The following is a 72,089-nucleotide window of genomic DNA, read 5'->3' on the forward strand; positions in this document are numbered from 1 at the left end:
GATGTATGTTGTCTATCCTCTAGTGGTGTTATGTGAACGTCGACGACATGACACTTCACCATTATTTGGGCCTAGAGGAAGGCATTGGGAAGTAATAAGTAGATGATGGGTTGCTAGAGTGACAGAAGCTTAAACCCTAGTTTATGCGTTGCTTCATAAGGGGCTGATTTGGATCCATATGTTTCATGCTATGGTTAGGTTTACCTTAATACTTTTGTTGTAGTTGCGGATGCTTGCAATAGAGGTTAATCATAAGTGGGATGCTTGTCCAAGTAAGGACAGCACCCAAGCACCGGTCCACCCACATATCAAATTATCAAAGTACCGAACGCGAACCATATGAACGTGATGAAAACTAGCTTGACGATAATTCCCATGTGTCCTCGGGAGCGCTTTTCCTTATATAAGAGTTTGTCCAGGCTTTTCCTTTGCTACAAAAAGGATTGGGCCACCTTCCTGCACTTTATTTACTTTTGTTACTTGTTGCTCGTTACAAATCATCTTATCACAAAACTATCTGTTACCTATTATTTCAGTACTTGCAGAGAATACCTTGCTGAAAACTGCTTATCATTTCCTTCTGCTCCTCGTTGGGTTCGACACTCTTACTTATCAAAAGGACTACGATAGATCTCCTATACTTGTGGGTCATCAGCCATCGAGCCCGTAGCGCCGAAGTTCAACCTGTGGTCGGCTTTCCCAATCACCTTCGACCGCAAGGACCATCCGACCAGTATCCGTCAGGGAGGTTCAGTGGCCCTGGTACTGGACCCCATTATCGATGGGTACCACCTCACAAGAGTCGTAATGGACAGGGACAGTAGCCTCAGTCTAATCTACGCAAACACAATGAGTAAAATGGGGATCGATCCGTCAAGGATCAAGCCTAGCAACACCACCTTCAAGGGGGTTATTCTGGGCGTACAAGCCCGATGCTTAGGCATGGTAACTATGGAAGTGGTATTCGGCTCACCGGAAAACTTTCGAAGTGAATACTTGATCTTCGGCATAGCCCCATTCTGCAGTGGCTATCACGCCCTCCTTGGCTGAACGGCATTCGCCAAATTCAGCGCCGTCCCGCATTATGCATACCTCAAGCTGAAGATGCCTGGTCCTGCGGGTGTCATAACGATCAACGGAAACACGGAGCGCTCGCTCCGGATTGAGGAACACACTGCGGCCCTGGCAGCCGAAAGCCAGTCCGTCGCTAATAGGCCAAGGCATCAGCCCGCCGTAAAGGGAAAAGATACACTTAAATGGTCTCGAGCCCGATCCCCGTCATGGGAACCTGCCTTCGTTCGCCGCAAATACGGATACGCTCCCCACGGCACGCCCGCCTTCACCGCGCTTCAAGTGCCTCCTACGCACAACTTCGCGCTCAAGATACCATGGGCGCCCATGGGGGCTTATAACACCATCTGTTCGGCTCAACCAAACTATGGAATCACCACGTCCTTGGACCACAACAGGCAGGACTCCAGACTCGCTTAGCATCAAGCTATAATCGTAGGACTACATCTCAAGGTCCCTATTGAAGGCACCCCTCGCCAGCACGCGACGTTCTAAATGGATGTCCAATTCACTCCCCTCCACCTCGCAGAAGGAAAGGCGCAGACGTGCAGCAGGGCACAGTTGAGGCTTCGATCCACACATCAAGGCCCTTCCTCTGTAAAATTTTCTTTTCTTCATTATTATAAACAGCTTAGCAGTTCGAATTGTACGGATACACGTCCAGAGTTTGTCGAAAATAAAAACATCTTTTACGGTGTTCGAGCATCCGCATTATTAGGCCATCTTTCTTTCCTTTCTCGTTTTTCCTGTTCTTCGCACAGCTGGGCATGCACACATTGTGTAATAACTACAAATCGGTTAATTGACCAAAGGCCTGATTTTCGCATCAGATCTACATATTAAGTCCGGCACCACTTCTCGTTGAGTGTTCGGCGTCTCGCATATTGCACTATATGCATTAGTTCCGAACTATGTATTGGGTCAATAGTTGGGTTGCCCGGCTCCTGTTCTTGCCCTCTTACGGTCCGCACATTCAGCTAAGAAGGTAAAGAGAGAACCCCTGTGATTGTGCTTCTGGCTAGTCCAGTCAAGCACCTCAGGGAAGAAAGCCGAAAACTGGCCATCATAGTAAGCGAGAACTGGTCAGCGATCGGACGACAATTGTTAAACTAAGAAATCATTGGCGATTTATCCGTATCATACGTAGGGTTCGTCCTAGCACAAACCATATGATTATAAAGGCACAACTTGGCTCTCACGTACATCACAAAAACCTGGGGGCTAGTCACTAGCCCTCGCCATCAAGCTCCTATGGCTAAGTGAAAGCGATAAAGCCGTATAGTCTAATTGCCTAGGCTCTCTCTCGCACTACCGCCTTGGGGCACCGAGACGTCTGCTAAGAGTAACAGTGCATAGACGAAACACCCCTCGTAACATTCACTTGGGGGCTGAAGCCGATGAATGGTAACTTTTAAAATAATAAACGACTGCACAGGAGTCAAAACAAACACAGCATAATATCCAAATGAACCGCATTATAAATCAAAAGGGTTTGATCGACAATTTACACATTCACTCAATGATTACATCCTTGGAACACTGGCCCTCTATCGCCCGAGCACCATCCATAACCTGTGCAAAGTACAGTTAGGGGCGGCAGTGCTCCTTTCCAACTGGCGGAGGACCAGTGGCCATATCCATCGGCTTGATCTTCAGTAAGTACTTCTTACCATTTGCGATTTGCCCCATTTGGCGGAGCTCCTCCCGGACACCCCGCACCTCCGTTCTGGCCTCCTGGAGCTCTTTCTCCACCTTGGACAACTTGGAGGACTGCTCCTTTTGCTTTTTCTCAAGGGCCTCACACTTCGTGATGGCATCCTTGAGCTCCACCTGCACTTCGGCCACTCTAGCCTCATGCTTCTCTCTGGTAGTCTTCGGCTTCTCAAGTTCGGCAGTCGCCTTTTCGGCAGCCGCTTTCTTCTTGGCCGCTTCGGCCTCGGCCTTCTTCAGCGTCGCCTTCAGACTCTCAACCTCTGCGGCGGCAGCTGCACGAACCAAACACCATATGCTCAGCATACAGTCTGGACCGTAAGTATCCGACAGTGTTCACTATGTACTTCGACAAGAGCTTACCTTGTGCCTCATCAAGCCGCTTGTTCACAAGGTCAAGCTCTTCATCGGAGCGTTCAAGCTTCCGATCCATCTCCTCCAGGACAGAGGCATTAGCAGCCGCGTCCAAGGATGCTGCCTGAGATATCAAATCAATCACGACACTTTAAAAGCTGGCCTACGGATATTTGACCCTCTGCAACTTTTTTTGCAAACCTCACATAGTTTCGGGGGCTGATATACGGTCTGCTCATAGTTTGACTAAAAAATGTAAGGAACATTTTCTTGGGAAAGGTACATTACCTGACTCACCTCAACACCTATTAGAAGGCCTTGGACGGCGTCGTTCAGTCGGAATTGGACTGGCCGAACACCCTGTAGAACCACACCCATGTGGGTGCGGTGCTCGTTGACGATGACGGAGTTGTTTACCAGCTCCTCCAGTACGCCCGGCCAGCCCGTCACAGCCTGGTGGTTGGCGTCCAGCGTGGGTGGCGGGATCAGCACCATTCAAGGCCTTGGGGGCTCAGGTGTAGTCTACTGGGTGGGTCCGGATGGACCGGACCCTCCTCCCGCATTAGCCAGGAGGGACGCAACCTCCTGGTCTTCGGTGACCGAGGCGTCAGCCTCGGCCATGGTGGCATCACCCTCCTCCCCCGTGCTCGGGGTCCTTCGGGACAACACTTCCCCAGCCTCTTCAGGGATCAAGGGACGTGCGGAGCGCGCCGTGGATCCGGTGTCCGCCAATTCGGCGGGTGGAGACGTCCCCTCCGAGGTCTGCTCGGTGGCGTGGCCGCGTGGTGGGCTGTGACATCACGCAATCGGCTTCCATGAGTAAGGGACTGTTAAAAATAAAGCAACTAAAAATGCCAAAGTACGTACCTGGCAGTAGGGGGCTTGACCAGGCTCCCTATCCGGAACATTCTTTGACGCCACGGACTCCTCTTTGGAGTCTGAACTATCGGACAGGACCAGCTTGGGCCGGCACCCCCTCTTCTAGGCCCGAGGAGGCTCCGCCTCCTCGACGCCTCCAGACGCCGCCCTCTTCTTGGAGTGGGAGGAGATGCTCTCCTGCTTGTCCCCCTCCTCATCCCCATCTTGGGCAGACAGGGCAGCAGTGTCTCCGCACTGGGTGTCCGGACGACTTCTTCGGCGGAGGCCCTCTCTGGCCTTCAGTAAATCCTTCATCTTCTTCCCTTTCTTTTCTGGTGCCTTGTAAGGCACCACGACCAGCAGCCCCTCTAGTTGGGCCGATCGAGGCCCTTCGGGTAGAGGAGCCAGGCTACTGATCTTCTCAGACTTTTCAAGCCAGCCCTGTAAAAACCATGAACAGACATTTAGACCGGACTCTATGCAGTACGCCCTCCCAAATATGGACAGGGGAAGAGGTCAATTACCTTCTTCGGCTGGGTTGCGGCGTCGAGGCCGATGTCTTCATTCTCGGCTAGCCAGTCCTCCTGGGACTTGAACAGTTGACCCCATACTTTGTCATGGGTTGTTCGTAGAGGTACTGCATGGTGGCCGGGTCATCCGACTTGTAAGACCACATGGGGCTGGCCCTTTGCTGGCAAGGAAGGAGCTGGTGCCTAAGCATTATCTAGACCAGGCTGGTCAGCTTGGCACCGGTCTCCATCACGCTGGCGCCGCGCTTCTGCATCATCTTCACTTCATTGGCGGACCCCCAGTTAGGGCCCCTTTGGGACCACGAGGTCAATCTCGCTGGGGGGCCGGATCTGAATTCGGGAGCAGCCATCTAGGCCGCATCCCTTGGTTCCGTGATGTAGAACCACTCCTTTTGCCACACCTTGACGGGGTCAATAAACCGACCGTTCGGCCATTGTACTTGGGTCAGCTTACTGATCATGGCTCCGCCGCAGTCCGCCTGGGCGCCGCTGACCACCTTAGGCTTGACGTTGAACACCTTCCGCCACAGGCCGAAGTGCGGCTGAACCCGCAGCAGGGCCTCACAGACGATGATGAAGGCCGGAATATGGAGGAGGGAGTTGGGGGCTAGATCATGGAAATCGAGCCCGTTGAAGAACATCAACCCCCCCCCCCCCCGAGAAGGGGTGTAGAGGAAATCCCAGCACCCGGATAAAATGGTGAAGGAGTACTACCCTCTCGCCGGGCATGGGCGTGGGGATGATTTGGCCCTCCTCGGGGGCCCGATGGGCGATGTCGGCCGATATGTGGCCGGGGAGCTTCAGCTCCACGATGTCGTCGTTCGTACGGTGGAGGCGTCCGACTTGCCATTTGCGCTAGATCCGGCCATGGCTGGGGCTAGGGAGGAGCTAAAAGGGAATCACCGCGGAATAGCAAAGCAGGGCGCTAGAGCTCTAGAGATTGCAAGGACAACGGCGGGTGGTGGAAGAAGGTGTGAGGCGTTAACTATAGCTGATTCCCTCTTTATAAGCCACGGAGGAGCCAAGCGTCCCCCTTTTCACGTCGTGGGCTTCTCCACTTCCTGATATACACGCAACGTTGTGCACGGGTGGGGGAATCGAAATCATTGATCATATCCCCTAAAAATGGGGCACGATCTCTGCTTTGATGAGACGTGTCAATGAAGGGGCGGCCTCGAGCCGCGCATCAAGAACTGCCAGTCGTTCGACATTATGACCGGCCACCACCCTTCGCTAAAGGTTGTTAGGCGTGGGCACTGTTCACACTTGAGCACTTTGGCCTTCAAGGCTAAGTAAAGTAGACACTTCAGATTCCGAGCACCATCAAAACTCCGAATACGCACACGACAAAATGAAGAACTCGGCACACAAGACGAAGACCATGATATGTGCGGACGTCGGATACAAGCCCTGGAGTTGGAGGCTAGTTCGGGGGCTATTGAGGGAGTCCTAGACTAAGGGGTCCTCGGGCCGTCGACCTATTACATATGGGCCGGACTGATGGGCCACCACGGGGCCATGCTAGAGTGCGGACTCGTGACCAGACATGAGATCTTCGGAGTCGTGCTGTGCCCTCCAAGTCAAGATCAGCGTGACCTTTCCTTCATTGTAAACAATCGAATGTAACCCTAACCCTAATGGTGTCTATATAAACTAGAGGGTTTGGGGCTTTAGGGCTAGAGCTACATCCTTCACCTCATCACCCTAGGGTTTAGCTCGTCTGATCTCGAGGTAGATCTACTCTGTAACTATACCATACATCAAATACAATCAAGAAGGACGAAAAGTTTTACCTCTTCGAGAGGTCCTGAACCTGGGTAAACACCGTGTTCATCGTCCCTTGTTTCCCATTGATCCTAAATCCACAGCTCGGGACCCCCTACCCGAGATCCGCCGGTTTTGACACCGACAGTAAGATCTTGAACCGATATACATATCTCTCCTAGTTCTTTCCTTGCTGTATAGTATTAATTGTATATCCAATCAAGTAGATGCATGAAGAGCAAGGACTCTCATTTTGCTAAGGAACACAGTTCATGTTGTCTTATTTTGGGCTAGGAAACATGGTTCATATTGCCTGGTCGATAAGATCATGTTCATATACTAATTACTTATGCCAGGCTGCCCCCTCCTAATTAATTGCCATAATTTTTTGCTACTTATTGCCTCAACCTTGGGCTATATATGTTCGTATACAGCAAAGCCGAATCATATAATCACATCAAAAACTATAAAAATAGAGGACAAATAATGGGCAACTCGTCAAAGCAACCAATCTGAGAGAACCAACGGGTCGAAGATCCCCTCGATGAAAACCCTCCAGTGGTGATTCATCTCGAAATGGGAGAGGCGTATGACTCACCGACCAACTCGTCCATGAACACAAAGGACGAGGTGATTCATGAGGGCATGAGAGAGGTGATAACCCACAAGTATAGGGGATCGCAACAGTTTTCGAGGGTAGAGTATTCAACCCAAATTTATTGATTCGACACAAGGGGAGCCAAAGAATATTCTCAAGTATTAGCAGCTGAGTTGTCAATTCAACCACACCTGGAAACTTAATATCTGCAGCAAAGTATTTAGTAGCAAAGTAATATGGAAGTAACGGTAACGGTAGCAAAAGTAATATTTTTGGGTTTTGTAGTGATTGTAACAGTAGCAACGGAAAAGTAAATAAGCAAAGAACAATATGTGAAAAGATCGTAGGCATTGGATCGGTGATGGAGAATTATGCCGGATACGGTTCATCATGTAACAGTCATAACATAGGGTGACACAGAACTAGCTCCAATTCATCAATGTAATGTAGGCATGTATTCCGAATATAGTCATACGGGCTTATGGCAAACAACTTGCATGACATCTTTTGTCCTACCCTCCCGTGGCAGCGGGGTCCTAATGGAAACTAAGGGATATTAAGGCCTCCTTTTAATAGACTACCGGACCAAATCATTAGCACATAGTGAATACATGAACTCCTCAAACTATGGTCATCACCGGGAGTGGTCCCGACTATTATCACTTCGGGGTTGCCGGATCATAACACATTGTAGGTGACTATAGACTTGCAAGATAGGATCAAGAACTCACATATATTCATGAAAACATAATAGGTTCAGATCTGAAATCATGGCACTCGGGCCCTAGTGACAAGCATTAAGCATAGCAAAGTCATAGCAACATCAATCTCAGAACATAGTGGATACTAGGGATCAAACCCTAACAAAACTAACTCGATTACATGATAGATCTCATCCAACCCATCACCGTCTAGCAAGCCTACGATGGAATTACTCACGCACGGCGGTGAGCATCATGAAATTGGTGATGGAGGATGGTTGATGATGACGACGGCGACGAATCCCCCTCTCCGGAGCCCCGAACGGACTCCAGATCAGCCCTCCCGAGAGGTTTTAGGTCTTGGCGGCGGCTCCGTATCGTAAAACGCGATGAATCCTTCTCTCTAATTTTTTTTCTCCCCGAAAGTGAATATATGGAGTTGGAGTTGAGGTCAGTGGAGCGTCAAGGGGCGCATGAGGTAGGGGGGCGCGCCCAGGGGGCAGGCGCGGCCCCCACCCTCGTGGACAGGGTGTGGGCCCCCTGACGTGGATTTTTCTTCTAGTATTTTTCTTATTTTCCAAATAGATGTTCCGTGGAGTTTCAGGTCATTCCGAGAACTTATGTTTCTGCACATAAATAACACCATGCATAGTCTGCTGAAAACAGCGTTAGTCCGGGTTAGTTCCATTCAAATCATGCAAGTTAGAGTCCAAAACAATTGCAAAAGTGTTTGGAAAAGTAGATACGACGGAGACGTATCAACTCCCCCAAGCTTAAACCTTTGCTTGTCCTCAAGAAATTCAGTAGATAAAATGAAAGTGATACAGAAAAACTTTTACAAACTCTGTTTGCTCTTGTTGTTGTAAATATGTAAAGCCAGCATTCAAGTTTTCAACGAAGATTAAGACTAACCACATTCACAATAACTCTTAAGTCTCATGTTTACTTATATCAATGGCATAATCAACTAGCGAGCGATAATAATAAATCTCGGATGACAACACTTTCTCAAAACAATCATAATATGATATAACAGGATGGTATCTCGCTAGCCCTTTCTGAGACCGCAAAACATAAATGCAGAGCACCTTTAAAGATCAAGGACTGACTAGACATTGTAATTCATGGTAAAAGAGATCCAGTCATAGTCATACCCAAATATAAATTAATAGTAATGGATGCAAATGACAGCTGCGCTCTCCAGCTAGTGCTCTTTAATAAGAGGGTGATGACTCAACATAAAAGTAAATAGATAGGCCCTTCGCAGAGGGAAGCAGGGATTTGTAGAGGTGCCAGAGCTCGGTTTTGAAGCAGAGATAAATAATATTTTGAGCAGCATACTTTCACTGTCAACATAACAACCAACAGATGGTGATATCTTCCATGCTACACACATTGTAGGCGGTTCCCAAACAGAATGGTAAAGTTTATACTCCCCCTCCACCAACAAGCATCAATCCATGGCTTGCTCGAAACAACGAGTGCCTCCAACTAGCAACAGTCCCGGGGGGAGTTTTGTTTGCAATTATTTTGATTTGATTTGCATAAAGCATGGGACTGGGCATCCCGGTGGCCAGCCATTTTCTTGTGAGTGATGAGCGGAGTCCACTCCTCTTGAGAATAACCCGCCTAGCATGGAAGATACGGACAGCCCTAGTTGATACATGAGCTATTCGAGCATACAAAACAGAATTTCATTTGAAGGTTTAGAGTTTGGCACATACAAATTTACTTGGAACGGCAGGTATAGTTAGGAAGGTATAGTGGACTCATATGGAATAACTTTGGGGTTTAAGGGATTGGATGCACAAGCAGTATTCCCGCTTAGTACAAGTGAAGGCTAGCAAAAGACTGGGAAGCGACCAACTAGAGAGCGACAATAGTCATGAACATGCATTAAAATTAATAGACATTGAGTACGAGCATGAGTAGGATATAATCCACCATGAACATAAATATCGTGAAGTCTATGTTGATTTGTTTCAACTACATGTGTGAACATGTGCCAAGTCGAGTCACTTAATCATTCAAAGGAGCATACCACCCCACTATACCACATCACAACCATTTTAATAGCATGTTGGCACGCAAGGTAAACCATTATAACTCATAGCTAATCAAGCATGGCATAAGCAACTATGATCTCTAATTGTCATTGCAAACATGTTTATTCATAATAGGCTGAATCAGGAACGATGAACTAATCATATTTACAAAAACAAGAGAGGTCGAGTTCATACCAGCTTTTCTCATCTCAGTCAGTCCATCATATATCGTCATAATTGCCTTTCACTTGCACGACCGAACGAAGTGAATAATAATAAGAGTGCACGTGCATTGGACTAAGCTGGAATCTGGGAGCATTCAATAAACAGGAGAAGACAAGGCAATATGGGCTCCTGGTTAAATCAACAATAGTGCATATAAGAGCCACTTCAACAATTTTAATTATGGTCTTCTCCTATCGACCCCCAAAGAAAAGAAAAGAAATAAAACTATTTACACGGGAAAGCTCCCAACAAGCAAAAGAAGAACGGGAAATATTTTTGGGTTTTCTTTTTAATTATTACTACTACAGCAAGAAAAATAAACTAACTAAAGGCTACACTAATTATTTTGTTTATCTTAAGGCTTAACAAACACACAAGAAGAAAGCAAGAAAAAGAAAATAAACTAGCATGGATATTACAGTGAAAAAGTATGAGCACCGACATCTAGCAATGAGTGTGTGAACATGAATGTAATGTCGATGGGAAATACGTACTCCCCCAAGCTTAGGCTTTTGGCCTAAGTTGGTTCATTGCCACGGATGGGCTGGCGGATATCCATAGTTGTAGTTGGGGTCGTACTGAGATGGAGAAGACTCTGACTGCCACTGGTTGGCAATCATATCCGGATCCCACTGGTAGTTAGACTGTCGTGGAGGTTCAAATTGTGGTTCCGGCTCTGTGGCGGGTGTAGGGTTCCGGTAGGCGTGAATGGCCGCCAACGGAACGATATACGGACCTTCAGATAAATTAAACAAGGAGGGAGCAGGCAAGGTAATAGTCTCAGGGTGATTTTTATCAAAGAACAATTTGTATTTAAGCGCTACTTTCCTATTCTTAACAATAAAGTCATGCGCTACCATACTCTTATAATCTAAATAAGCAGTGGGCAGCAATTTTTCTTCTTTTTCATAGTGCCTAATAGGTATGTTATAATGTGCAGCAAGGCGTGAAGCATAAATACCTCCAAAGATGGGGCCCTTTGTATGGTTCAAACTTAACCGTTTAGCAATAATACCGCCCATACTAACAGTGTTATCGCAGAATAAACCATGGAACAAAATAATAATATCAGAAACACTAAGGTTTCCACAGTTTCCGCAACCAATTAAGCAACGACTAGCAAATATGGCAAAGTAGCGTAAAACAGGAAAATGTATGCTAGTGATTCTTGCATCGGAAACCTTCCTGGTTTCCCCCACAGTGACAGTGTCAATAAACCCATCCACATCTTTACGATGTGGTTCATCTAAACTACCCTCAAAAGGTATTTTGCAAACCTTGCAAAATTCATCTAGTGGCATCTTCTTAACAACATCATATAAATTAAACTCTACTGAACGAGGTGTTTCCTTAGGGTAATAGTAGAAGTTTTGCACAAAAGTATTGGTGAGTAAGAGATACTGATTGCGTTGGTCGCCGAGGAAGTCGGTGAGGCCTGCATTCTCAGCCAATTCATAAAAATCATCATAAATCCGGCTTCTCTCAAGAATTCATTGGAAGGCCATTCACACGGCCAGACCTCCGCGGTGCGAGGCAAATTATATTTGGGCCTCTGTGCTTCTTCACTTTGCTTTTCCTTCGAGCTTCGGCTCGATGAGCTCCTCAAAAATCTCTTCATTATTTTCTGAAAATTTCTGAAATTTTTAGCAACTTCAAATAAAAGTGAACCAAGCTCAGCAAAATTGATAGCAACTACTCCTACAAGTGCCTAGAGCCTATATCATGCATTAGAACTACTTGGAACCATATAAATTTGGCATGCAAGCTGAAGAACATGGTCACCTAGGCAGCACAAATTTGCAATGAATAAAGCACTAGAACAAAAACTAATTGGACCAATGGAGGAGTCACATACCAAGGAACAATCTCCCCAAGCAGTTTTGTGAGAGGTGCTTTGAGCAAGGAGATCGAAAATCGCAGCAAAATGAGCTAGAACTCGTGCTTGAGCTGGATGGTGATTTTTTTGGGAGGAAGGAGTGTGTGGGTGCAGGAATAAGTGGAGGGGAGCCACCATGGGCCCACGAGGCAGGGGGACGCACCCTGGGGGGTAGGGCCTGCCCTCCACCCTCATGGCCAGGTGCTTGCCCCTCCTGCTGTGTTCTCAGTGCCAGATATTCTCAAATATTCCATAAAAAATCATATTTCATTTTCAGGGCATTTGGAGAACTTTTATTTTCGGGGTATTTTTATATTGCACGGATAAATCAGAAAATAGACAGAAAAATACTATTTTTACTTTATTTCAACTAAATAAAAGAAAGTAGAAAGAAGGTACAGAAGGTTGTGTCTCCTAGTTTCATCCATCTCATGCTCATCAAAAGGAATCCACTAACAAGGTTGATCAAGTCTTGTTAACAAACTCATTCCGAATAACATGGAACCGGAGAGATTTCGAATAACACTATGTTACCTCAACGGGGATATGCACATCCCCTATAATAAGAATATCATATTTCTTCTTGACAGTAGGAAGAGGAAATTCAAAACCTCCAAATATAATCGATGGAATTTTTCAAATAGAATTGATACTATGAACTTGAGGTTGTTTCCTTGGAAAGTGTACCATATGCTGATTACCATTCACATGAAAAGTGACATTGCCTTTGTTGCAATCAATAACAGCCCCTGCAGTATTCAAAAAAGGTCTTCCAAGAATAATAGACATACTATCGTCCTCGGGAATATCAAGAATAACAAAGTCCGTTAAAATAGTAACGTTTGCAACCACAACAAGCACATCCTCACAAATACCAACAGGTATAGTAGTTAATTTATCAGCCATTTGCAAAGATATTTCAGTATGTGTCAACTTATTCAAATCAAGTCTACGATATAAAGAGAGAGGCATAACACTAGCACTAGCTCCAAGATCACATAAAGCAGTTTTAACATAGTTTATTTTAATGGAGCATGGTATAGTAGGTACCCCTGGATCTCCAAGTTTCTTAGGTATTCCACCCTTAAAAGTATAATTAGCAAGCATGGTGGAAATTTCAGCTTCCGGTATCTTTCTCTTATTTGTAACAATATCTTTCATGTACTTAGCATAAGGATTCTTTGAGCATATCAGTTAATCGCATAAGCAAAAAGATAGGTCTATTCATTTCAGCATAGCGCTCAAAATCCTCATCATCCTTTTTCTTGGATGGTTTGGGAGGAAAAGGCATGGGTTTCTGAACCCATGTCTCCCTTTCTTTACCATGTTTCCTAGCAACAAAGTCTCTCTTATCATAACGTTGATTCTTTGATTGTGGGTTATCAAGATCAACAGCAGGTCCAATTTCTACATCATTATCATTACTAAGTTGAGCATCATCATGAACATCATCATTAATATTTTCACTAGGTTCATGTTCATTACCAGATTGTGTTTCAGCATCAGAAATAGATATATCATTTGGCAGGTGGTTCAGCAATAGGTTCACTAGAAGCATGCAAAGTCCTATCATTTTTCTTTTTCTTCCTTTTAGAAGGACTAGGTGCCTCAATATTATTTCTCTGAGAATCTTGTTCAATTCTCCTAGGGTGGCCTTCAGGATACAAAGGTTCCTGAGTCATCTTACCAGTTCTAGTAGCCACTCTAACAAAATAATCATTATTCTTACTATTTAATTCATTGAGCAAATCATCTTGAGCTTTAAGTATTTGTTCTACTTGAGTGGTAACCATAGAAGCATGCTTGCTAATGAGTTTAAGTTCACCTTTAACATTAGCCATATAATCACCCAAGTGTTCAATCATATAAGCATTTTGTTTTAATTGTCTACCAAAATAAGCATTAAAATCTTCTTGCCTAACCATAAAGTCATCAAACTCATCCAAACATTGGCTAGCAAACTTAGTACGAGGGATTTCAGCTTTATCATATCTATAGAGATAATTTACCTTTACTACCTGTGTCGGGTTATCAAGACAATGAGCTTCTTCAATAGGTGATGAATTAAGATCATATGTTTCTTCAACAGGCGGTAAATTAAGACCATGTATTTCTTCAATAGGAGATAAATTCTTAACATCTTCAGCTTTAATACCCTTTTCTTTCGTAGATTTCTTTGCCTCTTGCATATCTTCAGGACTGAGAAATAGAACACCTCTTTTCTTCGGAGTTGGTTTAGGAATAGGCTCAGGAGCTGGCCAAGGAAGTGTCCAATTATTTTCATTTGTCAACATATTATTCAATAGAATTTCAGCTTCATCCGGTGTTCTTTCCCTGAAAACAGAACCAACACAATTATACAGGTAATCTCTGGAAGCATCGGTTAGTCCATTATAAAAGATATCAAGTATTTCATTTTTCTTAAGAGGATGACCAGGCAAAGCATTAAGTAATCGGAGAAGCCTCCCCCAAGCTTGTGGGAGACTCTCTTCTTCAATTTGCACAAAATTATATATTTCCCTTAAAGCAGCTTGTTTCTTATGAGCAGGGAAATATTTAGCAGAGAAGTAATAAATCATATCCTGGGGACTACGCACACAACCAGGATCAAGAGAATTAAACCATATCTTAGCATCACCCTTTAATGAGAACGGAAATATTTTAAGGACATATAGGTAGCGAGATTTCTCATCATTAGTGAACAAGGTGGCTATATCATTTAATTTAGTAAGATGTGCCACAACAGTTTTAGATTCAAAGCCATGAAAAGGATCAGATTCAACCAAAGTAATTACATCCGGATCAATAGAGAATTCATTATCCTTATCAGTAACACAGATAGGTGAAGTAGCAAAAGCAGGGTCAGGTTTCATTCTAGCATTAAGAGATTGCTGCTTCCATTTAGCTAATAACCTCTTGAGCTTGTATCTATCTTTGCAAGCTAAAATTGCTAAAGCAGCTTCTTTTTCAAAAACATAACCCTCAGGAACAACAGGCGATTCATAATTATTAGGGGGAGAGTCTTCATCATCACTTTCGTCAATGTTATCAGTTTCAGTAATTTCATTCTCTCTAACCCTAGCAAGTTGTTCATCAACAAATTCACCAAGTGGCACAGTAGTATCAAGCATAGAAGTAGTTTCATCATAAGTATCATGCATAACAGAAGTGGCATCATCAATAACATGTGACATATCAGAATGAATAGCAGAAGCAGGTTTAGGTGTCGCAAGCTTACTCAGAACAGAAGGTGAATCAAGTGCAGAGCTAGATGGCAGTTCCTTACCTCCCCTCGTAGTTGAGGGATAAATTTTTGTCTTAGCGTCTTTCAAGTTCTTCATAGTGACCAGCAGATATAAATCCCAAGTGACTCAAAGAATAGAGCTATGCTCCCCGGCAACGGCGCCAGAAAATGGTCTTGATAACCCACAAGTATAGGGGATCGCAACAGTTTTCGAGGGTAGAGTATTCAACCCAAATTTATTGATTCGACACAAGGGGAGCCAAAGAATATTCTCAAGTATTAGCAGCTGAGTTGTCAATTCAACCACACCTAGAAACTTAATATCTGCAGCAAAGAATTTAGTAGCAAAGTAATATGGAAGTAACGGTAATGGTAGCAAAAGTAATATTTTTGGGTTTTGTAGTGATTGTAACAGTAGCAACGGAAAAGTAAATAAGCGAAGAACAATATGTGAAAAGCTCGTAAGCATTGGATCGGTGATGGAGAATTATGCCGGATGTGGTTCATCATGTAACAGTCATAACATAGGGTGACACAGAACTAGCTCCAATTCATCAATGTAATGTAGGCATGTATTCCGAATATAGTCATATGTGCTTATGGAAAAGAACTTGCATGACATCTTTTGTCCTACCCTCCCGTGACAGCGGGGTCCTAATGGAAACTAAGGGATATTAAGGCCTCCTTCTAATAGAGTACCGGACCAAAGCATTAGCACATAGTGAATATATGAACTCCTCAAACTATGGTCATCACCGGGAGTGGTCCCGATTATTGTCACTTCGGGGTTGCCGGATCATAACACATAGTAGGTGACTATAGACTTGCAAGATAGGATCAAGAACTCACATATATTCGTGAAAACATAATAGGTTCAGATCTGAAATCATGGCACTCGGGCCCTAGTGACAAGCATTAAGCATAGCAAAGTCATAGCAACATCAATCTCAGAACATAGTGGATACTAGGGATCAAACCCTAACAAAACTAACTCGATTACATGATAGATCTCATCCAACCCATCACCGTCCAGCAAGCCTACGATGGAATTACTCACGCACGGTGGTGAGCATCATGAAATTGGTGATGGAGGATGGTTGATGATGACGACGGCGACGAATCCCCCTCTCCGGAGCCCCGAATGGACTCCAGATCAGCCCTCCCGAGAGGTTTTAGGGCTTGGCGGCGGCTCTGTATCGTAAAACGCGATGAATCCTTCTTTCCGATTTTTTCTCCCCGAAAGTGAATATATGGAGTTGGAGTTGAGGTCGGTGGAGCGTCAGGGGGCCCACGAGGTAGGGGGCGCGCCCCCACCCTCGTGGACAGGGTGTGGGCCCCTGACGTGGATTTTTCTTCCAGTATTTTTCTTATTTTCAAAATAGATATTCCGTGGAGTTTCAGGTCATTCCGAAAACTTTTGTTTCTGCACATAAATAACACCATGGAAAGTCTACTAAAAACAGCGTCAGTCCGGGTTAGTTCCATTCAAATCATGCAAGTTAGAGTCCAAAACAAGGGCAAAAGTGTTTGGAAAAGTAGATACGATGGAGACGTATCAAGAGGAGGAAGAACCAACGAGTAAGTACCTGTCCAATAACCTCAAGAAAAAGACAAGAAAATGCATTGGAAGGAGGTTGATGTTCCCATCTTGTTGAAGGAACTCAAATCACACAAGAACGGGGAGTGGAAGGTCCTCGTCAATAAAACAGAAAATTGCATGACAGACTTGTTCTCCGATCCAAATCTGGGATGAATACCAAACTAATTTATCTGTCCATCATATTTGATTGATCTTAGAAGTACATAGCTATAGGGTGTGTGTATATGTACTTCCCCTGCAAGGTACGAGTGTGGTCATAGAATTCACATAGGTAGGCAGGTGATATCCGTTTCCATGGACGCGCCGGTCATGGGCACAAAGGCCGTCTATTGTTTCTCGCGGCGGCGGACCCTGGATGCTAGCTACCTATCGTGCCGACCAGCGATCCCATCCGTGTCGGTTTGTCACCTCCGCTGCCATAAATGAAGGGTAATCATCCATTAATCCAATTCTGTGGTTGAATCGAGAAGATAAAGCCATCTACTGGACGAGGTGTTCCTCCGGTAAAAGTATTAATTTCCTTGCTAAAGAAACCGTGTGCATGTGCTCATACAGTATATACGTACAGCAGTAATTTGAAGGTGCTCTGCTTCAGTGAGGTTGTAATTTCTCCTCGCAGTCATAGTTCACATGCACTTCCATCGGTTCCTCCTGCTTATATATCCACATAGAATATTTTTACAACTGACCTTGATGTTGTTTATCTGATTTATCCTACAGAGAAAGAAAATCCTCGTGCGTTTCTCAAAAAAATAATCTCATGTGACATTAACTTAGATGATCCAGTTCAGCCACAAACTGATCTCAACCAATAAATTTTAAGTACAAACGGTAATTTCTTATTCATACCTAATTACAGTGTTACCTCAACGGAAAACTGGCGCTTCATCTTGACCAATGGCTTCTTCTATTTTATCAAACCAATCAACCCCTTTTAAGTGCATTGAAAAAGATAATAGCAAAAAGGTTGTATTCCAATATACAATACATGATAGAACAACTAAGTTGCTCCCACTAGGTTCCGCGAGCTCGTTGTCGCGATGTCTGTGCTCCACGGCCGCTCTTGTGGCCACCTCTACGGTGCGCACTCCACATATGCTACTCAGGCCCCCCTCGGCCAAGGCCCCGGCCGCTGTCTCCGTACCCCGGGTGGCCCTCTCGTCGTCCGAGCTCAGTATCCCGGACATTCACTTCATGGAGGAATTCATCGTAGGAGTCTGAGAAGGAGAGAAGGCTGGTGCGGGTCGAAGTGGCAATTCCTATTTTGGAAAAAGATCTAAATCACGCCGGCGCCGCGTCGTCTAGGGCGGTCTTGATATTCAAAGTTCCCTCGGGCAAAATTCAAAGTAGGGCCCATGAAATATGGGCTGAACTTGCATTCTACAGTGCATGCTATACAAAATACATGTTGTATGGGCCCCTAATTAGCTTGGCCTTGATTGGGCCGTCGCACCCAATGCCCTGCCCCAGGACCGGCACAGGCGCTGAAATTACTAATTGATGACTACTCATAGCCAAGATCACTCCCGTCTCCTCATGTCGTGACAAGTGGCACGCTGCATGTGCGTCACTTGTCGCAGACGGGGAGTTTTCCCTTTTTCGTAGATCCGTTTATTCAAAATATTTTATCTCTTAAACCGTGCGTCCAAATTTCAAACCGTTTTCACCGTTGGAAATCTCGCGATGAGATCTTCAAAACTAGATCCCTTGTTGATAGGTTTAGATGAACTTTTTTTAACAAAAAAACAGGATGAAAAAACCGAACTGGCAGCATGGTTTTTTCCCTTTCCGAAAGAGGCACCGCCGTGCCTCTTGCGAAGCACACCCGTGCCTCTCGAGGAAGCAAAACCGTGCCCCTCTCGGAAGGAAAAAAAGAAGCGCGTTTGTTTTTTCTGTTTCCGAGAGGCACGGCCATGCCTCTTGCGAAAGCACAACCGTGCCTCTCGCGAAAGGAAAACCGTACCTCTCGCGGCAGAAAAAAAAGTAGAAAACGCATTTTTTCCTGTTTCCGAGAGGCACGGTCGTGAAAGCACAACCGTGCCTCTTGTGGAAGCAAAACCGTGTCTCTCGCGGATGAAAAATAACAGAAAACGCGATTTTTTGCCCGTTTCCGAGAGGCACGGCCATGCCTCTCGCGAAGACAAAACTGTGCCTCTCGCGGAAGCAAAACCATGCCTCTCGCAAAAGAAAAAAAACAGAAAACATGTTTTTTTTTCCGATAGGCATGGATGTTCCTCTCGCGGAAGCAAAAAAATGCATTATTTCAAGCAATTTTTTTTGGTACAGAAGCTAAGCAAGACCGGTGGAAAACCCAAAAGTCGAAAAAACCCAGAAAAAACCGTTAAAAAAGCCAAAACCGCGTGCGGAAAAACAAAATAAAAACAAAATATGGAGGGAGCGCCTACGTAGCGGCGCATGCTCATAGCCCACCCGCAAATGATTTTTGCGAGGCTCCCGAAGAAGCGCTCATCAACTAGTTGCTCTCCATAGCCGCCGTCTCATCACTTGGTCATGATTTGGACTGGGCTACGCTGCAAGCGTTCATATGGGACGCCTACGTCTGCCTGTCTGTGTGTATGCAGACACTTTGGAGGCTGTGGCAGTGGCACGGGGTTTCTCCAGAGTAGCTACAACGCACGCGGCTTGGCTGAGCACCAAAGAGAACGTCGGCAATGCAAAGCGAATGCGGCGCAAGGTGGCCGGCCAGACCGCAGCATGCAGAAGTGCTATGAGCATCTCCAGCCGCGCCCCCAAAATGGCTCCCCAGGCGACTTTTTCCGCGCCGGCGCCGAAAAAACGCCCCAGTCGCATCCCCAGGTAGCCGAAATCCGCCGCCTCGGCCCGTATTTGGGCCCGCGATCGCAGGACAAACCCGGCGCTCGGGGGCTCCGGCGCAAGGGAAAAGCACGTCTGGCCCATCCCGTCAGGAGAAAATTCAAGCCTATCTTGCAGATTCGCCTCCCTCCCTCGCCCGCGCTCCGGCTGATCCCGGCGCTGCCCACCGCCCACCACCGCTAGATAGCCCATTCCCCGCCAGAAAAAGAGCAGAGGTTTCGCCGAGGCAGCCTCTCCACCACCGGCTGGGCGATTTTTCCGGCGTTCCGGCCGCGGAGGTGAAGTGTAGCGGCGGGTGCGCGCCCACCGCGCCCACAAGGTGTTCGGCAATTTGCCTGCCTCGGCAATGGACTCGAAAAACAAGGAGGCGCTCGTCGCACTGCTGGAGCAGGAAGCGGAGGCCGACGTCCAGGAAGAGGAACATCTCATGGTCCTTGCCGCCCTCACCGGCCTGCTGGCGAGCAATGAAAATCCACGACAAGGTGGCTCGGCGCCAGGGCGGATGAAAGCAAAGAACCGACATTGTCTCGAAGGCTACTGCATGCTCTAATCCGACTACTTCGCCCACACTCCACTACACAGAGACAAAGTATTTCGGCGTCGTTATCGGATGAGCCGGAAGCTTTTCCTCAGGATTATGAATTCCATCCGGGAGTTCGACAGCTACTTCAAGTACAAGAAGGATTGCACCGGCAAACTTGGATTCACCTCAATCCAGAAGTGCACGACAGCGATGACGATGCTTGCATACGGAGCTCCCGGTGATTCACTAGACGATTATGGGCGCATGGCCGAGTCACCACCATTGAGTGTTTCTACAAGTTCTGTCGGGCAGTGGTGGCAGTGTTTGGACTGCAATACTTGCGAACACCCAATGCGGAAGACACTGCTCGGATCCTAGCACAGAATGCAGCAAGAGGATTTCCTGGGATGCTTGGAAGCATCGACTGCATGCATTGGAAATGGAAGAACTGCCCATTTGCTTGGCAGGGGATGTACAAAGGCGCCAAAGGCGGTTGTAGTGTGGTACTTGAGGCAGTGGCCACACATGACCTCTTGATTTGGCACTCCTTTGGTATGCCAGGAACTCACAATGACATCAATGTGCTGCAGTGCTCCCCTATCTTTGCCAAGCTTGTTGAAGTTCACTCTCCTCCGGTGAACTTCGAGGTCAATGGCCGGCAGTATAGCAAGGGGTACTACCTAGCTGATGGCATCTATCCGAGATGGTCTACATTTGTGAAGACTATCTCAAACGCTGTGCCAGGAGGCAAGAAGTCCCACTTTGCCAAGGTGCAGGAGGCTTGCAGGAAGGATGTCGAGCGGGCATTTGGTGTGCTCCAATCTCGATTTGCTGTTGTCCGGTACCCTGCTCATACCTGGTCGAAAGATCAAATGTGGGAGATCATGACTTGCTGTGTCATCTTGCACAACATGATCATCGAGAGCGAGCAGGAAGAGCCAGTGTTTAACACTAAACCATACTACAGGTAGGGTCCTCTCGCCTAAGTTGATCACCTGTTACCGGCAACCTGGACTGCCTACCCTAGTATGCGTCAGGAGATCCGAGACCCACAGGTGCATCATCAACTGCAGTAGGATCTGGTGGAGCACCTATGGAGGATCCAGGGCGACGCCTAGCTCGTGTGTGATGAAATATGAGTTTCTATTTGTTGAACTATATAATTGGTATTGAACTATTTGTTGTTGCACTATTTTGTTGAACTATTTGATTGTCTGTGATGAACTGTGTGATAAAATTTTTATTTATGTTGAGAATTTAATGCCGAACCAAGACGAACCACGCCGAATATGGGCCGTTTCTCGCTGATATCGGGCCATTTTTCGCCGAAAGTGCGCCGACAAGCGGCTAGGAATGGGCTGATATCGCCGCCTCGGGGCGACGGCTGGATGCCCAACCGCCCTAGAGCCGATTCTACCTTCGGCTCGCCCCCAGGCGGCGATTTTTATGCCTCCTGGGGGCCAACGGCTGGAGATGCTCGAAGGATATCGCCCCTGAGCTTTACTCCTTTGCTCCGGATCAACACTTTTGAACGAGACTTGGATCAGTGACCTCCGAGGGGCTCCCAATTCAGGCAATTGTTGAGTATTTCGATGGTGACTATGACGATATGGGTGGAGAGTAACACCCGAATATTTGACAAGAAGGTCAGCGGACAGCAACACGCGGGCATTAGCGAAACATAGAGTTACCATGGTTGCTTGTAGTTCGAAAAAAATGCAAGAACGGCGGCAGCTCTGGCGCAGTTCTGGGATCAGAACGTCAACCATCAACCTGATCAACAGCGTTTGCGCAACATACACTAGAGAGAGAGAGAGAGAGAGAGAGAGATAAAGAGAGAGAGATGAAAAAAATAACACTTCTTCTTCGGTACAACCCTCTGGACACATCAACGGCCCAGATTAGAAGATACCTGACGGTGTCCTGGACTAGGGGGTACTAACCACGTCATCTCCTGACCAGCTGGATCGGGCCGAGGACCGCCATGGCGGTTCACTCATGGGCCACTTTGGGCAGCCCATACCGCATACAAGGAGGTTTCTACAAGACTTGGCGCCCAAGCCAAGGACTCTCCTAAACACTAGGCCTATGGTGCATATACAAACCGAGGCCAGCCTAGTCAATAGACAATCTAATATTCATTACTGCAATCTCGTGGTAGATACTTGTACTCTGTACTACACCCATATGAAAACAATCAAAAGCAGCATGTAGGGTATTATTTCTTCAAGAGAGCCCGAAGCTGGCTAAAACCCCGTGTCGATGTTACCATCGCTCCAAGACGGCTAACTTAGGACCCCTACTACGAGGTACGCCGGATATAGAACCGACATTGGTGCTTTCATTGAGAGTCGGCAGAGTTTTCGACACGGATCGATGGGACGATCAGGTGATGCTTTTCTAATCAGATCTGTTTTGTACAAGTTAGTTTTTGTGAGAATTATCGCTGGTTCGCAAGCTTCATCTACAGATTAGGTTGAGATCAAGGTCTATAAAATCCGTACTGCGGTCTCCGGATCGGCTGATGGCAGCGTTTAATTGATCGTCAAACTGGTCTCTGACCTCGCACGCGATGCTTGATCATAGAGCCGAAGACAAATCCACAACGGACAGCGATCGCCTAGGGAGATTCCTTCCCTTATTCTATTTCTTTTTTCCTTATTTAGCACCCAGGCAGCCATCGGTCGTCCACTGGTAGATTTTTATTGTTCGCTGAAGTTTACTTAGACCAAAGTACTGACGTGATTAAGTACTAGTTTTGCATCGGAGCTCCATGCAGATAAGCCGCCACCGCGGTGACCAGTCGGAAGTCCCAAGGAAAATGCTGTGGCCGATCTCTACTGTGACTCACCTAAAAGTGAATCCCCTCCACGCGAGGAGAAGAGCTAAGTACAACTCCCCATTAATTATTAGTAAAAGGCCAAACATAGACTAGTACATCTAGTACTTGTTGCTACAGTTTTTTGCATGAAGTTTTAAAGTTGTCCGATTGGTATTAGTGCCTGTACAACTCTCTAGATTAGATTGTTTTTCATGGATTCTTCATGTGGGTTGCTGCAAGCGCTTGCACTGCAGATTTTTTCTTCCTCGGACTGCTATGTTTGACACGCACAGGCAATCAGCTTACCACTACCTCGCATAAAGCTGGGGCGTCGCGTCTATTGATGTGAAGCCGATGGATACTCAGTATCTCTCGTCTGGTCTAGTTTGTTGCAAGCTGACCCACTCCATGCACACAATCCGGAAACTCTGCAGCTCGACCGTAGTAGTCAGCCTCGTGGTCGCAACCCGGTTGGACGGTTCCTGTCAAACTGCCCGTACACTACCATCAGTACGGCCAATGTTCGTGTCCGCTGCTTGGCGATACCTCGGATCTGCATACATCGGATATGGACTCAATCTGACCGACGAGCGATCCAGCCAAAGAGATACTGCGGAAGCAGTACCCTAACAGGGACTTGGCTCCGTGGCAGGACACCAGCGGGGAGATTTAATTATTTTTCCCTTTTTAATTCACCTCTTCGTCGGCCGCTGGCAGTTCCTAATAATCCTTTTCGAAAAATGCATCGACCTAGAGTATTTCTAACCTAATTGAATACTTGTTTTGCAAGCACGGTCCTTGTGATCTAATGTACAAACACTACTTCACGTATTGATGATTTCTAGCAGTCCAACTAGCATTACTTTGGGCAACGATCAAAGTTCGACCGATGTTTCTTTATTTGTTATGGTCCTCCACAATCATCGTCGTCTAGGTTTATTTTTCTTAGCTATTTGTTTAGCACGTAAATTATTATATAGAGAATATTTTCTGTTCCTTTGTGCTGCATTATTTTTGCAGAGAAAATTTACCGACCCTCGTACATGGCGTCGGTCTGACCAATCTTAGCGCAGTCACTGGGAGATTTGATCTTTCTTTTCTCCATTATTTAATTAAGTTTGAAGGCCGTCTACACTTTCACTAATGTTTTCACTTTTATGTGCTTCCCAGATGCAATTAGCACTGCCAGTTGCTTCGCGTCCATCGAGATTGGATTGATGCGACAAGCAGCTTACGTGGTACCTTCCACATGAAAGTTGCATGAGTACTTTGGGGGCGTCTCTTTCACAATAATTGCTACATGCGGATTAGGCCGACAGCCACCGGACCGACAGACACCTCCGCACAATGAGTTCGGATCATACCAGGCCGATGTTGTCGCCCCGCGCATGCCGACCTGCATCGACGGGTCCGCGCTGCCACTCCGTCGAACCAACCCCGGTGCACAGGCCAAACTTACCTCATGATTCACTTCACATATATTAATTATGCAATTTATTATTTCAATTATTATTTTTTCCTTGCGCTGTTTTATGTGTGCAGGTAATCGATTTTGACTGCGTTACGCGGTCACTTGGGCATCACCAGCCGACCTGTATGATACTTCGGCATCCGCCGATCACAGCTTCGCCATGTTAACTGGACCGAGAACTTCATCTCGCCACATCGGCCGTGCAGCGTCGTTGCTTCATCAAACTGACGTCCACCATGCCGAACAGGTCGACTCGCGTGGGGGCTTCATTGTCACCTTGCCGACCAACTCAGCCAGCTCAGCTAGACTGGGGGCTTCGCCTTACCACATCGGCCAAGCCGTGTCACTACTCCAGAGTGCCGAACTCCTTGCTCGGACACCTCGGGCTTGGGGGCTGGGACCTCGGCCACGCCGAGGACTGCGGACCTTGTCGGATCTGTCACAGATCAATGGGCGTCTTCGTCCCGCCACAAGCCCGAATCGCGTCATCAACATCGAACACATTAACCAGCTAAGTCACTTTCATGCTCAAAAACTTTCAGTTTTAAATTTTGTTCGGTTCGACCAAGCATTTTACTTTTTTGGCAAAAAATTGTTTGTGAAAAACTTCCTTGTCAAAACTTTATTTGTGACACACAAATTCAAATACCCCGTTTACTTGGGGGCTTCCTTTATGAAGCCTTTCCTCTTGCATATTATTATACTTGTATTGCTTCGTTCCTTGTTCGTGTATTACGCCACAATATGCACCATGTTGACTTAAGTGTTCTGCAAGATGGGTTGCCTTGCTCCTGTGTTTACCCCTACGCTCCCGATTGTTCGGCTAGGGAGTAGAGGGAGCACCTCTGTGATTGTCACGACCGGGTTATCCGAGCTCGGACCTCAGACTGGGTGAAGCCGAAAACTAGCGCTATTATTGTTTTCAATCATGGTCGGCACACAACGGAACTCATGAGTACAAAAAGTTTATTGCACCAGTCTCATAGTAATAATGAGCAACCGAAGAAAGGTATCGGTGAGGGTACTATTTTGTTCGAAGATGCTTCTTACACTTCGTCAGTAATATACCATATGTTCCCTGAGCGTGCTTTGTCTGTTACAGCCTTATCGCCTGATTGCCTGGTTATCGGAAACACCGTCGATATTTTCGACAGGTGGAGAACATAACACTTTTTGGCCCTTAACCGAAGAGGGAGAAGCCGACGGTCGGTTAAGAAGTGTTTAAAGTTCGGGTGAACACAGATATGATATAAGTACTTCGCTACATACAATCATTATACATAAAATTGTTTTACCCAAGTCACATGGCGGATCTTAAATTAGTATGAGCCATTTTTGTTAGTCGCTGCACAGTCTTTTTCTACCACTCCTTTCTCGACTCAGGTGTATGATCAATAGCCGGGTAGCCTGGTTTCTCTCTAAAGCCGCTCGCGTTTAGTTCGCTAAACTGGCCTGAGAAACAGTCCGTCTTCGGGATAGGGAGGTTGAAGCCGAAGGCTGATCCACTTGAAGTCTAGATATCAGTTGTGTCATGTCAAAGCACGACGAAAGTACAATTTTAAGACCAATTTCATATTGGCACCAAAACAGCTTGATTCAATCTAGACGTAAAGTTTTTTACGCACGTTTGTTTGCCTTTTTTTGAGCTTATAACATCTTTCACCTATTTTATGTTTCAGGAAACGGGACATTCTCTTGGTTCAGATGTTCGGCGTGAAACCCTTTTCTAAAACTACAGTTCGGCATCTTTCATACTGAACTTCACCTCGGTATTGTCAAAACATACATGACAGTTGAACTTGTTCCCGAGGAGGTACGATCCTAGGGTCGGCCATTTTGCCCAACCCAATTCTCGGGGGCTACTGCATTGACAATCCAATGCAGAAAATTTAAAGTGCAATATAGTTTTCGAGGAGATTATGATCCTCAGGTTGGTCGGCCGCACCCAACCTGAGTCTCGAGGACTTTGCACACTCCTTTTTGTGTCCCGAAGTATTCTGCCGAGCTAGGAGTTGATCCTCAGGCCGATTTTGCGAATCAACCAGAGTCTCAGGGGATACTAGGATCAGCGGTCTTATGTCATCCTTCAGGTGCATCTCGGGTTTTAGACCGATACACACCTTGAGGGCTACTGGCTATATATCTCGGCAGAGAATAAATGGCACCAATCGAAAATATTGACAAAAAATCGGCCCGTAGTAGGGGTGGTCCACCATCTCGGAAGCAGTCCAGCATAAAGCTCGGGCGCCAGTGGCCGGCTCTATAGAGGGCATTTCTGGCATTAAGCTTGGCTAAACTCCTTCGACTTTTTTCGAGCCAAGGTGATCTATGACACCTCAGATATAGCCCGGCGTTGGAGCTCGGTTACTCTCCGGCATTGGAGCTTGGATACAGTCCAGCGTTGGAGCTTGGATACAGTCCGGGGTTGGAGCTCGAATACAGTCCGGCGTTGGTGCTCGGCTACAAAGGATACCTCGAATGCAGTCCGGTGTTGGGGCTCGGATGCAAGAGAACACCGTCGCACGGGAACAATTTCAAACCCGAGGTGTGGCTTAAAAATAATTAGGCATTGTTAAAGGCCGAAGACTTAAAGGGGCTCCTCGGATACCCGACGTGTAAACTCTTCGGATTCACTTCGGCGATCCTCAAGATTAAAGATGAGAAGATTTGTTGAACCAGTTTTCAAGACCGATGACCGAAGATGAAGAACAGTTCGGAAGAATAGAAGAGCGTCCCCAACTAGAAGACAGGTTCAGGGGGCTACTGAAGGTGTCCTGGACTAGGGGGTACTCACCACGTCGTCTCCCGACCAGCTGGATCGGGCCGATGACCCCCATGGCGGTTCACTCATGGGCCACTTTGGGCTGCCCATACCGCATACAAGGAGGTTTCTACAAGACTTGGCACCCAAGCAAAGGACTCTCCTAAACCCTAGTCCTACGGTGCATATATAAATCGAGGCCAGGCTAGTCAATAGACAATCTAATATTCATTAATACAATCTCATGGTAGATACTTGTACTCTGTACTACACCCATATGAAAACAATCAAAAGCAGCATGTAGGGTATTATCTCTTCGAGAGAGCCCGAAGCTGGGTAAAACCCCGTTGCCATGTTACAATCGCTCCAAGACGCCTAGCTTAGGACCCCTACTATGAGATACGCCGGATATAGAACCGACAATACCCATTCGTGGGGAAGGGTAGGATAGGAAATCCCGGTGGGCGCGGTGTAGAGCGGCGTACCGCGGCGTAGCGAGGCGCGCGGCCGTATGGTCCACTGTACGCCCGTACGTGGCAGTGTACGCCACGTGAGGAGGAGGTGGGGCCGACGCATACTTAGCCCTAACCATCGCCGCCCGCACGCATTAATCCGGCACGGATTACGCGAAGGCCATTAACGCCGGCGCAGTGGCGCGTCCCATCGGCGGCACAGTGAGGAGTCCAATCGCCGGCGTCGGTCCACGTGCGGCGTCGATTCACAAGCGACCGCCTGACCGCCTGCCCCTCGCCAACCGCTCGCCTGCACACGCCACCGTTTTGACCGCATGCGCACGCCGCCCGCTCGCCTGCCGGCATTAAAGGCCGTCGTCGGTCCGCCTGCGGCACCGATTCCCACGGAACCGCCTAAAGTTCTGCGCCTCGCTGACCGCTTTGACCGCCCTGTGCATGCCGCCCCCTCGCCCGCCTGCATTAATCGCTGACACCCACCCCCGCTCCCTCCAGACGCCCTATAAAAAGCCGCCCACGCCCGCCGTTGCTGGCACCACTCTTGCCTCCCCCTCTCCTTCTCCCTCTGTCATCGGCGTCGCTTCTCGCGCCCTTCCTCTCCCTCTCGTCGGCGATGGCGCGCCCCAACCTGACGCTGGAGGAGGCGGAGGAGCTCGCCCACTTTGTCATCCCCGTCGCGCCCGACGTGCGCCTGCCGGCGAGGTGGCGGCTGAGTGTCGACGGCATGCCGGTGGCGCCGGAGCCCGAGGTCGACACCCACATCTTCGCCTGCACCGTCGGCCTCTATCGGGCGCGGCTGTCGCCGGAGGAGCTGGAGGACCCGTAGTAAGCCCCCAACCACCCCGGGTGGGCGGACCGGCTCACCGACGACCACGAGCGGCGCCTGTACGCCTACGCCTACGCCGGCCCGCGCCCGCCCGTGAAGCACAACCGCACACGGCGGCACCACCTCTGGGACGGGCGTACCTTCGAGGAGGTCGCCGCACCGTACCGCGCGCCGGCGGCCGCCGTCGCCGCGCCCGCCCCGCCGAGCTACGGCTATGAGCTCTTCCGGCGCGGCGAGGTGCGCTCCACCCGCGCCCGAGTCGACTTCGCCGCCGGCGCGCTTGACGCCAGCCCAGGCGGTGACCGCGGTGCTGTCCGCATCGACCCGAAGAACGCCGCACCGTGGGCAGGAACGGCGCCGGGCCCAGCCGCGCCCCTCCGCAAGAGCCCGAGCAACAGCCAAAGCTGGCATTGGTGGCGGAGTACAGGCGGTTGGCGGCGGAGGCCGGCGACCCGGACGACGTGCCGGGTTACCTGACGGCGATCCGGGAGACGGAGAGCGTGCCGCAGCCATCCCCGCTCGTCCAGGAGTACATGCAGATCGCCCCGGTCGCCGTCCACCCGGAGGACCCGCCGGACTTCCCTGGCTAACACGCCACGGTGGAGGACTCGATGGCTGTGCCGGCCGCGCCCGCAGCGCCCGTGGAGCCCCTCGACGACAGCAGCAGCAGCGACGACGACGACATGCTCTATGATGAGGCAGACTTCGGCAACGTCGAGGACAAGTAGTTTAGTTTCGAAATGTCGTTTAGTTAAGTTTAATTTCTAGTACTATCTAAATATTTCTGAAAACTAGAATGAAACATCTAGTGTTTGAATGGATGGTGTTAAAAAATTGTTTAAATATCGAGTGTTTGAATGGATACCGTTATTTACAATTGTTTAATTTTAAATAATTATTGTAAAAAATTAAAAAACACAAAAGAACGAAACACAATAGAATTAAACTTGAAATGGAAAAAAAATTAAAAACACAAAAGATAGATTACATAAGTAATAAACATTGAAAATTAGAAAAGTAAATAAAAAATGAAACAACGAAAAAATTTAATTAATATTAGCAAAAAAGAATCAAAAGAAATTAAAAAAAAGACCGGCGGCCCGGAGCCGAGCGAGGTGTAGTAGGCCGATCCCGATAAAGTCGACGACGAAAGGGAACGCTTTTCGGCCCCGCAATGCCCACGGGCCCAACGAGGCGGCAAAGAGAGAGTAGGCGAGGCAGTGTTTTTTTAGGAGTACGGCGGGGTAGGGCGGGGCGTGCTATTTAAGCCGGTGCGGGCGAGCTCCGGTAGGTGAGGTGAGACTAAAATTAGACCTCGCCTCCCGCAGCGCTGCACGTACTGCCGAGATGGGCCGAAGTCGGTGGGCCGCGTGGGCCGCCTGGAGGGCGCGCGTGCGAGCGGTTGAGGGCGCAGGGGTGGTGGGACGCGGTACAGTGGAGGCACACTTGTTTAGTCCCACCTCGCCCGCCGAAGGACGCCCCGACCGGCTTAAATAGCCGCGTTCGTGCACCCTGGCAGCTCTGCCCGGGCAGCTACGGCAGTGCTGTTAGGATAGTGTAAACTCAAATCATATCATTAGTATCTATCTTATTTTTGACAGTTTGCCACTCTACGCAAGTTTGTCTCACCTCACTCAAATTACATCATTAGTATCTATACACAAAATTTCATCGTGTTCCGAGCACAAACTCATGTCGCGTCACGTCCGAGGAGTGTGTTTCGGTTTCAGAGCGGGGAAAATCGTAGAAAATTCTCGGAGGTTGGGAATGCCCCGAAACTTGACATGCTTGCTTGCCATGAGTGTACAAACGTATGAAAAGAATTGGGTCCATTTGAAGGATGTCGAAAAAAACCTCCGTCGGGACGGGGCCTTCGCTCCTACCAGAACGGCGTGCGCAGAGGAAGGTCATTTTTTGGCAATCTTCAGAACGACCCCAAGTTTTGCGACAGGGTAGGCATGCCCACCGTAGGACCCCACGCAAAATTTCATTGTGTTCCGAGCACACACTCATGTCGCGTCACGCCCGGGAAGTGTGTTTCGGTTTCAGAGTGGGGAAAATCATAGAAAATTTTCGGAGGTCGGAAATTCCCCGAACCTTGACATGCTTGCTTGCCATGAGTGTACAAACGTATGAAAAAAAAATTGGGTCCATTTGAAGGATGTCGAAAAAAACCTCCGTCGGGACGGGGCCTTCGCTCCTACCAGAATGGCGTGCGCAGAGGAAGGTCAGTTTTTGGCCATCTTCAGAACGACCCCAAGTTTTGCGACAGGGTAAGCATGCCCACCGTAGGACCCCACGCAAAATTTAATCGTGTTCCGAGCACACACTCATGTCGCGTCACATCCGGGGAGTGTGTTTCGGTTTCAGAGCGGGGAAAATCGTAGCAAATTCTCAGAGGTTCGAAATGGCCCGAAACCTGACATTCTTGCTTGCCATGAGTGTACAAACATATGAAAAAAATAGCGTCCATTTGAAGGATGTCGAAAAAAATCCGTCGAACGTGTAAAAAAGTCTTTCAGCGTGGATAGTCATACCTTGCAACACTGATGCAGGTCATGCAGTATCACTCCAAAACGATTGTGGAGTGACAGAGCAGAACCTGCATAAGCATAGTGAGGTATGGCTACCACGATTAAAGACTTGATGTCATATACGGATGCAGCTATTTAAACACATTATTCGTCGTCAAAACTAGCAATGTCGGACTAAAAATAGAGCACTGTCGGGGGTTGCGGCGCACATACGAAGGCCCGCCCCACCATGGCCCGTGCGCGTCATGGGCTGCCCCGTGCGCGCCTTTTCTGGCCACTATAGGCTAACTTCTTTTTATAAATGGTTTTATCACCACATTGATTGTGGAGACTCATATGTAGTGGTTTAAATAGTCACACAAAATTTTAACGTCCAGTAATTATTGCTTTATATTACATGTATACGGATCCAGATGGTGTAGGTGTTGCTTATCAACAAGCAAAGCAACACGTACATCATCCCTTCTGGGTAAGTATACCTGTGCTATGATGCAATTTTTTTTATTGTTTTTGTATAGTTGTGAAATTGTGAGATAAAATCTAGAATGGGCGGATGTGTTGAGACGATCAGGATATTAAATTTTCTGTCCGGGTTGAGTGACGATGATCTGCCGGCACCCGCAGCCAGTCCGGGTTGAGTGTAAAGTCAAGTCATATAGATTAGACATGACATTTGACTATTTTGGAACATCAGAAAGGATTAAAAAAACACAAGAATAAAAAATCCTGTAGTGTGGATGGATTTACCTCAGAAGACTAATGTAAATTTTTGCTGTGACACTCCATGATTTTGGAGTGCCACAGCATCATTTACAATTGCCTAGTGAGGAAAGGCCGCCAAACTAAAGGATTCAACATTATACGTAGAGAACGGTATTTAAACAGGTGATTAAGCGTGCCCAGAAGCAATGTGGGACTAAACGATTAGCAGGTTGGGCGGTCGCCGCCGTGGCTTTTGCTTAATGGGCCCTCACGTGTGCGCCGCAAACGGCGCCCAAGTGGACACCGTGGGGGGCCTATCCTGGCCCGGCCATGTGCGTCACGCGCGCGGGCAGTTGTAAAAAAAATTATCTTTGGCAAACAAACCAATGTATACTGTTTTGTGTTCTTTAATGAAGAAATTCATATAAAACGAATGTAATGCCGAAACGCGACCAGCTTTTGCATGCACGTGTGAGTGGCCCCCACCGTCGCCCACGCCAAATTTCAACGGAATCGGAGTATGAACGGACGTTATGTCACGTCCGGAGACCCTTTTTTGGTATTTTCACGGAGAAAATCATAGTAAATGCATCGAGTGTCGAAACGAACCGAAATTTTGCATGTGTGTTTTTGTTGCACACTGTAGCATTTGAAAAAAATGGTTCCGTTTCATGACTTTGCGAAAGGGAACACCTCATGGATGCCCGTCCCCCCTAACCGATACCTCAGGTTTCTACTGCAACTACATGTCGACATGGACGAAACGCACCCAACTTTTGCATGCGCGTGTGAGTGACCCCCACCGTCACCCATGGAAAATTTCAACGGAATCGGAGTACGAACGGACGTTCCGTTACGTCTGGAGACCTTTTTTGGTATTTCACGGAGAAAATCATAGTAAATGCATCGAGTGCCGAAACGAACCGAAATTTTGCATGCGTGTTTTTGTTGCACACTGTAGCATGTGAAAAAAATGGTGCCATTTCATGACTTTGCGAAAGGTAACACCTCGTGGATGCCCGTCCCCCCTAACCGATACCTCAGGTTTCTACTGCAACTACATGTCGACATGGACGAAACGCACCAAACTTTTGCATGCGCGTGTAAGTGCCCCCACCGTTGCCCACGCCAAATTACAACGGAATCGGAGTACGAACGGACGTTGCGTCACGTCCGAAGACCCTTTTTTGGTAACGGAGAAAATCATAGTAAATGCTTTGACTGTCGAAACGAACCGAAATTTTGCATGCGTGTTTTTGTTTCACACTGTAGCATGTGAAAAAAATGGTGTCGTTTCATGACTTTGCGAAAGGGAACACCTCGTGGATGCCCGTGCCCCCTAACCGATACCTCAAGTTTCCACGCAAAAAATTCATGATACAAGAAGAAACTGGCTGTAAAGGTCTTATTTCACTTAGACCGGACGATGTGTTTTCAATATTTGGATTTAAGAATGAAGGTGGGGATGTTTTTTGCATTCTTGTGACGGAAGGAAAAGAGTTAATAAACAAAATTCCTATTCAGTAAATTCACAAAAAAAATGGTCAGATAATGATAGATGACTTGATCAAAAAAATTGTGAGGAATAAATCCGCCGACGATGAGTTTCTTCGGATGGCTGTTCTTGTTTTGTTGGGACTATTATTGCACCGATGTCGGTTGTCTCCATACCAAAGGACTACTAGGCATTGGTGCATGACGTGAAGCGGATCAGCACGTTGAACTTTAACGTGTTTACTTCGCGAACTTGTTTGACGGAGATTGATAAACTTAAGTAGGACGGCCGTGTGAGGCAATGGCCATGTGGCAACCTAGCCCTACTCCAGGTATGGTATTAATTAATGCTACTTAATATTCCTTCATGTTATGCGTTCATAATTTATTTTGTCATTTGTTTTGTAGTACTTATATTGGGAGAAGGTGCAGCCAACCGCCGGCCCGAAATATGACCCGTTGTCGTTGCAAAGTCCCCTAATGAAAAACTGGACTGAATCTAAAGCGGAGAAACGAGAAAAGTACGACCTAGACAATGGTGGTGGTCATGGATTGGTAATATTCTAATGTTTATTTAACTCTACGTTGATGATCCATTCAAATAGTTATGTACTAATATTTTCATTACATACTCACTTTGCAGATAGATGACTGCATTACGAACGAGTATAGAATGAAAAAACTTGCATATCAACATGCTGAAATCAGTAAGAAACCTAGTAGCCGAAAGTCATCCGATCCGTTACGGGAAAGAGAAAAGTGGATAGTGTGTCCGAGGTCCCTCCTAACCTAAAGCGTTTTATGAACCGGGTTATGAATGATATGAAGGAAATTCGTAAGGAATTGCTTCGTATGCCGGAGGTATGCGCACACGTAACAATTGGGCAACTCTATTAAATTCGCTAAATTGACAAAAAGTTATAACATGTTACTGTGGTTACTTTTGTAGATTTTGTTAGAGAAAATGAATAAAACAGGTGTGCGGTACAAATCAGGCACAATGGCACAGGAGGAAGAAAATTTGTATGGACAGAATAGTGAGTCCAAGTATGAAAACAAGTATCCTAATAAAGAATTTCAGTACGATGACATACACACACCTAATGGCCAAAATGGCAGTGGGAATTATGATTTGGATTCTGAAGGAGGGGATTCGTTCAAACTCAGTACTGGTCACTTGAGTAGCTATAAGGGTGAGAAGGATGATCCTATAGATGTCCTAGAGCAGTCGGAAAAAAGAGAAGCATCATATCTAAAAACAGATGAAATAGAAGTAACAAGATGGGAAGTGGAAACAAATGAGCAAGAAGTGTCACAGGGCATGTCAGATGATAATAGCGAGATAGAAGATAAGAAGGAGGTGATTCTAGGGAAGCGAAGGCGGACTGTGTCAAAGTACCAGAAATCTCCTTATGTTAAAAAGACTCCGAAAAAACGTGCGAAACGTTCCGCGAAAGCGAGTAAGTTAAACACGGTATGAATATTTCTTTGATAATTATATATTCAAAAATTGTACTATAACTTTATTTACTTGTGTTGTAGAACTGCTTAATGAAACAAGCCCTCAGTTTGATCATTCTGTGGATGATGTGGTGCGTGCAGCTGTGCAGTACGTGAAAGCGTACGATCACTCACCAAAACATAAGAACCATGAAATATTCAACAATGGTAAAGATGAAGGACTATCTGCGGCAAGAGCTTGCCAGATAATTAACCATGCATGGTTATCAGGTGATGTATGTACTTTAATTGTCATGCTTATTTCATGTGCTAACTATAATGCATCCATGTTAATTTTACTCATCTATTTCAGGTAATTGACGCTTATGTGACGTACATATCGGATTCAAGTATCGCCAAGGATAGGTATCTTGTACCCACACATAGGTCTTACTGGTTACAGCACACTCGCCCAAAGTTAGTGAGACGAGGGAAGTCGATAAACGATCCACAAGGTTTAGCACATGCAAATGAACCTCTCAACAGATGCATGACAGAATATTTTGCAAAACCTAAGGTATCGTTTGCAATGCAGAATTGTTTTTACATGACTATCATATGTGAAAGGCGAGCTTAGTAACAATATTTGAATTTTAAAATAGGCTTATTTTGCTTTAAATAATGATAAAAACCATTGGATTACATCTGTTATGCACACTGGAAAGAAAGAGTTCCAACTTCTTGATTCAGGAAACTCGTTGAAAATTTTGTAAGTTTCATAATCATGTGTGTACAATTAAGCTTATAATTGTTTACCGTATGTACTCAACGTGTTTGTATCATTTTTTTATTTTCAATGAGAACAACTTGCACGAGATATCCAAGATGCAAATGATAGTGCAATTATGTCGTTCCCGGATGTGTCCGCATGTCCTTTAGTCCCGTACGACATGCTTCAACAAGATGGCAGAGTTACATGTTGCACGTGCTTTCAAAATAAATTAATTGATTCAGTGTTGTCTTACTTAACATGCTTTGAAAATTGCACTTGTGGTTTTCGAGCAAAGGAACTCATGTGGGTCGTTCATCCTTCGCTGTTTTCAATACTGGGACGGAGAAAAATTTATAAGCGCTTTTTCTCAGGTGGGTACATTTTCAGTATGAAAAATATTACATCATACTATATATAAGTGTTAAATTAAAATAATTTTAATTGTTTTTCAGGAATCTATTGATAGTTCGAGAGAAAGAATGATAGCTGGAATTATTTTGTCCCCAGAAAATAAGCTTACAGAAGTGAAGAACAAAGTTATTCGACTTGCAAAGAAGAAAAAGAAATAAAAATCTCACACCAGAGTACTACGCGGGCTTCGAATTTACTTGAATGCCTATGAAACATGATTGAAGATTGTGTGTGGATGTTTTATTTTTTTTATGTGAGTTCTAAACATTTTTCACATGTCAAGATTATGTCGCGTGACTGATTTATTTAACATAGATTCCAAACATTTGAAATTTACAAATTTATTTTAGATTTTGCGTTGAATGAGTGTTCGCGCGAATGTATGAAGTCGGGGCTTTAAAATACCCTGTTGACACATCGGGATCACGTGTCGAAGGCGAGCGTCGCCCGCGCCGCGCGTCCGGTGCTCGCCTGGAGATGGCCCGCGACTGTGGTCGCCGAGAGAAGGCGAGCGTCGCCCGCGCCGCATGTCACGTGCTCGCCTCGTGCTACTCAAATGGCGCCACGTGCTCGGCGCGAGATGGCCCGCGTGGGGGCGCGTCATCTCGCGAGCCGGCCCACGCCGCGCATCGCTCCCGGGTTGGACGGTGCGGCCCCGATGTGGATTCGCCCTCTGCCCACCTGCGCCCTCTGCGCCTGAGGGCGCTGTAGCCTCAGGATCGCCATCGGCGGCGGCACCTGAATCATCCTCGTGCGTTGCGCCCCTTAGCGCCGACTGGCGCCACTCGCGGCCCAGCGGCTGTTAACTTTTTTAAAAAACGAAGCAACCGGCGGCTGTAGAACGCTTCTGATCGCCCAACATCCAAGATTTATTTATTTCTAAAGAAAAATGTGTATATCACATATCATATTAAAAACAATGACTATAGCGCCAACAAATATATATTCTAAAGTAAAAATGTGTATGTCGCATATCATATTAAAAACAACGAGCATAGTGCCAACAAATATGACATAAGTACACCGATTACAAGTCTCCCGTAGCGATGTGCCGAAACAAATTTGTAAGTAAAATTCTTTATTACAACCAAATAAATCATCAACTCTATTCAGAACTTGTTCCACGTATTCAAACAATCCGTGTTATCATCGTCATGCCATGTTTCTGCATGGAAAGATCATAATATATGTCAAAATTTTGTAAACAATAAACTAAACAACAAAAGTATGTTAAAAACATGTGTCCACATACTTTGGATTCTGAGGACAATCGTTCTTGAAATGACCTTTTGTTCTGCATAAACCGCATAGGCGTACAGGAGGTTTCTCATTGAAACAGTCTACTGTATTTAGTCTCACCAGGTTCCTTACCACGGCCTTTGTTATTCTGCTCTTTCATTGCTCCTTTCGTATTGACTTTCTCTGGATCACCAACAAAAACATAATCTTGATCCAGCACAAAAGCATCGTCATGCGCAACCCTATGCTATCTCACATAATCTTCCTCCTCAACGTCGTTGTTTGCTATCACATCCTCGAGAGCAGCCTTGAGTTTGTCAAATAGAAATGGTCTATGACATGCCGCATGAGATGCTTCCGCAGACAAAATAGTCAACTCACTGTACTTAGTTCTATCCTCAGTACCTGCCCATCCCCATGCGAAGAGATCGCTAGTGCACTTCACGGGCAGTCCACCTCTAGCATTCTTGGTGAATCTTCGCAGCACTAAGCACTTAGGTAAGTCCTTCATGTTCAATCTGGCCAAAACATAAAGAACATGCTTGCATGGGAGACCTTTACGTTTCATACTATCACAACTACACTTCACTGTTTCTTCTGAGTTAGTAGGTGTATAGTCCACTTTGAATCTCAGTTGCCTGTTATTTTTCCATGCCACTATGAATCTCTGACTGACGGCTCCACTGAGTCTATCTATGATCTCAAGATCCGCTGCCTTCTTCATTTCTTTCTGCAAGAGGTAAAAGTTCACCCCAGTGAAGTCACGGGCAGCGGATTTCTCAATGCATTTGAACTCGTCAAGTACTGGTACAGGGAGTGTCTGTGTGGCCATGCAGTCGTCGTATGACTCGTTCTCACGGAGCCGAACAATGCAGTTCTCATAATGCACAACCATATCAACAATTGTCATGCCAGAGTCAAGATGTAGATGAAGGCAAGAGTTTAGACTCTCGCTCCTCTGGTTATTCCGCATAACAAGGAGGAACCCACCGGTGAGATATGACGCAGCCCAAAGCCTTTTCTTCCTATACATCCTACGCAACCATGTTTCAGTTTTCCCCGACTCCCATTTAGCTTTAAAAGCTGCCCATCTCGCCTCAAACTCATCATGTGTAGTAGCATAGTAAATAAGAGACCTGAAATCCTTAAGGGACTTGTGGTGGAGGTGTTTCTGCATGCTCTTCTCTATATGCCACGAACAAAGTCGATGCCACACGTCAGTAAGGACCTTCCTGATGGCCCTTATCATGGTTGCGTCTCTGTCAGTAATTACAGACCTCGGCTTCTTCTGATAGTGAGCTCTCAAGAAGGTCTGCAACACCCAAACATATGTATCCTCGGTCTCATCTGACACAACAGCACAACCGAACACAGTGGTGCAACGATGATTGGTTAGACCAACAAAAGGTATGAATGGCATTCCGTACCTATTCATCTTATAAGTGATGTCAAAGACGGTTACATCACCGAAGTCAAGGTAATCCCGACGTGACTGAGAATCACACCAAAACATGTTCTTCAGCTTGCCTTCTGCGTCAACAGTGTGCTCAAAGAAAAAGTCTGGATCCCTTGCCTTACTCGTCATCATGATCCCAATCACAGTGTCTGCATCACCCTTTGCTAGCAACTTCATTTTCTCCCTATAACACATGTTATAAAGCTTCCTCCTCCCGAAACCAGCCCTTGCATATGATCCAATGTTTTCTGATCCCAGCACCTGCCATTGCTAAGATCTCGAGCTTCTATTATTCCTTTATCTGATTATGAGACTGAAGATATATAACTTCATCCGGTCTAGCAAGAGTGTGACTATGATCATCGCTGAAACTGCTGACATACCAAATGGAGCGCTCTCTATCAAGCTTCATAGTTAGATGGGCCTCGCAATAACACCGACTCTACACTCTCAGCCCGCGCTTCTTCCCTTCCATGGTACAAAACTTGGCATGTCGTTTCCCAGCCCTCGAACAGAGAAACCTCCTCAAGCGCCTACGCGCGTCGACACCCTTCACATATTTCAAGTTGTCCCTCCTAATGCAGAATCCACACTTTTTCGCATAGTCGTTATAGAAATCATATGCCTCCTCGTCTGTCCTGAACGTCGCGGACATCACCATCCAATGCCTGTCCAGTGATTCTTGCTGGTATTCATCGCACCCAGTGTCAAAATTGCACTCATCACCATTGGCATCGTCATCATTTTCGCACGGGCCACCAACCTCTCCCTGAAAAAAATGCAAACAACCTTATATGTCAGTAAGTTGTTGTATGAGGACTATCATATGTATTCACTTTGCACTACTTACTTTGGTCGAGCTGTCATTATAAGATGCATCGATATCGTTTTCGTCATTGGCATCATCGAAGAAATTCCACTCATAGTACCCTTCCACATCCATCTGCGCAAATTTTAAATATGATATGTAAGATTTGATGCGTTTTTCATGTCACTTTAAACTAACTAGCATAATTTTAAACTTACATGGCTACCGCTTTCAGCATATGAATCATCTACATCCATATCCTCATTGTCATCATCCCCTCCTACCTGTGCAAAGTCAAACAAGTACATGTTAGTGTCATCGTGGATGCTTGTATTTAATATGCTTGACAACATGCAGACCACTTACATTGCCACTGTAAGACTCATCCAAACTCATATAATTTTCCCCGTCATGTTCGTCTTCATCCAATGACAATGATCCGTCCTCGCTACCGCCATCATCACCATAATATCTGATTTTCGCCTCCATCTATACACGTTTATATATAATCAAAGATCCATTCAAACAACACGTAACATCGTCGCAACTAAAATCCGTTTTTAAATCACTATGCCAGCAGCTCGCGTACCTCATTGCCTTCGTCAGACATGACAATAGCGTTGAGATTCGCCGGAGGCTTGAGGGCGAACAACACGCCAAGCAGACGACGGCGGCGGCGTCTGCCTGACCTAGGTGGTTGTCGGCGTCGAGTCGCGCACAACGCCTCGATATTACTAGGTGATGCCGGCGACTTTTTCTCCCGTCGGCCAGGTACTGCTGGAGATGGCGGCGGCGGCCGAGGCGAGGGGAAGATAGGGTTCGCCCGATCAGGCTTTTTTTCCACTCAAACCACATGGGCGTGCGCAGAGGGCCGGCGAGCAGGCGGGCTCTCGTACACCGGACGGGGGCGCGGACGGGCGGGCGTACGCGACAGGCTCGTACGGCAACGCGGGCGGGCGTACGGCGGGCGGGTGTTTTAATACGAGGTGTGAAATGACCCCTTATACGTTGGGGGGGGGGGGGTTGTACGGAAGGGCACCTCCAAAAATAAAACCGTAGAAGACGATGGGAGCGGATGTAAAGAGAGACGTAGAACCTACATGTGTGGCCACACCGGCCGCGCTGGCCTCCCAGAAGTATGATGATTAAAAATTGTTGAGAGTTGATAAACTTAGTTTTGGTCATCGTTGCAATTAATAGGAAGTAATAAGGAAAGAGAGGTTTCACATATAAACATACTATCTTGTACATCTTTTATGATTGGGAGCACTCATTAAAATATGACATGCTAAAGAGTTGATGTTGGACAAGGAAGACAACGTAATGGGTTTTGTTTTCTTATATCTGAAATAAAGTATATTGTCATGGATCATCTAACATGTTGAGCTTGCCTTTCCCCCTCATGCTAGCCAAATTCGTCGCACTAAGTAGAGATACTACTTGTGCTTCCAAATACCCTTAAACCAGTTTTGCCATGAGAGTCCACCATATCTACCTATGGGTTGAGTAAGATCCTTCAAGTAAGTTGTCATCGGTGCAAAGCAATAAAAAATGCTCTCTAAATATGTATGATTGATTGGTGTGGAGGAACTAAGCTTTATACGATCTTATGATGTGGAAGAAATGAAAGTGACAGACTGCATAATAAAGATCCATATCACAAGTGGCAATATAAAGTGACGTTCTTTCGCATTAAGATTTTGTGCATCCAACCCTGAAAGCGCATGGCAACCTCTGCTTCGCTCTGCGAAGGGCCTATCTTTTACTTTTATCTTCTACCTTATGCAAGAGTCATGGTGATCTTCACCTTTCCTTTTTACATTTTATCCTTTGGCAACCACAGTATGTTGGAAAGATCCTGATATGTATATCTAATTGGATGTAAGTTAGCATGAGTTATTATCGTTGACATTACCCTTGAGGTAAAAGGTTGGGAGGCGAAACTATAAGCCCCTATCTTTCTCTGTGTCCGATTAAAATTCCGTAACCACAAGTATTGCGTGAGTGTTAGCAATTATCACTACTAGGAAAAGGGCTATAGATGGAATGGCCACTAATGGCGCACTGTACATGTGGTGCGCCATTACTAAATACTAATGGCGCACCATGTGTCGGTGCGCCATTAGTAAATTTTTTTTTTTCAAAACTACTAATGGCGCACCGTGGGATGGTGCGCCATTAGTAGTTCAACTAGTAATGGCGCACCATCCCACGGTGCGCCATTAGTAATTATGTTTCAAATTTTTTTTTTATTTTTTAAACTACTAATGGCACACCGTGGGACGGTGCGCCATTACTAGTTCAACTACTAATGGCGCACCACTCCCACGGTGCGCCATTACTAGTTGAACTACTAATGGCGCACCACTCACAGGTGCGCCATTAGTAATTTTGTTACAAATTTTGTTTCAATTTTTTTTTTTGAAAAACTACTAATGGCGCACGGTTGGGGTGGTGCGCCATTACTAGTTGAACTACTAATGGCGCACCACCCCAACGGTGCGCCATTAGTAACTTGGCCCATTCCACCGAATGCACCCCCCCCCCCCGTGGACCACCTTTTCAGTTTTAAAACAAATAAAAGAAAATGATGGAAATGTCAAAAAAATAAAATAAAATAAGATTCCCATGTGATATGTGGTCTAGTTGTTGGGAAAATTAACAAATATGAATTTCGACTTTATTTGCAAAATCTCTCTGGAATTTCTTAAAATGGGCATAACTTTTGCATACGAACTCGGATGAAAAAGTTTTTTATATGAAAAATCATCTACTCGAAAACCCCGTTAAACATTTTCAAAATCCTCAAAAACCTAACAGAAAAAAGATACGGGGCTTTCAAGATCTGGAGGCAAAAAAATTCAAAAAATTTCAAACTTACTAGTGGCGCACCGGTTGCTAGGTGCGCCACTAGTAACAGAAAAAAAATATTGGTTTTGAATTTTTTTTGGATTGTTTTTTCAAAAAATGATTCGTAATATGACAGGGAAGTTTGAAATATTTTTCAAAATTTCATCATAGTCATGAATATGAACAAAGTCCTAGACATCAACAAGGTTTAATAGGATTGATATGATAGATATATCAACAAGTGGCTGTTAAGTGAGGTGGTGCTGGGGTTGGATAGAACCGCGAAGTTAAGCGTGCTCGGGCTGGAGTAGTCTTAGGATGGTTGACCTTCCGAGAAGTTTGACCACTTAGTGCGATTTGACTTGAAATTAAGCATATTGACCTGAGATTAAGCCATAGTGACCAGAGATTAAGAAAAAATATTTCTGAAAAAAAATAAAAAAAATCTGAATTTTTTTTTTAATATTTCTGAAAAAATATTTGAAAAAAATTGTTACTAATGGCGCACTTCTATGTGGTGCGCCATTACTAAGTCCGATAGTAATGGCGCACCATGGCATATACTAATGGCGCACCACTGGTGCGCCATTAGTATACCAGATACTAATGGCGCACCAGCGGTGCGCCATTAGTAAAAAAATCTAGTGGCGTGATGCTAGTGGCGCACCAGTAGTGCGCCATTAGTAGGCAAAACTGATGCGCCACTAGTAGGCCTTTTTCTAGTAGTGTATGAAAGACTAAATGATAGTTGAGTATGTGGACTTGCTAAAAAGCTCTGACATAGGCTCTTTCTGATGTTATGATAAATTGCAATTGCTTCAATGAATGAGATTATAGTTTGTTGGTTCTCAATAAAGTTTGCATTGTGAATTGATTATTACTTGAGCGTAAGAGTTCATATGACAATATCCATACATGTTGCTGTTATGAGAATAATCATGATGCCCTCATGTCCGTATTTTATTTTATCGACACCTCTACCTCTAAACATGTGGACATATTTATCGTTATCAGCTTCCGCTTGAGGACAAGCGAGGTCTAAGCTTGGGGGAGTTGATACGTCCATTTTGCATCATGCTTTTATATCGATATTTATTGCATTATGGGCTGTTATTACACATTATGTCACAATACTTATGCCTATTCTCTCTTATTTTAGAAGGTTTACATAAGGAGGGAGAATGCCGGCAGCTGGAATTCTGTGCTGGAAAAGGAGAAAATATTAGAGATCTATTCTGCACAACTCCAAAAGTCCTGAAACTCCACGAAAGTTGTCTTTGGAAATAATAAAAAATACTGAGTGGAAGAAATACCAGTGGGGGCCCACACCCTGGCCACGAGGGTGGGGGCGCGCCCTACCCCCCTGTGGGCGCCCCCTACCTCGTGGGCCCCCTGTTGGCCCTCCGGTGCCCATCTTCTGCTATATGAAGTCTTTCGTTCGAAGAAAAATCATAAGCAAGCTTTCGGGACGAGACTCCGCCGCCACGAGGCGGAACCTTGGCGGAACCAATCTAGGGCTCCGGCAGAGCTGTTCTGCCGGGGACACTTCCCTCCGGGAGGGGGAAATCATCGCCATCGTCATCACCAACGCTCCTCTCATCAGGAGAGGGCAATCTCCATCAACATCTTCACCAGCACCATCTCCTCTCAAACCCTAGTTCATCTCTTGTATCCAATTCTTGTCTCCAAGTCTGGGATTGGTACCTGTAGGTTGCTAGTAGTGTTGATTACTCCTTGTAGTTGATGCTAGTTGGTTTATTTGGTGGAAGATCATATGTTCAGATCCTTTATGCATATTAATACCCCTCTGATTATGAACATGAATATGCTTTGTGAGTAGTTACGTTTGTTCCTGAGGACATGGGAGAAGTCTTGCTATTAGTAGTCATGTGAATTTGGTATTCGTTCGATATTTTGATGAGATGTATGTTGTCTATCCTCTAGTGGTGTTATGTGAACATCGACGACATGACACTTCACCATTATTTGGGCCTAGAGGAAGGCATTGGGAAGTAATAAGTAGATGATGGGTTGCTAGAGTGACAGAAGCTTAAACCCTAGTTTATGCGTTGCTTCATAAGGGGCTGATTTGGATCCATATGTTTCATGCTATGGTTAGGTTTACCTTAATACTTTTGTTGTAGTTGCGGATGCTTGCAATAGAGGTTAATCATAAGTGGGATGCTTGTCCAAGTAAGGACAGCACCCAAGCACCGGTCCACCCACATATCAAATTATCAAAGTACCGAACGCGAACCATATGAACGTGATGAAAACTAGCTTGACGATAATTCCCATGTGTCCTCGGGAGCGCTTTTCCTTATATAAGAGTTTGTCCAGGCTTGTCCTTTGCTACAAAAAGGATTGGGCCACCTTGCTGCACTTTATTTACTTTTGTTACTTGTTGCTCGTTACAAATCATCTTATCACAAAACTATCTGTTACCTATTATTTCAGTACTTGCAGAGAATACCTTGCTGAAAACTGCTTATCATTTCCTTCTGCTCCTCGTTGGGTTCGACACTCTTACTTATCGAAAGGACTACGATAGATCTCCTATACTTGTGGGTCATCAGCCATCGAGCCCGTAGCGCCGAAGTTCAACCTGTGGTCGGCTTTCCCAATCACCTTCGACCGCAAGGACCATCTGACCAGTATCCGTCAGGGAGGTTCAGCGGCCCTGGTACTGGACCCCATTATCGATGGGTACCACCTCACAAGAGTCGTAATGGACAGGGACAGTAGCCTCAGTCTAATCTACGCAAACACAATGAGTAAAATGGGGATCGATCCGTCAAGGATCAAGCCTAGCAACACCACCTTCAAGGGGGTTATTCTGGGCGTACAAGCCCGATGCTTAGGCATGGTAACTTTGGAAGTGGTATTCGGCTCACCGGAAAACTTTCGAAGTGAATACTTGATCTTCGGCATAGCCCCATTCTGCAGTGGCTATCACGCCCTCCTTGGCTGAACGGCATTCGCCAAATTCAGCGCCGTCCCGCATTATGCATACCTCAAGCTGAAGATGCCTGGTCCTGCGGGTGTCATAACGATCAATGGAAACATGGAGCGCTCGCTCCGGATTGAGGAACACACTGCGGCCCTGGCAGCCGAAAGCCAGTCCGTCGCTAATAGGCCAAGGCATCAGCCCGCCGTAAAGGGAAAAGATACACTTAAATGGTCTCGAGCCCGATCCCCGTCATGGGAACCTGCCTTCGTTCGCCGCAAATATGGATATGCTCCCCACGGCACGCCCGCCTTCACCGCGCTTCAAGTGCCTCCTACGCACAACTTCGCGCTCAAGATACCATGGGCGCCCGTGGGGGCTTATAACACCATCTGTTCGGCTCAACCAAACTATGGAATCACCACGTCCTTGGACGACAACAGGCAGGACTCCAGACTCGCTTAGCATCAAGCTATAACGGTAGGACTACATCTCAAGGTCCCTATTGAAGGCACTCCTCGCCAGCACGCGGCGTTCTAAATGGATGTCCAATTCACTCCCCTCCACCTCGCAGAAGGAAAGGCGCAGACGTGCAGCAGGGCACAGTTGAGGCTTCGATCCACACATCAAGGCCCTTCCTCTGTAAAATTTTCTTTTCTTCATTATTATAAACAGCTTAGCAGTTCGAATTGTACGGATACACGTCCAGAGTTTATCGAAAATAAAAACATCTTTTACGGTGTTCGAGCATCCGCATTATTAGGCCATCTTTCTTTCCTTTCTCGTTTTTCTTGCTCTTCGAACAGCTGGGCATCCACACATTGTGTAATAACTACAAATCGGTTAATTGACCAAAGGCCTGATTTTCCCATCAGATCTACATATTAAGTCCGGCACCACTTCTCGTTGAGTGTTCGGCGTCTCGGATATTGCACTATATGCATTAGTTCCGAACTATGTATTGGGTCAATAGTTGGGTTGCCCGGCTCCTGTTCTTGCCCTCTTACGGTCCGCACATTCAGCTAAGAAGGTAAAGAGAGAACCCCTGTGATTGTGCTTCTGGCTAGTCCAGTCAAGCACCTCAGGGAAGAAAGCCGAAAACTGGCCGTCATAGTAAGCGAGAACTGGTCAGCGATTGGACGACAATTGTTAAACTAAGAAATCATTGGCGATTTATCCGTATCATACGTAGGGTTCGTCCTAGCACAAACCATATGATTATAAAGGCACAACTTGGCTCTCACGTACATCACAAACACCTGGGGGCTAGTCACTAGCCCTCTCCATCAAGCTCCTATGGCTAAGTGAAAGCGATAAAGCCGTATAGTCTGATTGCCTAGGCTCTCTCTCGCACTACCGCCTTGGGGCACCGAGACGTCTGCTAAGAGTAACAGTGCATAGACGAAACACCCCTCGTAACATTCACTTGGGGGCTGAAGCCGATGAATGGTAACTTTTAAAATAATAAACGACTGCACAGGAGTCAAAACAAACACAGCATAATATCCAAATGAACCGCATTATAAATCAAAAGGGTTTGATCGACAATTTACACATTCACTCAATGATTACATCCTTGGAACACTGGCCCTCTATCGCCCGAGCACCATCCATAACCTGTGCAAAGTACAGTTTGGGGCGGCAGTGCTCCTTTCCAACTGGCGGAGGACCAGTGGCCATATCCATCGGCTTGATCTTCAGTAAGTACTTCTTACCATTTGCGATTTGCCCCATTTGGCGGAGCTCCTCCCGGACACCCCGCACCTCCGTTCTGGCCTCCTGGAGCTCTTTCTCCACCTTGGACAACTTGGAGGACTGCTCCTTTTGCTTTTTCTCAAGGGCCTCACACTTCGTGACGGCATCCTTGAGCTCCACCTGCACTTCGGCCACTCTAGCCTCATGCTTCTCTCTCGTAGTCTTCGGCTTCTCAAGTTCGGCAGTCGCCTTTTCGGCAGCCGCTTTCTTCTTGGCCGCTTCGGCCTCGGCCTTCTTCAGCGTCGCCTTCAGACTCTCAACCTCCGCGGCGGCAGCTGCACGAACCAAACACCATATGCTCAGCATACAGTCTGGACCGTAAGTATCCGACAGTGTTCACTATGTACTTCGACAAGAGCTTACCTTGTGCCTCATCAAGCCGCTTGTTGACAAGGTCAAGCTCTTCATCGGAGCGTTCAAGCTTCCGATCCATCTCCTCCAGGACAGAGGCATTAGCAGCCGCGTCCAAGGATGCTGCCTGAGATATCAAATCAATCACGACACTTTAAAAGCTGGCCTACGGATATTTGACTCTCTGCAACGTTTTTTTGCAAACCTCACATAGTTTCGGGGGCTGATATACGGTCTGCTCATAGTTTGACTAAAAAAATGTAAGGAACATTTTCTTGGGAAAGGTACATTACCTGACTCACCTCAACACCTATTAGAAGGCCTTGGACGGCGTCGTTCAGTCCGAATTGGACTGACCGAACACCCTGTAGAACCACACCCATGTGGGTGCGGTGCTCGTTGACGATGATGGAGTTGTGTACCAGCTCCTCCAGTACGCCCGGCCAGCCCGTCACAGCCTGGTGGTTGGCGTCCAGCGTGGGTGGCGGGATCAGCACCGTTCAAGGCCTTTGGGGCTCAGGTGTAGTCTACTAGGAGGGTCCGGATGGACCGGACCCACCTCCCGCATTAGCCAGGAGGAACGCAACCTCCTGGTCTTCGGTGACCGAGGCGTCAGCCTCGGCCATGGTGGCATCACCCTCCTCCCCCGTGCTCGGGGTCCTTCGGGACAACACTTCCCCAGCCTCTTCAGGGATCAAGGGACGTGCGGAGCGCGCCGTGGATCCGGTGTCCGCCAATTTGGCGGGTGGAGACGTCCCCTCCGAGGTCTGCTCGGTGGCGTGGCCGCGTGGTGGGCTGTGACATCACGCAATCGGCTTCCATGAGTAAGGGACTGTTAAAAATAAAGCAACTAAAAATGCCAAAGTACGTACCTGGCAGTAGGGGGCTTGACCAGGCTCCCTATCCGGAACATTCTTTGACGCCACGGACTCCTCTTTGGAGTCTGAACTATCGGACAGGACCAGCTTGGGCCGGCACCCCCTCTTCTAGGCCTGAGGAGGCTCCGCCTCCTCGACACCTCCAGACGCCTCCAGACGCCGCCCTCTTCTTGGAGTGGGAGGAGATGCTCTCCTGCTTGTCCCCCTCCTCATCCCCATCTTGGGCAGACAGGGCAGCAGTGTCTCCGCACTTGGTGTCCGGACGACTTCTTCGGTGGAGGCCCTCTCTGGCCTTCAGTAAATCCTTCATCTTCTTCCCTTTCTTTTCTGGTGCCTTGTAAGGCACCACGACCAGCAGCCCCTCTAGTTGGGCCGATCGAGGCCCTTCGGGTAGAGGAGCCAGGCTACTGATCTTCTCAGACTTTTCAAGCCAGCCCTGTAAAAACCATGAACAGACATTTAGACCGGACTCTATGCAGTACGCCCTCCCAAATATGGACAGGGAAAGAGGTCAATTACCTTCTTCGGCTGGGTTGCGGCGTCGAGGCCGATGTCTTCATTCTCGGCTAGCCAGTCCTCCTGGGACTTGAACAGTTGACCCCATACTTTGTCATGGGTTGTCCGTAGAGGTACTGCATGGTGGCCGGGTCATCCGACTTGTAAGACCACATGGGGCTGGCCCTTTGCTGGCAAGGAAGGAGCTGGTGCCTAAGCATTATCTAGACCAGGCTGGTCAGCTTGGCACCGGTCTCCATCACGCTGGCGCCGCGCTTCTGCATCATCTTCACTTCATTGGCGGACCCCCAGTTAGGGCCCTTTTGGGACCACGAGGTCAATCTCGCTGGGGGGCCGGATCTGAATTCGGGAGCAGCCATCTAGGCCGCATCCCTTGGTTCCGTGATGTAGAACCACTCCTTTTGCCACACCTTGACGGGGTCAATAAACCGACCGTTCGGCCATTGTACTTGGGTCAGCTTACTGATCATGGCTCCGCCGCAGTCCACCTGGGCGCCGCTGACCACCTTAGGCTTGATGTTGAACACCTTCCGCCACAGGCCGAAGTGCGGCTGAACCCGCAGCAGGGCCTCACAGACGATGATGAAGGCCGGAATATGGAGGAGGGAGTTGGGGGCTAGATCATGGAAATCGAGCCCGTTGAAGAACATCCACCCCCCCCCCCCCCGAGAAGGTGTGTAGAGGAAATCCCAGCACCCGGATAAAATGGTGAAGGAGTACTACCCTCTCGCCGGGCATGGGCGTGGGGATGATTTGGCCCTCCTCGGGGGCCCGATGGGCGATGTCGGCCGATATGTGGCCGGGGCGCTTCAGCTCCACGATGTCGTCGTTGGTACGGTGGAGGCGTCCGACTTGCCATTTGCGCTAGATCCGGCCATGGCTGGGGCTAGGGAGGAGCTAAAAGGGAATCACCGCGGAATAGCAAAGCAGGGCGCTAGAGCTCTAGAGATTGCAAGGACAACGGCGGGTGGTGGAAGAAGGTGTGAGGCGTTAACTATAGCTGATTCCCTCTTTATAAGCCACGGAGGAGCCAAGCGTCCCCCTTTTCACGTCGTGGGCTTCTCCACTTCCTGATATACACGCAACGTTGTGCACGGGTGGGGGAATCGAAATCATTGATCATATCCCCTAAAAATGGGGCACGATCTCTGCTTTGATGAGACGTGTCAATGGAGGGGCGGCCTCTATCCGCGCATCAAGAACTGCCAGTCGTTCGACATTATGACCGGCCACCACCCTTCGCTAAAGGTTGTTAGGCGTGAGCACTGTTCACACTTGAGCACTTTGGCCTTCAAGTCTAAGTAAAGTAGACACTTCAGATTCCGAACACCATCAAAACTCCGAATACGCACACGACAAAATGAAGAACTCGGCACACAAGACGAAGACCATGATATGTGCGGACATCGGATACAAGCCCTGGAGTTGGAGGCTAGTTCGGGGGCTATTGAGGGAGTCCTAGACTAAGGGGTCCTCGGGCCGTCGACCTATTACATATGGGCCGGACTGATGGGCCACCACGTGGCCATGCTAGAGTGCGGACTCGTGACCAGACATGAGATCTTCGGAGTCGTGATGTGCCCTCCAAGTCAAGATCAGCGTGACCTTTCCTTCATTGTAAACAATCGAATGTAACCCTAACCCTAATGGTGTCTATATAAACTAGAGGGTTTGGGGCTTTAGGGCTAGAGCTACATCCTTCACCTCATCACCCTAGGGTTTAGCTCGTCTGATCTCGAGGTAGATCTACTCTGTAACTATACCATACATCAAATACAATCAAGAAGGACGAAAAGTTTTACCTCTTCGAGAGGTCCTGAACCTGGGTAAACACCGTGTTCATCGTCCCTTGTTTCCCATTGATCCTAAATCCACAGCTCGGGACCCCCTACCCGAGATCCACCGGTTTTGACACCGACAGTAAGATCTTGAACCGATATACATATCTCTCCTAGTTCTTTCCTTGCTGTATAGTATTAATTGTATATCCAATCAAGCAGATGCATGAAGAGCAAGGACTCTCATTTTGCTAAGGAACACAGTTCATGTTGTCTTATTTTGGGCTAGGAAACATGGTTCATATTACCTGGTCGATAAGATCATGTTCATATACTAATTACTTATGCCAGGCTGCCCCCTCCTAATTAATTGCCATAATTTTTTGCTACTTATTCCCTCAACCTTGGGCTATATATGTTCGTATACAGCAAAGCCGAATCATATAATCACATCAAAAACTATAAAAATAGAGGACAAATAATGGTCAACTCGTCAAAGCAACCAATCTGAGAGAACCAACGGGTCGAAGATCCCCTCGATGAAAACCCTCCAGTGCTGATTCATCTCGAAATGGGAGAGGCGTATGACTCACCGACCAACTCGTCCACGAACACAAAGGACGAGGTGATTCATGAGGGCATGAGAGAGGTGATAACCCACAAGTATAGGGGATCGCAACAGTTTTCGAGGGTAGAGTATTCAACCCAAATTTATTGATTCGACACAAGGGGAGCCAAAGAATATTCTCAAGTATTAGCAGCTGAGTTGTCAATTCAACCACTCCTGGAAACTTAATATCTGCAGCAAAGTATTTAGTAGCAAAGTAATATGGAAGTAACGGTAACGGTAGCAAAAGTAATATTTTTGGGTTTTGTAGTGATTGTAACAGTAGCAACGGAAAAGTAAATAAGAAAAGAACAATATGTGAAAAGATCGTAGGCATTGGATCGGTGATGGAGAATTATGCCGGATACGGTTCATCATGTAACAGTCATAACATAGGGTGACACAGAACTAGCTCCAATTCATCAATGTAATGTAGGCATGTATTCCGAATATAGTCATACGGGCTTATGGAAAACAACTTGCATGACATCTTTTGTCCTACCCTCCCGTGGCAGCAGGGTCCTAATGGAAACTAAAGGATATTAAGGCCTCCTTTTAATAGAGTACCAGACCAAATCATTAGCACATACTGAATACATGAACTCCTCAAACTATGGTCATCACCGGGAGTGGTCCCGACTATTATCACTTCGGGGTTGCCGGATCATAACACATAGTAGGTGACTATAGACTTGCAAGATAGGATCAAGAACTCACATATATTCATGAAAACATAATAGGTTCAGATCTGAAATCATGGCACTCGGGCCCTAGTGACAAGCATTAAGCATAGCAAAGTCATAGCAACATCAATCTCAGAACATAGTGGATACTAGGGATCAAACCCTAACAAAACTAACTTGATTACATGATAGATCTCATCCAACCCATCACCGTCTAGCAAGCCTACGATGGAATTACTCACGCACGGCGGTGAGCATCATGAAATTGGTGATGGAGGATGGTTGATGATGACGACGGCGACGAATCCCCCTCTCCGGAGCCCCGAACGGACTCTAGATCAGCCCTCCCGAGAGGTTTTAGGTCTTGGCGGCGGCTCCGTATCGTAAAACGCGATGAATCCTTCTCTCTGATTTTTTTCTCCCCAAAAGTGAATATATGGAGTTGGAGTTGAGGTCGGTGGAGCGTCAAGGGGCGCATGAGGTAGGGGGGCGCGCCCAGGGGGCAGGCGCGGCCCCCACCCTCGTGGACAGGGTGTGGGCCCCCTGACGTGGATTTTTCTTCTAGTATTTTTCATATTTTCCAAATAGATGTTCCGTGGAGTTTCAGGTCATTCCGAGAACTTTTGTTTCTGCACATAAATAACACCATGGATAGTCTGCTGAAAACAGCGTCAGTCCGGGTTAGTTCCATTCAAATCATGCAAGTTAGAGTCCAAAACAAGGGCAAAAGTGTTTGGAAAAGTAGATACGACGGAGACGTATCAACTCCCCCAAGCTTAAACCTTTGCTTGTCCTCAAGCAATTCAGTAGATAAAATGAAAGTGATACAGAAAAACTTTTACAAACTCTGTTTGCTCTTGTTGTTGTAAATATGTAAAGCCAGCATTCAAGTTTTCAACGAAGATTATGACTAACCACATTCACAATAACTCTTAAGTCTCATGTTTACTCATATCAATGGCATAATCAACTAGCGAGCGATAATAATAAATCTCGGATGACAACACTTTCTCAAAACAATCATAATATGATATAACAGGATGGTATCTCGCTAGCCCTTTCTGAGACCGCAAAACATAAATGTAGAGCACCTTTAAAGATCAAGGACTGACTAGACATTGTAATTCATGGTAAAAGAGATCCAGTCATAGTCATACCCAAATATAAATTAATAGTAATGGATGCAAATGACAGCTGCGCTCTCCAGCTAGTGCTCTTTAATAAGAGGGTGATGACTCAACATAAAAGTAAATAGATAGGCCCTTCGCAGAGGGAAGCAGGGATTTGTAGAGGTGCCAGAGCTCGGTTTTGAAGCAGAGATAAATAATATTTTGAGCGGCATACTTTCATTGTCAACATAACAACCAAGAGATGGTGATATCTTCCATGCTACACACATTGTAGGCGGTTCCCAAACAGAATGGTAAAGTTTATACTCCCCCTCCACCAACAAGCATCAATCCATGGCTTGCTCGAAACAACGAGTGCCTCCAACTAGCAACAGTCCTGGGGGGAGTTTTGTTTGCAATTATTTTGATTTGATTTGCATAAAGCATGGGACTGGGCATCCCGGTGGCCAGCCATTTTCTTGTGAGTGATGAGCGGAGTCCACTCCTCTTGAGAATAACCCGCCTAGCATGGAAGATACGGACAACCCTAGTTGATACATGAGCTATTCGAGCATACAAAACAGAATTTCATTTGAAGGTTTAGAGTTTGGCACATACAAATTTACTTGGAACGGCAGGTAGATACTGCATATAGGAAGGTATAGTGGACTCATATGGAATAACTTTGGGGTTTAAGGGATTGGATGCACAAGCAGTATTCCTGCTTAGTACAAGTGAAGGCTAGCAAAAGACTGGGAAGCGACCAACTAGAGAGCGACAACAGTCATGAACATGCATTAAAATTAATAGACATTGAGTACGAGCATGAGTAGGATATAATCCACCATGAACATAAATATCGTGAAGTCTATGTTGATTTGTTTCAACTACATGTGTGAACATGTGCCAAGTCGAGTCACTTAATCATTCAAAGGAGGATACCACCCCACTATACCACATCACAACCATTTTAATAGCATGTTGGCACGCAAGGTAAACCATTATAACTCATAGCTAATCAAGCATGGCATAAGCAACTATGATCTCTAATTGTCATTGCAAACATGTTTATTCATAATAGGCTGAATCAGGAACGATGAACTAATCATATTTACAAAAACAAGAGAGGTCGAGTTCATACCAGCTTTTCTCATCTCAGTCAGTCCATCATATATCGTCATAATTGCCTTTCACTTGCACGACCGAACGAAGTGAATAATAATAAGAGTGCACGTGCATTGGTCTAAGCTGGAATCTGGGAGCATTCAATAAACAGGAGAAGACAAGGCAATATGGGCTCCTGGTTAAATCAACAATAGTGCATATAAGAGCCACTTCAACAATTTTAATTATGGTCTTCTCCTATCGACCCCCAAAGAAAAGAAAAGAAATAAAACTATTTACACGGGAAAGCTCCCAACAAGCAAAAGAAGAATGGGAAATATTTTTGGGTTTTCTTTTTAATTATTACTACTACAGCAAGAAAAATAAACTAACTAAAGGCTACACTAATTATTTTGTTTATCTTAAGGCTTAACAAACACACAAGAAGAAAGCAAGAAAAAGAAAATAAACTAGCATGGATATTACAGTGAAAAAGTATGAGCACCGACATCTAGCAATGAGTGTGTGAACATGAATGTAATGTCGATGGGAAATACGTACTCCCCCAAGCTTAGGCTTTTGGCCTAAGTTGGTTCATTGCCACGGATGGCCTGGCGGATATCCATAGTTGTAGTTGGGGTCGTACTGAGATGGAGAAGACTCTGACTGCCACTGGTTGGCAATCATATCCGGATCCCACTGGTAGTTAGACTGTCGTGGAGGTTCAAATTGTGGTTCCGGCTCTGTGGCTGGTGTAGGGTTCCGGTAGGCATGAATGGCCGCCAACGGAACGATATACGGACCTTCAGATAAATTAAACAAGGAGGGAGCAGGCAAGGTAATAGTCTCAGGGTGATTTTTATCAAAGAACAATTTGTATTTAAGCGCTGCTTCCCTATTCTTAACAATAAAGTCATGCGCTACCATACTCTTATAATCTAAATAAGCAGTGGGCAGCAATTTTCTTCTTTTTCATAGTGCCTAATAGGTATGTTATAATGTGCAGCAAGGCGTGAAGCATAAATACCTCCAAAGATGGGGCCCTTTGTATGGTTCAAACTTAACCGTTTAGCAATAATACTGCCCATACTAACAGTGTTATCGCAGAATAAACCATGGAACAAAATAATAATATCAGAAACACTAAGGTTTCCACAGTTTCCGCAACCAATTAAGCAACGACTAGCAAATATGGCAAAGTAGCGTAAAACAGGAAAATGTATGCTAGTGATTCTTGCATCGGAAACCTTCCTGGTTTCCCCCACAGTGATAGTGTCAATAAACCCATCCACATCTTTACGATGTGGTTCATCTAAACTACCCTCAAAAGGTATTTTGCAAACCTTGCAAAATTCATCTAGTGGCATCTTCTTAACAACATCATATAAATTAAACTCTACTGAACGAGGTGTTTCCTTAGGGTAATAGTAGAAGTTTTGCACAAAAGTATTGGTGAGTAAGAGATACTGATTGCGTTGGTCGCCGAGGAAGTCGGTGAGGCCTGCATTCTCAGCCAATTCATAAAAATCATCATAAATCCGGCTTCTCTCAAGAATTCATTGGAAGGCCATTCACACGGCCAGACCTCCGCGGTGCGAGGAAAATTATATTTGGGCCTCTGTGCTTCTTCACTTTGCTTTTCCTTCGAGCTTCGGCTCGATGAGCCCCTCAAAAATCTCTTCATTATTTTCTGAAATTTTTAGCAACTTCAAATAAAAGTGAACCAAGCTCAGCAAAATTGATAGCAACTACTCCTACAAGTGCCTAGAGCCTATATCATGCATTAGAACTACTTGGAACCATATAAATTTGGCATGCAAGCTGAAGAACATGGTCACCTAGGCAGCACAAATTTGCAATGAATAAAGCACTAGAACAAAAACTAATTGGACCAATGGAGGAGTCACATACCAAGGAACAATCTCCCCAAGCAGTTTTGTGAGAGGTGCTTTGAGCAAGGAGATCGAAAATCGCAGCAAAATGAGCTAGAACTCGTGCTTGAGCTGGATGGTGATTTTTTGGGAGGAAGGAGTGTGTGGGTGCAGGAATAAGTGGAGGGGAGCCACCATGGGCCCACGAGGCAGGGGGACGCACCCTGGGGGGTAGGGCGCGCCCTCCACCCTCATGGCCAGGTGCTTGCCCCTCCTGCTGTGTTCTCAGTGCCAGATATTCTCAAATATTCCATAAAAAATCATATTTCATTTTCAGGGCATTTGGAGAACTTTTATTTTCGGGGTATTTTTATATTGCACGGATAAATCAGAAAATAGACAGAAAAATACTATTTTTACTTTATTTCAACTAAATAAAAGAAAGTAGAAAGAAGGTACAGAAGGTTGTGTCTCCTAGTTTCATCCATCTCATGCTCATCAAAAGGAATCCACTAACAAGGTTGATCAAGTCTTGTTAACAAACTCATTCCGAATAACATGGAACCGGAGAGATTTCGAATAACACTATGTTACCTCAACGGGGATATGCACATCCCCTATAATAAGAATATCATATTTCTTCTTGACAGTAGGAAGAGGAAATTCAAAACCTCCAAATATAATCGATGGAATTTTTCAAATAGAATTGATACTATGAACTTGAGGTTGTTTCCTTGGAAAGTGTACCATATGCTAATTACCATTCACATGAAAAGTGGCATTGCCTTTGTTGCAATCAATAACAGCCCCTGCAGTATTCAAAAAAGGTCTTCCAAGAATAATAGACATACTATCGTCCTCGGGAATATCAAGAATAACAAAGTCCGTTAAAATAGTAACGTTTGCAACCACAACAAGCACATCCTCACAAATACCAACAGGTATAGTAGTTAATTTATCAGCCATTTGCAAAGATATTTCAGTATGTGTCAACTTATTCAAATCAAGTCTACGATATAAAGAGAGAGGCATAACACTAGCACTAGCTCCAAGATCACATAAAACAGTTTTAACATAGTTTATTTTAATGGAGCATGGTATAGTAGGTACCCCTGGATCTCCAAGTTTCTTAGGTATTCCACCCTTAAAAGTATAATTAGCAAGCATGGTGGAAATTTCAGCTTCCGGTATCTTTCTCTTATTTGTAACAATATCTTTCATGTACTTAGCATAAGGATTCTTTGAGCATATCAGTTAATCGCATAAGCAAAAAGATAGGTCTAATCATTTCAGCATAGCGCTCAAAATCCTCATCATCCTTTTTCTTGGATGGTTTGGGAGGAAAAGGCATGGGTTTCTGAACCCATGTCTCCCTTTCTTTACCATGTTTCCTAGCAACAAAGTCTCTCTTATCATAACGTTGATTCTTTGATTGTGGGTTATCAAGATCAACAGCAGGTCCAATTTCTACATCATTATCATTACTAAGTTGAGCATCATCATGAACATCATCATTAATATTTTCACTAGGTTCATGTTCATCACCAGATTGTGTTTCAGCATCAGAAATAGATATATCATTTGGCAGGTGGTTCAGCAATAGGTTCACTAGAAGCATGCAAAGTCCTATCATTTTTCTTTTTCTTCCTTTTAGAAGGACTAGGTGCCTCAATATTATTTCTCTGAGAATCTTGTTCAATTCTCCTAGGGTGGCCTTCAGGATACAAAGGTTCCTGAGTCATCTTACCAGTTCTAGTAGCCACTCTAACAAAATAATCATTATTCTTACTATTTAATTCATTGAGCAAATCATCTTGAGCTTTAAGTACTTGTTCTACTTGAGTGGTAACCATAGAAGCATGCTTGCTAATGAGTTTAAGTTCACCTTTAACATTAGCCATATAATCACCCAAGTGTTCAATCATATAAGCATTTTGTTTTAATTGTCTACCAAAATAAGCATTAAAATCTTCTTGCCTAACCATAAAGTCATCAAACTCATCCAAACATTGGCTAGCAAACTTAGTACGAGGGATTTCAGCTTTATCATATCTATAGAGATAATTTACCTTTACTACCTGTGTCGGGTTATCAAGACCATGAGCTTCTTCAATAGGTGATGAATTAAGATCATATGTTTCTTCAACAGGCGGTAAATTAAGACCATGTATTTCTTCAATAGGAGATAAATTCTTAACATCTTCAGCTTTAATACCCTTTTCTTTCGTAGATTTGTTTGCCTCTTGCATATCTTCAGGACTGAGAAATAGAACACCTCTTTTCGTCGGAGTTGGTTTTGGAATAGGCTCAGGAGCTGGCCAAGGAAGTGTCCAATTATTTTCATTTGTCAACATATTATTCAATAGAATTTCAGCTTCATCCGGTGTTCTTTCCCTGAAAACAGAACCAACACAATTATCCAGGTAATCTCTGGAAGCATCGGTTAGTCCATTATAAAAGATATCAAGTATTTCATTTTTCTTAAGAGGATGACCAGGCAAAGCATTAAGTAATCGGAGAAGCCTCCCCCAAGCTTGTGGGAGACTCTCTTCTTCAATTTGCACAAAATTATATATTTCCCTTAAAGCAGCTTGTTTCTTATGAGCAGGGAAATATTTAGCAGAGAAGTAATAAATCATATCCTGGGGACTACGCACACAACCAGGATCAAGAGAATTAAACCATATCTTAGCATCACCCTTTAATGAGAACGGAAATATTTTAAGGACATATAGGTAGCGAGATTTCTCATCATTAGTGAATAAGGTGGCTATATCATTTAATTTAGTAAGATGTGCCACAACAGTTTCAGATTCAAAGCCATGAAAAGGATCAGATTCAACCAAAGTAATTACATCCGGATCAATAGAGAATTCATTATCCTTATCAGTAACACAGATAGGTGAAGTAGCAAAAGCAGGGTCAGGTTTCATTCTAGCATTAAGAGATTGCTGCTTCCATTTAGCTAATAACCTCTTGAGCACGTATCTATCTTTGCAAGCTAAAATTGCTAAAGCAGCTTCTTTTTAAAAAACATAACCCTCAGGAACAACAGGCGATTCATAATTATTAGGGGGAGAGTCTTCATCATCACTTTCGTCAATGTTATCAGTTTCAGTAATTTCATTCTCTCTAACCCTAGCAAGTTGTTCATCAACAAATTCACCAAGTGGCATAGTAGTATCAAGCATAGAAGTAGTTTCATCATAAGTATCATGCATAGCAGAAGTGGCATCATCAATAACATGTGACATATCAGAATGAATAGCAGAAGCAGGTTTAGGTGTCGCAAGCTTACTCAGAACAGAAGGTGAATCAAGTGCAGAGCTAGATGGCAGTTCCTTACCTCCCCTCGTAGTTGAGGGATAAATTTTTGTCTTAGCGTCTTTCAAGTTCTTCATAGTGACCAGCAGATATAAATCCCAAGTGACTCAAAGAATAGAGCTATGCTCCCCGGCAACGGCGCCAGAAAATAGTCTTGATAACCCACAAGTATAGGGGATCGCAACAGTTTTCGAGGGTAGAGTATTCAACCCAAATTTATTGATTCGACACAAGGGGAGCCAAAGAATATTCTCAAGTATTAGCAGCTGAGTTGTCAATTCAACCACACCTAGAAACTTAATATCTGCAGCAAAGAATTTAGTAGCAAAGTAATATGGAAGTAACGGTAATGGTAGCAAAAGTAATATTTTTGGGTTTTGTAGTGATTGTAACAGTAGCAACGGAAAAGTAAATAAGCGAAGAACAATATGTGAAAAGCTCGTAAGCATTGGATCGGTGATGGAGAATTATGCCGGATGTGGTTCATCATGTAACAGTCATAACATAGGGTGACACAGAACTAGCTCCAATTCATCAATGTAATGTAGGCATGTATTCCGAATATAGTCATATGTGCTTATGGAAAAGAACTTGCATGACATCTTTTGTCCTACCCTCCCGTGACAGCTGGGTCCTAATGGAAACTAAGGGATATTAAGGCCTCCTTCTAATAGAGTACCGGACCAAAGCATTAGCACATAGTGAATATATGAACTCCTCAAACTATGGTCATCACCGGGAGTGGTCCCGATTATTGTCACTTCGGGGTTGCCGGATCATAACACATAGTAGGTGACTATAGACTTTCAAGATAGGATCAAGAACTCACATATATTCGTGAAAACATAATAGGTTCAGATCTGAAATCATGGCACTCGGGCCCTAGTGACAAGCATTAAGCATAGCAAAGTCATAGCAACATCAATATCAGAACATAGTGGATACTAGGGATCAAACCCTAACAAAACTAACTCGATTACATGATAGATCTCATCCAACCCATCACCGTCCAGCAAGCCTACGATGGAATTACTCACGCACGGCGGTGAGCATCATGAAATTGGTGATGGAGGATGGTTGATGATGACGACGGCGACGAATCCCCCTCTCCGGAGCCCCGAATGGACTCCAGATCAGCCCTCCCGAGAGGTTTTAGGGCTTGGCGGCGGCTCTGTATCGTAAAACGCGATGAATCCTTCTTTCCGATTTTTTCTCCCCGAAAGTGAATATATGGAGTTGGAGTTGAGGTCGGTGGAGCGTCAGGGGGCCCACGAGGTAGGGGGCGCGCCCCCACCCTCGTGGACAGGATGTGGGCCCCCTGACGTGGATTTTTCTTCCAGTATTTTTCTTATTTTCCAAATAGATGTTCCGTGGAGTTTCAGGTCATTCCGAAAACTTTTCTTTCTGCACATAAATAACACCATGGAAAGTCTACTAAAAACAGTGTCAGTCCGGGTTAGTTCCATTCAAATCATGCAAGTTAGAGTCCAAAACAAGGGCAAAAGTGTTTGGAAAAGTAGATACGATGGAGACGTATCAAGAGGAGGAAGAACCAACGAGTAAGTACCTGTCCAATAACCTCAAGAAAAAGACAAGAAAATGCATTGGAAGGAGGTTGATGTGCCCATCTTGTTGAAGGAACTCAAATCACACAAGAACGGGGAGTGGAAGGTCCTCGTCAATAAAACAGAAAATTGCATGACAGACTTGTTCTCCGATCCAAATCTGGGATGAATACCAAACTAATTTATCTGTCCATCATATTTGATTGATCTTAGAAGTACATAGCTATAGGGTGTGTGTGTATGTACTTCCCCTGCAAGGTACGAGTGTGGTCATAGAATTCACATAGGTAGGCAGGTGAGATCCGTTTCCATGGACGCGCCGGTCATGGGCACAAAGGCCGTCTATTGTTTCTCGCGGTGGCGGACCCTGGATGCTAGCTACCTATCGTGCCGACCAGCGATCCCATCCGTGTCGGTTTGTCACCTCCGCTGCCATAAATGAAGGGTAATCATCCATTAATCCAATTCTGTGGTTGAATCGAGAAGATAAAGCCATCTACTGGACGAGGTGTTCCTCCGGTAAAAGTTTTAATTTCCTTGCTAAAGAAACCGTGTGCATGTGCTCATACAGTATATACATACAGCAGTAATTTGAAGGTGCTCTGCTTCAGTGAGGTTGTAATTTCTCCTCGCAGTCATAGTTCACATGCACTTCCATCGGTTCCTCCTGCTTATATATCCACATAGAATATTTTTACAACTGACCTTGATGTTGTTTATCTGATTTATCCTACAGAGAAAGAAAATCCTCGTGCGTTTCTCAAAAAAATAATCTCATGTGACATTAACTTAGATGATCCAGTTCAGCCACAAACTGATCTCAACCAATAAATTTTAAGTACAAACAGTAATTTCTTATTCATACCTAATTACAGTGTTACCTCAACGGAAAACTGGCGCTTCATCTTAACCAATGGCTTCTTCTATTTTATCAAACCAATCAACCCCTTTTAAGTGCATTGAAAAAGATAATAGCAAAAAGGTTGTATTCCAATATACAATACATGATAGAACAACAAAGTTGCTCCCACCAAGTTCCGCGAGCTCGTTGTCGCGATGTCCGTGCTCCACGGCCGCTCTTGTGGCCACCTCTACGGTGCGCACTCCAGATATGCCACTCAGGCCCCCATCGGCCAAGGCCCCGGCCGCTGTCTCCGTACGCCGGGTGGCCCTCTCGTCGTCCGAGCTCAGTATCCCGGACATTCACTTCATGGAGGAATTCATCTTAGGAGCCTGAGAAGGAGAGAAGGCTGGTGCAGGTCGAAGTGGCAATTCCTATTTTGGAAAAAGATCTAAATCACGCCGGCGCCGCATCATCTAGGGCGGTCTTGATATTCAAAGTTCCCTCGGGCAAAATTCAAAGTAGGGCCCATGAAATATGGGCTGAACTTGCATTCTACAGTGCATGCTATACAAAATACATGTTGAATGGGCCCCTAATTAGCTTGGCCTTGATTGGGCCGTCGCACCCAATGCCCTGCCCCAGGACCGGCACAGGCGCTGAAATTACTAATTGATGACTACTCATAGCCAAGATCACTCCCGTCTCCTCATGTTGTGACAAGTGGCACGCTGCATGTGCGTCACTTGTCGCAGACGGAGAGTTTTCCCTTTTTCGTAGATCCGTTTATTCAAAATGTTTTATCTCTTAAACCGTGCGTCCAAATTTCAAACCGTTTTCACCGTTGGAAATCTCGCGATGAGATCTTCAAAACTAGAACCCTTGTTGATAGGTTTTGATGAACTTTTTTTAACAAAAAAACAGGATGAAAAAACCGAACCGGCAGCATGGTTGTTTCCCTTTCCGAAAGAGGCACGGCCGTGCCTCTTGCGAAGCACACCCGTGCCTCCCGAGGAAGCAAAACCCTGCCCCTCGTGGAAGGAAAAAAAGAAGCGCGTTTGTTTTTTCTGTTTCCGAGAGGCACGGCCATGCCTCTTGCGAAAGCACAACCGTGCCTCTCGCGAAAGGAAAACCGTACCTCTCGCGGCAGGAAAAAAATAGAAAACGCATTTTTTCCTGTTTCCGAGAGCCACGGTCGTGAAAGCACAACCATGCCTCTTGTGGAAGCAAAACCGTGTCTCTCGCAGATGAAAAATAACAGAAAACGCGATTTTTTGCCCGTTTCCGAGAGGCACGGCCATGCCTCTCGCGAAGACAAAACTGTGCCTCTCGCGGAAGCAAAACCATGCCTCTCGCAGAAGAAAAAAAACAGAAAACATGTTTTTTTTCGTTTCCGATAGGCATGGATGTTCCTCTCGCGGAAGCAAAAAAATGCATTATTTCGAGCAATTTTTTTGGTACAGAAGCTAAGCAAGACCGATGGAAAACCCAAAAGTCGAAAAAACCCAGAAAAAACCGTTAAAAAAGCCAAAACCGCGTGCGGAAAAACAAAATAAAAACAAAATCTGGAGGGAGCGCCCACGTAGCGGCGCATGCTCATAGCCCACCAGCAAATGATTTTTGCGAGGCTCCCGAAGAAGCGCTCATCAACTAGTTGCTCTCCATAGCCGCCGTCTCATCACTTGATCATGATTTGGACTGGGCTACGCTGCAAGCGTTCATATGGGACGCCTACCTCTGCCTATCTGTTTGTATGCAGACACTTTGGAGGCTATGGCAGCGGCACGGGGTTTCTCCAGAGTAGCTACAACGCACGCGGCTATGGCTGAGCGCCAACGAGAACGCCGGCAATGCAAAGCAAATGCGGCGCAAGGTGGCCGCCCAGACCGCAGCATGCAGAAGTGCTATGAGCATCTCCAGCCGCGCCCCCAAAGTGGCTCCCCAGGCGACTTTTTCCGCGCCAGCGCCGAAAAAACGCCCCAGTCGCATCCCCAGGAAGCCGAAATCCGCCGCCTCGGCCCATTTTTGGGCCCGCGATCGCGGGCCAAACCCGGCGCACTGGGGGCGCTCGGGGGCTCCGGCGCAAGGGAAAACCACGTCTGGAACACCCCGTCAGGAGAAAATTCAAGCCTATCTTGCAGATTCGCCTCGCTCCCTCGCCCGCGCTCCGGCTGATCCCGGCGCAGCCCACCGCCCACCACCGCTAGATAGCCCATTCCTCGCCAGAAAAAGAGCAGAGGTTTCGCCGAGGCAGCCTCTCCACCACCGGCTGGGCGATTTTTTCGGCGTTCCGGCCGCGGAGGTGCAGTGTAGCGGCGGGTGCGCGCCCACCGCGCCCACAAGGTGTTCGGCAATTTGCCTGCCTCAGCAATGGACTCGGAAAACAAGGAGGCGCTCGTCGCGCTGCTGGAGCAGGAAGCGGGGGCCGACGTCCAGGAAGAGGAACATCTCATGGTCCTTGCCGCCCTCGCCGGCCTGCTGGCGAGCAATGAAAATCCACGACGAGGTGGCTCGGCGCCAGGGCAGATGAAAGCAAAGAACCGACATTGTCTCGAAGGCTACTGCATGCTCTAATCCGACTACTTCGCCCACACTCCACTGCATGGAGACAAAGTATTTCGGCGTCGTTATCGGATGAGTCGGAAGCTTTTCCTCAGGATTATGAATTCCATCCGGGAGTTCGACAGCTACTTCAAGTGCAAGAAGGATTGCACCGGCAAACTTGGATTCACCTCAATCCAGAAGTGCACGACACCGATGACGATGCTTGCATACGGAGCTCCCGGTGATTCACTAGACGATTATGGGCGCATGGCCGAGTCCACCACCATTGAGTGTTTCTACAAGTTCTGTCGGGCAGTGGTGGCAGTGTTTGGACTGCACTACTTGCGAACACCCAATGCGGAAGACACTGCTCGGATCCTAGCATAGAATGCAGCAAGAGGATTTCCTGGGATGCTTGGAAGCATCGACTGCATGCATTGGAAATGGAAGAACTGCCCATTTGCTTAGCAGGGGATGTACAAAGGCGCCAAAGGCGGTTGCAGTGTGGTACTTGAGGCAGTGGCCACACAGGACCTCTTGATTTGGCACTCCTTTGGTATGCCAGGAACTCACAATGACATCAATGTGTTGCAGTGCTCCCCTGTCTTTGCCAAGCTTGTTGAAGTTCACTCTCCTCCGGTGAACTTCGTGGTCAATGGGCGGCAGTATAGCAAGGGGTACTACCTAGCTGATGGCATCTATCCGAGATGGTCTACATTTGTGAAGACTATCTCAAACGCTGTGCCAGGAGGCAAGAAGTCCCACTTTGCCAAGGTGCAGGAGGCTTGCAAGAAGGATGTCGAGCGGGCATTTGGTGTGCTCCAATCTCGATTTGCTGTTGTCCGGTACCCTGCTCATACCTGTTCGAAAGATCAAATGTGGGAGATCATGACTTGTTGTGTCATCTTGCACAACATGATCATCGAGAGCGAGCAGGAAGAGCCAGTGTTTAACACTGAACCATACTACAGGTAGGGTCCTCTCGTCTAAGTTGATCACCTGTTACCGGCAACCTGGACTGCCTACCTCAGTATGCGTCAGGAGATCCGAGACCCACAGGTGCATCATCAACTGCAGCAGGATCTGGTGGAGCACCTATGGAGGATCCAGGGCGACACCTAGCTCGTGTGCGATGAAATATGAGTTTCTATTTGTTGAACTATATAATTGGTATTGAACTATTTGTTGTTGCACTATTTTGTTGAACTATTTGATTGTCTGTGATGAACTATGTGATAAAAAATTTATTTATGTTGAGAATTCAACGCCGAACCAAGACGAACCACGCCGAATATGGGCCGTTTCTCGCTGATATCGGGCCATTTTTCATCGAAAGTGCGCCGAAAAGCGGCTAGGAATGGGTCGATATCGGCGCCTCGGGGCGACGGTTGGATGCCCAACCGCCCTAGAGCCGATTCTACCTTCGGCTCGCCCCCAGGCGGCGATTTTTATGCCTCCTGGGGGCCAACGGCTGGAGATGCTCTAAGGATATCGCCCCTGAGCTTTACTCCTTTGCTCCGGATCAGCACTTTTGAACGAGACTTGGATCAGAGACCTCCGAGGGGCTCCCAATTCAGGCAATTGTTGAGTATTTCGATGGTGACTATGATGACATGGGTGGAGAGTAACACCCGAATATTTGACAAGAAGGTCAGCGGACAGCAACACGCGGGCATTAGCGAAACATAGAGTTACCATGGTTGCTTGTAGTTCGAAAAAAATGCAAGAACGGCAGCAGCTCTGGCGCAGTTCTGGGATCAGAACGTCAACCATCAACCTGATCAACAGGGTTTGCGCAACATACACTAGAGAGAGAGAGAGAGAGAGAGAGAGAAAGAGAGAGATGACAAAAATAACACTCTTCTTCGGTACAACCCCCTGGACACATCAATGGCCCAGATTAGAAGATACCTGACGGTGTCTTGGACTAGGGGGTACTAACCACGTCATCTCCTGACCAGCTGGATCGGGCCGAGGACCCCCATGGCGGTTCACTCATGGGCCACTTTGGGCAGCCCATACCGCATACAAGGAGGTTTCTACAAGACTTGGCGCCCAAGCCAAGGACTCTCCTAAACATTAGGCCTATGGTGCATATATAAACCGAGGCCAGGCTAGTCAATAGACAATCTAATATTCATTACTGCAATCTCGTGGTAGATACTTGTACTCTGTACTACACCCATATGAAAACAATCAAAAGCAGCATGTAGGGTATTATCTCTTCGAGAGAGCCCGAAGCTGGGTAAAACCCCGTGTCCATGTTACCATCGCTCCAAGACGCCTAGCTTAGGACCCCTACTACGAGGTACGCTGGATATAGAACCGACATTGGTACTTTCATTGAGAGTCGACTGAGTGATCGACACGAATCGATGGGACGATCAGGTGATGTTTTTCTAATCAGATCTGTTTTGTACAAGTTAGTTTTTGTGAGAATTATCGCTGGTTCGCAAGCTTCGTCTACAGATTAGGTTGATATTAAGGTCTATAAAATCCGTACTGCGGTCTCCAGATCGGCTGATGGCGGTGTTTAATTGATCGTCAAACTGGTCTCTGACCTCGCACGCGATGCTTGATCATAGAGCCGAAGACAAATCCACAACGGACAGCGATCGCCTAGGGAGATTCCTTCCCTTATTCTATTTTTTTTTCCTTATTTAATTCAGCACCCAGGCAGCCATCGGTCGTCCACTGGTAGATTTTTATTGTTCGCTGAAGTTCACTTAGACCAAAGTACTGACGTGATTAAGTACTAGTTTTGCATCGGAGCTCCATGCAGATAAGCCGCCGCCGCGGTCACCAGTCGGAAGTCCCAAGGAAAATGCCGTGGCCGATCTCTACTCTGACTCACCTAAAAGTGAATCCCCTCCATGCGAGGAGAAGAGCTAAGTACAACTCCCCATTAATTATTAGTAAAAGGCCAAACGTAGACTAGTACATCTAGTACTTGTTGCTACAGTTTTTTGCATGAAGTTTTAAAGTTGTCGGATTGGTATTAGTGCCTGTACAACTCTCTAGATTAGATTGTTTTTCATGGATTCTTCATGTGGGTTGCTGCAAGCGCTTGCACTGCAGATTTTTTCTTCCTCGGACTGCTATGTTTGACACGCACAGGCAATCAGCTTACCACTACCTCGCATAAAGCTGGGGCGTCGCGTCTATTGATGTGAAGCCGATGGATACTCAGTATCTCTCGTCTGGTCTAGTTTGTTGCAAGCTGACCCACTCCATGCACACAATCCGGAAACTCTGCAGCTCGACCGCAGTAGTCAGCCTCGTGGTCGCAACCCGGTTGGACGGTTCCTGTCAAACTGCCCGTACACTACCATCAGTACGGCCTATGTTCGTGTCCGCTGCTTGGCGATACCTCGGATCTGCATACATCGGATCCGAACTCAATCTGACCGATGAGCGATCCAGCCAAAGAGATACTGCGGAAGCAGTACCCTAACAGGGACTTGGCTCCGTGGCAGGACATCGGCGGGGAGATTTAATTATTTTTCCCTTCTTAATTCACATCTTCGTCGGCCGCTGGCAGTTCCTAATAATCCTTTTCGAAAAATGCATAGACCTAGAGTATTTCTAACCTAATTGAATACTTGTTTTGCAAGCACGGTCCTTGTGATCTAATGTACAAACACTACTTCACGTATTGATGATTTCTAGCAGTCCAACTAGCATTACTTTGGGCAACGATCAAAGTTCGACCGATGTTTCTTTATTTGTTATGGTCCTCCACAATCATCGTCGTCTAGGTTTATTTTTCTTAGCTATTTGTTTAGCACGTAAATTATTATATAGAGAATATTTTCTGTTCCTTTGTGCTGCATTATGTTTGCAGAGAAAATTTACCGACCCTCGTACATGGCGTCGGTCTGACCAATCTCAGCGCAGTCACCGGGAGATTTGATCTTTCTTTTCTCCATTATTTAATTAAGTCTGGAGGCCGTCTACACTTTCACTAATGTTTTCACTTTCATGTGCTTCCCAGATGCAATTAGCACCGCCAGTTGCTTCGCGTCCATCGAGATTGGATTGATGCGACAAGCAGCTTACGTGGTACCTTCCACATGAAAGTTGCATGAGTACTTTGGGGGGGTCTCTTTCACAATAATTGCTACATGCGGATTAGGCCGACAGCCACCGCACCGACAGACACCTCCGCACAATGAGTTCGGATCATACCAGGCCGACGTTGTCGCCCCGCGCATGCCGACCTGCATCGACGGGTCCGCGCTGCCACTCCGTCGAACCAACCCCGGTGCACAGGCCAAACTTATCTCATGATTCACTTCACATATATTAATTATGCAATTTATTATTTCAATTATTATTTTTTTGCTTGCGCTGTTTTATGTGTGCAGGTAATCGATTTTGACTGCATTACGCGGTCACTTCGGCATCACCAGCAGACCTGTATGATACTTCGGCATCCACCGATCACAGCTTCGCCATGTTAACTCGACCGAGAACTTCATCTCGCCACATCGGCCGTGCAGCGTCGTTGCTTCATCAAACTGACGTCCACCATGCCGAACAGGTCGACTCGCGTGGGGGCTTCATTGTCACCTTGCCGACCAACTCCTCCAACTCGGCTAGACTGGGGGCTTCGCCTTACCACATCGGCCTAGCCGTGTCACTACTCCAGAGTGCCGAACTCCTTGCTCGGACACCTCGGGCTTGGGGGCTGGGACCTCGGCCACGGCGAGGACTGCGGACCTTGTCGGATCTGTCACAGATCAATGGGCGTCTTCGTCCCGCCACAAGCCCGAATCGCGTCATCAACACCGAACACATTAACCAGCTAAGTCACTTTCATGCTCAAAAACTTTCAGTTTTAAATTTTGTTCGGTTCCACCAAGCATTATACTTTTTTGGCAAAAAGTTGTTTGTGAAAAACTTCCTTGTCAAAACTTTGTTTGTGACACACAAATTCAAATACCCGGTTTACTTGGGGGCTTCCTTTATGAAGCATTTCCTCTTGCATATGATTATACTTGTATTGCTTCGTTCCTTGTTCATGTATTACGCCACAATATGCACCATGTTGACTTAAGTGTTCCGCAAGCTGGGTTGCCATGCTCCTGTGTTTACCCCTACGCTCCCGATTGTTCGGCTAGGGAGTAGAGGGAGCACCTCTGTGATTGTCACGACCGGGTCATCCGAGCTCGGACCTCAAACTGGGTGAAGCCGAAAACTAGCGCTCTTATTGTTTTCAATCATGGTCGGCACACAACGGAACTCATGAGTACAAAAAATTTATTGCACCAGTCTCATAGTAATAATGAGCAACCGAAGAAAGGTATCGGTGAGGGTACTATTTTGTTCGAAGATGCTTCTTACACTTCGTCAGTAATATAGCATATGTTCCCTGAGCGCGCTTTGTCTGTTACAGCCTTATCGCCTGATTGCCTGGTTATCGAAAACACCGTCGATATTTTCGACAGGTGGAGAACATAACACTTTTCGGCCCTTAACCAAAGAGGGAGAAGCCGACGGTCGGTTAAGACATGTTTAAAGTTCGGGTGAACACAGATATGATATAAGTACTTCGGTACATACAATCATTATACATAAAATTCTTTTACCCAAGTCACATGGGGGATCTTAAATTAGTATGAGCCGTTTTTGTTAGTCGCTGCACAGTCTTTTTCTACCACTCCTTTCTCGACTGAGGTGTATGATCAATAGCCGGGTAGCCTGGTTTCTCTCTAAAGCCGCTCGTGTTTAGTTCGCTAAACTGGCCTGAGAAACAGTCCGTCTTCGGGATAGGGATGTTGAAGCCGAAGGCTGATCCACTTGAAGTCTAGATATCAGTTGTGTCATGTCAAAGCATGATGAAAGTACAATTTTAAGACCAATTTCATATTGGCACCAAAACAGCTTGATTCAATCTAGACGTAAAGTTTTTTACGCACGTTTGTTGGCCTTTTTTTTGAGCTTATAACATCTTTCACCCATTTTATGTTTCAGGAAGAGGGACATTCTCCTGGTTCAGGTGTTCGGCGTGAAACCCTTTTCTAAAACTACAGTTCGGCATCTTTCATACTAAACTTCACCTCGGTATTGTCAAAACATACATGATAGTTGAACTTGTTCCCGAGGAGGTACGATCCTAGGGTCGGCCATTTTGCCCAACCCAATTCTCGGGGGCTACTGCATTGACAATCCAATGCAGAAAATTTAAAGTGCAATATAGTTTTCGAGGAGATTATGGTCCTCGGGTTGGTCGGCCGCACCCAACCTGAGTCTCGAGGACTTTGCACACTGCTTTTTGTGTCCCGAAGTATTCTGCCGAGCTAGGAGTTGATCCTCAGGCCGATTTTGCGAATCAACCAGAGTCTCAGGGGATACTGGGATCAGCGGTCTTATGTCATCCTTCAGGTGCATCTCGGGTTTAGACCGATACACACCTTGAGGGCTACTGGCTATATATCTCGGCAGAGAATAAATTGCACCAATCAAAAATATTGACAAAAAATCGGCCCGTAGTTGGGGTGGTCCACCATCTCGGAAGCAGTCCAGCATAAAGCTCGAGCGCCAGTGGCATTGTTAAAGGCCGAAGACTTAAAGGGGCTCCTCGGATACCCGACGTGTAAACTCTTCGGATTCACTTCGGCGATCCTCAAGATTAAAGATGAGAAGATTTGTTGAACCAGTTTTCAAGACCGATGACCGAAGATGAAGAACAGTTCGGAAGAATCGAGGAGCGTCCCCAACTTAAAGACCGGTTCAGGGGGCTACTGACGGTGTCCTGGACTAGGGGGTACTCACCACGTCGTCTCCTGACTAGCTGGATCGGGCCGAGGACCCCCATGGCGGTTCACTCATGGGCCACTTTGGGCTGCCCATACCGCATACAAGGAGGTTTCTACAAGACTTGGCGCCCAAGCAAAGTGCTCTCCTAAACCCTAGTCCTACGGTGCATATATAAATCGAGGCCAGGCTAGTCAATAGACAATCTAATATTCATTAATACAATCTCATGGTAGATACTTGTACTCTGTACTACACCCATATGAAAACAATCAAAAGCAGCATGTAGGGTATTATCTCTTCGAGAGAGCCCGAAGCTGGGTAAAACCCCGTGTCCATGTTACCATCGCTCCAAGACGCCTAGCTTAGGACCCCTACTATGAGATACGCCGGATATAGAACCGGCAATACCCATTCGTGGGGAAGGGTAGGATAGGAAATCCCGGTGGGCGCGGTGTAGCGCGGCGTACCGAGGCGCGCGGCCGTATGGTCCACTGTACGCCCGTACGTGGCAGTGTACGCCACGTGAGGAGGAGGTGGGGCCGACGCATACTTAACCCTAACCATCGCCGCCCGCCCACATTAATCCGGCGCGGCTTACGCGAAGGCCATTAACGCCGGCGCAATGGCGCGTCCCATCGGCGGCACAGTGAGGAGTCCAATCGCCGGCGTCGGTCCGTGTGCGGCGTCGATTCACACGCGACCGCCTGCCGCTCGCCAACCGCTTGCCTGCACACGCCACCGTTTTGACCGCCTGCGCACGCCGCCCGCTCGCCTGCCGGCATTAAAGGCCGGCGTCGGTCCGCCTGCGGCACCGATTCCCACGGAACCGCCTAAACTTCTGCGCCTCGCTGACCGCTTTGACCGCCCTGTGCACGCCGCCCCCTCGCCTGCCGGCATTAATCGCTGACACCCACCCCCGCTCCCTCCAGACGCCCTATAAAAAGCCGCCCACGCCCGCCGTTGCTCGCACCACTCTTGCCTCCCCCTCTCCTTCTCCCTCTGTCATCGGCATTGCCTCTCGCGCCCTTCCTCTCCCTCTCGTCGGCGATGGCGCACCCCAACCTGACGCTGGAGGAGGCGGAGGAGCTCGCCCACTTTGTCATCCCCGTCGCGCCCGATGTGCGCCTGCCGGCGAGGTGGCGGTTGAGCGTCGACGGCATGCCGGTGGCGCCGGAGCCCGAGGTCGACACCCACCTCTTCGCCCGCACCGTCGGCCTCTATCGGGCGCGGCTGTCGCCGGAGGAGCTGGAGGACCCGTAGTAAGCCCCCAACCACCCCAGGTGGGCGGACCGGCTCGCCGACGACCACGAGCGACGCCTGTACGCCTACGCCTACGCCGGCCTGCGCCCGCCCGTGAAGCACAACCGCGCACGGCGGCACCACCTCTGGGACGGGCGTACCTTCAAGGAGGTCGTCGCACCGTACCGCGCGCAGGCGGCCGCCGGCGCCGTGCCCGCCCCGCCGA

General features: G+C 46.5%; 2 protein-coding genes across 2 annotated transcripts; one reads left to right on the top strand and one right to left on the bottom strand.

Moving 5' to 3' along the window:
- The first annotated feature begins 34,013 nt into the window (after window positions 1-34,013).
- On the top strand, window positions 34,014-35,708 carry LOC141023039 (uncharacterized). The gene is made up of 4 exons (XM_073499343.1): window positions 34,014-34,473; window positions 34,556-34,704; window positions 34,827-34,879; window positions 35,678-35,708. Exons 1-4 carry the CDS (start codon window positions 34,014-34,016, stop codon window positions 35,706-35,708), a joined length of 693 nt encoding a protein of 230 aa, XP_073355444.1.
- A 1,414-nt stretch (window positions 35,709-37,122) lies between these two features.
- Window positions 37,123-38,508, bottom strand: LOC109743833 (protein FAR1-RELATED SEQUENCE 5-like). The gene has a single exon (XM_020302914.3). It carries the CDS (start codon window positions 38,506-38,508, stop codon window positions 37,123-37,125), a length of 1,386 nt encoding a protein of 461 aa, XP_020158503.3.
- Window positions 38,509-72,089: the final 33,581 nt, after the last annotated feature.

This window comes from Aegilops tauschii, chromosome 5 (genome assembly GCF_002575655.3).
Source record: "Aegilops tauschii subsp. strangulata cultivar AL8/78 chromosome 5, Aet v6.0, whole genome shotgun sequence".
Taxonomy (NCBI): Eukaryota; Viridiplantae; Streptophyta; class Magnoliopsida; order Poales; family Poaceae; genus Aegilops; species Aegilops tauschii.

Bases quoted from the DNA above. Each gene is read 5' to 3' on its own strand.
- LOC109743833 (XM_020302914.3), bottom strand. From the start codon at position 38,508: ATGAAGTTGCTAGCAAAGGGTGATGCAGACACTGTGATTGGGATCATG.
- LOC141023039 (XM_073499343.1), top strand. From the start codon at position 34,014: ATGGCACAGGAGGAAGAAAATTTGTATGGACAGAATAGTGAGTCCAAG. The intron at 34,474-34,555 runs GTAAGTTAAACA...CTTGTGTTGTAG, and splicing joins GAAACGTTCCGCGAAAGCGA to AACTGCTTAATGAAACAAGC. The intron at 34,880-35,677 runs GTATCTTGTACC...ATTGTTTTTCAG, and splicing joins TCAAGTATCGCCAAGGATAG to GAATCTATTGATAGTTCGAG.